This window comes from Acomys minous (genome assembly GCF_964271855.1).
Source record: "Acomys minous genome assembly, chromosome: 5".
NCBI classification, from domain to species: Eukaryota; Metazoa; Chordata; class Mammalia; order Rodentia; family Muridae; genus Acomys; species Acomys minous.
The window spans coordinates 113273801-113345712 of record NC_140494.1 but is presented as its reverse complement, the minus strand read 5'-3'; the positions used below and the strand labels follow the sequence as shown (position 1 = coordinate 113345712).

Here is a 71912-nt window from a genome sequence, read left to right as displayed (position 1 = left end):
CCCCGCCCACAGAGTGCCCGCACCACGGGAAGCCCTGAGTCTTGCCGACCTTCTGCGGAGCAGGAATCCGCAAAGGGCAGGAATCAGGCCCGAGTGTGCGAGTGGAGAGGCCATCAAAAATGTCGTCAGCCCACCATCTCTGTGTCTTCTGTCAGCCAGTATCAGGGAAAAAGGAAGAGGTAGCAAGCAGCTTCTTTCTCCCCAAAGAGCAGCAATTTCCAACCGTGGAAACAAACGTGAATCCGATCTTAACAAATCTTTCTGTCTTGGGAGAGAGTGATAGGGACCAATTTGGGGGACTCTGGCGCCGCTTAGGAAATCCAGCCCTAATGGCACACATGTTCTTTCATCGCTTATCATTTATCAGGACGGTAATGGCACGTTTCTGCTGAACAACGTCCTGGGAGGCTTTCGGTTGTTTTCCAAAAAAAAAATTTTTATCTCAACGCTGCCACCAAGTGTTCAGTGTCCTCACTTCTCAGACCTCTTCTTAATTGTTCAAAGTATAACTGTGTAACCCTTGGAGAGAAAAGAGCAAACTTCTCTACCTTGGGGAAATGACTAAAATGTTGTTTTTTGGGTTTTGTTTTTAAGTTGAGGCGGTGGAGAGATAAGTTACAAAGCAGTTTGTACTTTTGGATCCATACACATGGACTGAGGATTGAGTTTACGTGTGTATGCCAATTTTTTCATATGTGTGCATGCATTAAAAAAAAAAAACAAAAAACAAAAAACAAACTTGACACCAGGCTTGGAATATGGTTCCGAAGTACAGCACTTGAGATGATTTATAGATAGATAGATAGATAGATAGATAGATATTGAGAAACATTCTCCAAATAATTGGTGATCAATATCTCTGGCTGATGGGATTTGGCCATATTTCATTACTTCCTTGTTTTATGTACCAGCTTGCAAGAGTGTATTGGCCACAGATGGTTAGTTTATTCATTCTCTAAGGGAAAACACTACCCTAAACCCTAAACCCTTCTAACAGCCTAACCTCATTAACCACAGTTTGGGCAGTCACCAGTTGGAAACCATTCTCATTGGACTAATATGGCCTCTTCCGGTTCAAAACCAGCAAGAACCAGCTGAGCCTTCTCCACCGGGGTCTCACCTATTTGAGGTGATGGTCTTATAGAATCACACACCGTGACATTAGGTTGTTTCCATACATCAACAGGAAGTGTTTAGAAGGGAAGTTGCTGTCCGGAGTACCCAGCTCCCCTCCCGCATGGAAAAAGATTCAGATTCCCTCATCTGCTTGGCGGTGGGCTCCGAGCCCTGTGGGGGGAAGATCAGATCCCGTATAGCGCTACGCTGCACGCTGGTCACCATCAGGCCAGGTCCACATGCAGCTGACCACATGGCCCATTGTGGTCAGCTTCTCTTACACAGGACACAACGGCTTCCCGTTGCCGGAAGTTTCCGAGTAAGCAATAGTGGGAAGGACAAGATAGATGCTGAAGGGCTGAGTGGGACAAGGAAGATGAGGAGAACACAGGTTCAAATAGGCGACGACAGCATTAGGGGAAATCCCAGAGGCTTGGGGTACAGCCCAGGGAAAGAGCACTGATCCAATATGGGTATGCCCCTCAGAACAAAGGGGGGAAAAGCCACTGGGCAAGCATGTAGTCAATACCTCAGGCAACATACAGTCGGCTTCCACATCCAGGAAAGAGTCCCCTGTCCCTTCCCAAGAACAATTCCAACCCTGACTCTGATTTCTATTCCCATGGAACTCCGTGTAACTGGACTAGGGACTCTTTCACACAGCGTTGCTCTTGAGATTTATTTATAATCTATGTGAATCAGTAATGCATTTCATTTTATTATTGAGTAACAGTCCATGTACAAATTTGTCTTCATGTATTTATCCATTTTCTTGTTGATGGACACCAGAGTTGCTTCTAGCGTGCTGCTGTTACTGTTCAACAATTCTTGCTAACCAAAGGCCACTGTACCAACAACCACCATCACCTGCCCAGGCCAAGGAGATGGTGTCCTGCCGTTAGCTCAGTATTACGTATTGGCTGTCTGAAGTCTGATTCTTACAAGGAAAAACTGGCTTGGTTTGGTTTAGTTTTGTAGCGATAGAAACAAGGAACACTTGTGTGCTAAGCAAGTGTTCTAGCATGCTAAGCAAGTGTTCTACCATTGAGCTGTGTCCTCAGCTCCAGGAATAAAATATTAGAACGAAAGTTTGGCCTATGAGAATGTAGTGAGATAGAGGAATACAGTAAGGATGGAGGGAAGTAGTTGTGTGTCATATGTCCTACCTTTCGTGCCTTCAGTAAACGTTGTGCGTGTGACAGGGAGTCACTTCCCTGTTTGGAGGATGTGGTGACATAGGAAGGGAGGGAGAAAGGAGAGTAGGAGTCCAGGTGTGCTTGGTTTTAGGATGTGAATTGTAATCAAAACAAAGATAGTAAGTAACCACGGGTCCTTCAGGTACATAGACTCTCTTTCTCTGTCTCTCTGTCTCTGTCTCTGTCTCTGTCTCTGTCTCTGTCTCTGTCTCTGTCTCTGTCTCTCTCTCTCTCTCTCTCTCTCTCTCTCTCTCTCTCTGTGTGTGTGTGTGTGTGTGTGTGTGTGTGTGTGTGTGTGTGTGTATGTCTGCATTGTTCTGGGAACCAAGCCCAGGGCTTTGTGTATGATAGTTGAGTGTTCTACCCCTAGGCTTCATCCCCAATAGATTCTTCAGGCAATGGAAAGAATCGGCTGGGGAATCTTTCTGTCAGTGTCAAAGCCCTTACTACTGGCCGGACCATGGCTTGGAGGAAGAAATTGGTCATGCTGAGACAGGACACATAAAAGAAGAAGACAATAAAACAGAGCATCATGGGTGTTGGAAATAAATATACATATACATATATATTGCAAAAAAGACTAATATTTCCACTGAGCCAAAAATTGAAATTACACTCTTGGCAGGAAATGTTATTGCTATGGCAATAAAGAATAAATAATTATTAATTTTCACCAAAGAAGAGATTCCTGGCATCATGCTTTTAAAGAGAAAGTATTATATTTTTCAAATTTGATAGTTGGTTCTTGAGTGTGAGTCCGATAATATAATAAAATGACCTTATAGGTAATAAACTTGTAGAGTTGTCTTTTCTTTCTCCTTTTCAGTATGCAAGGCACCAGACAGCTGCCCTAAATAAACTGAAAACATATCCCCTTTGGATTATGTTCACTTAAAGATATTAAAAACTATCTCACACCAGATCTTGATGTGGTCACACTTAAGCCCCTTGGGAATATCTCTTCTGAAAATGTGAGTTATCTTTATAACACTCAAAATATAAGACTGAAATCCTACAGCAGACTAGAGAGCTTAGCATGGAGGGGAGTGAGGGTTGTTCTCCGTTTGAGAATTGAATATTTTATAATTGCTTGACTGTGCTGCAAAAATCAGGACCCCTGGGCAGCAGATGACATTAGCAAGTCTGGGCAGTGGACCCTCAAATTGTTCCTTGCTGTCAGAGGCTAGCTGACACCTTAAGAGATAAAGTCTAAAACATGGACAAATTAAAAGGTTAAACTGGGAATGGTGGTGCACGACTATAATCCTAGAATTCCAGAGGATGAAATAGGAACATCTCAAGATCAAGGCCAGCCTAGGCTACATAACAAGACCCTATCTGGGGTGGGGTTGGGGGTTGTGCACTAAATATCAGGGTCTACAGAACCCAGGCAGGCTTCATTGGGTTTAAATCATTCACTCTCTAGCAAGGGACTAGAGAAATCTGAGCAGGCATTTAGTTGCTCAGGTCTCAGCCCAGAAAGTAACAGTGTCCTCTGTGAGATGCTGAAAGGCTTTGAGGCAGAGGTTGGACAAAAGCCCTCTTGAGTTTGTAGAGGGTTCAGAGGGAAATGAGTCTCTCATGGAGACCTCTTTACTCACAAAGCCCATGAGTACTAATTTGTTAGTAAAATAAACACAATAGAAACATGCCCCAGCTTTACAGAGTAGTTTATATTTAACACTCTGGGCTCCTTTTATTTTTGGATCAGTCTCCTTTGCTGTTGATACCAAAACAACTGGTTATCTCAAGATGACAAAGGAAGTGGCAAGATTGTGAGACTTGAAATAACGGAGGTGTGACAAATAACAGAATGTTATTTGTCTGGAAGCTGAGCTGCCACACACAGAGCACAGTGGCCCCACATAGTCCCAGAGGAGCAGTGCCTGAAGCCCTGCAGGGCACTTACTTGCCCCTCAATTTCTCAGGCCAGGAAATTGACTGTGACAAATTGTCTCTAACCCCAGACTCACCAGGAGGGGCCAGAGTCAGGATGGATACAAGGCGTATTTTTCAGACCATAAGACGCACTTTCCCCCTCTAAAAGTAGGGGAGAAATTAGGGTACGCCTTATGGTCCGATTGTTGTTTTTACTGTTTTGTTTTACTGCTCTAAAAACTGGGTGTGTCTTATGGTAAGGTGCATCTTATGATCCAAAAAATATGGTAGTCTCTAGACTGAGCTTTGCCCTCCCAGGGCCAGAGAACCAGAAAAGGTCTCTAGTCAAGCCCTGAAATCAGTCTGTGAACTCCAGCTCGCTCCTTTATTTTAAACCTTCCCATGAAGAACTCACAGAATTTAATACAGTAGCACGTAAGTGATTATGTCTGCCTAGCATTTTCAATAGCTGCCAAGGTTTGTGAGAAGCAGCCCAAATCCAAAGCTTAGAGCTCTGTGTGCATAAGTGTGCTCGTGTGGGTCGAATGCACAGGCACGTGTGTGCATAAACCAGAGATTGGTGCCCAGTGTCTTCCTTCACTGCTGTCTACTTTCTTTACTGAAGCAGAGTCTCTCACTGAGCCTGGAGCTCACACACTGGCTAGCTAGTCAGCTGTTCTTGGGGATCCCCCATCTCCACTGCTCTGGGTCCCTGAGTTACAAGTGGACCATCTTTCTCACACAGCTTTTGCATGTGTGCCAGGGGTCCAAACTCACACTTCCCAGCAAGCGCTTTACCCAGGCCCCCAACTCAGAGTTTGTTTTTCAGGTTCCTGAGGATGAAGATAGCACTTTAGCAGGTTCAGGGACTACCAAGCCCAGCACTCTCACACAGTTGTATGTGGACAGTACTTAACTAAGATTCAGCAAGCATAGTGCTCGAGTCTAAATTCCCTACTTTCTAATAAGACTTCTGTGTATCAGGATAAGGACTTTTTTTTCTGGTGGCACTGAGACTCAAAGCCAGGGCCTTCCACACGCTAGGCAAGTGTTCTACCACTGAGCTGAGCCTCATATTATTTGTTTGTTTGTTTGGTTGATTGGTTGGCTGGCTGGTTGGCTGGTTGGTTGGTTGACTGATTGGCTGGTTGGTTGGTTGGCTGGCTGGTTGGTTAGTTGGTTAGCTGGCTAGTTGGTTGGCTGGTTGGTTGACTGGTTGACTAGCTAGTTGGCTAGTTGGTTGGTTGATTGGTTAGCTGGCTGGTTGTTGGTTGACTGGTTGGCTGGCTGGTTGGTTGATTGGTTGGCTGGTTGGTTGGTCAGCTGGTTGCTTGGCTGATTGGTTGGTTAGTCGGCTGATTGGTTGGTTGGCTGGTTGATTGGTTGGTTGGTTGGTTGGTTGGTTGGTGTTTTTTGTTTGTTTGATTGATGCTTTGTTTTGTTGAGACAGGGTTTTTCTGTGTAGCCCTGACTGTCCTGGAACTCACTCTGAAGATCAGGCTGGCCTGAACTCAGAGATCCACCCACTCCTGCCTCCTTAGTGTTAGGATTAAAGGCATGTGCCACCACCCCTGAACAATGATTTTTTTTTTTTTTATGTTACAAAACAAAACCAATCAGTCACAATCTGGTCATTCTTTTGCTGTCTGGCCACATTGCTGGTTTTACTATTTGAACAATGATAGACAATGCAAGAGTTATAATTTTGCTGCATCAGTACATCACAGTGGATAACAAAAGAGGCCCAGGACTAAGGAGAGGAAGGTCTAGACTTGATAGGATTGTTTGACTTCTTTAAGCCTTATGGCAAAAGGATACCTAGAAATGCCTCTTACTGCTCCCCATCCAAGTGCATAGTAGGGCTTACATTCTATATGTCCTATAAAATTTGGACTGCACGGTGCCTGGAGAGATGGCTCAGAGGTTAAGAGCACTGACTGCTCTTCCAGAGGTCCTGAGTTCAATTCCCAGCAACCATATGGTGGCTCACAATCATCTGTAATGAGATCTGGTGCCCTTTTCTGGCCTGCAGGTATACATGCAGGCAGAACACTGTATACATAATAATAAATAAATCCTAAAAAAATATATTGGACTGCACATTTGATTTCCTTTGGCTAGTGAAAAGTAAAATAAAGTAAGACTTGTCAGTTTTGGGTAGTATTTCAGAACCAGGATGGAGTTGTTGTGGTTCCTTCTTCCCACGGCAACCGCTTTGGCCTGTGTTCCAGAGAGAGGATAACTTAAAGCAGGCTCACAATGGGAAGACAGCATGGCCAACATGGCAGCACAGTCTGTAACATTTTAAAGATTTTTGGTATTGTTTGCTAGGGTAGTGGAACCCAATCCAGATGACTGAGACAGCCCCAACTTCCTCAGTTGGCAATGCAGATGTAATTTAATATGCTTAAGATATTGTAAAACTGCCCAGGCAGTGTTGGCGCAAGCTTTTAATCCCAGCACTTGGGAGGCAGAGACAGGCGGATCTCTGTGAGTTCGAGGCCAGCCTGGTCTACAGAGGGAGTTCCAGGAGAGGCCATCCTGGTCTACAGAGCGAGTTTCAGGACAGCTAGAGCTGTTACACAGAGAAACCCTGTCTCGAAAAACAAAAAAACAAAAAAAAAAAAAAAAGGTAAAACTTAAATTATATACATTTATAAAGACTTAGTACACTGCCAGACACATGTGACTTCTGCAACAATAAAAGCCACTAGAGGGCTGGGCTGTGACTCAGTAGACTGCATGCCTTGTATTTATGAAACCCAGACCTAAATTTCCAGCACTTTATAAAACCAGGTATGGCGGCCCCCAGTGGCTCATGGTAATAATCCCAGCACTTGGGAAGTAGAGACAGGATCAAGGTAATTCTCAGGAGCACAGCAAGTTCAAGGTCAACCAAGATGCATGAGACCTCATATTTCTAAAAATTGCAAAAAAAAAAAAAAAAAAAAAAAACCAAAAACAAAAAAAAACCATCTCAGCCCATTCAACTTTTTTTTTTTTTTTTTAAGACAAGATCTGCGTTGTCAACTTGACAGAGTCTAGAATTGTCTGGGAGCCGCTGGGTTGAGATGGGGAAAAAATCTACCAGCTGTGGTGGCACCACCTTTTGGCTGGGACCTTGGTCTATAGAAATGCAGAACAGGAGCTGGGGACCAGCATCCACCCCCACCCCACCCCCCACCCCGGACTCCTCACCTGCCCCACCCCCATCTGCTTTCTGACAGGATGTGATGTGACAGCTGCTTCATGCTCCTGCCACAGTGACGTCGCTGCCATGGTCATGAGCCAGGTGTGACAATGAATTCTTTTCCCTCATAAATTGCTTTTATCGTGGTATTGTATCCAGCAACATGAAGAGAAACCAAGACAAAGTCTTACTATTCATCCACCCCAGGCTGGTGTCCGTCACACTCCCATCGCTTGTGCCTCCGCCTCCCTAGCGCTGGGCTTACGTGTGTTCACCACCACACTCAGATTTCACTGGATTTTAATGAAAGAATAAATCTCCTCCCGTTTCATCTGTAAAAATGTTTTCTTCTACTTAGGTTCATGGGTTCTCACGGTCATTTTCACCAGCATATATCAACACCGGTGGTCATAGTTTCCTCTCTATTTGATTGAGCATTTCTCAAAAGCATGTATTCACTCTAATAATGCGAAATAGAACTTACTAATCTAGGCTTTGTTTTTTTTCCCCCAAACTAAAATAACAAGTGTTCCCTCACTGAATAGCTTCTAAAGATCTTTCTTCTGCCCTATCTTAGCTGACGTAGAGACTGAGCCTTCTTGGGAGAGATGAATGTGAGCGTACTGGATGCCATCGTCAGGCAATGTTCTGAATACTGAATTGCCCTTTGCTTTCCTAAGTCATAGAATTATTACTATGTAGCCGGATGAAACCCGGTCTCTCACAAGTCGAGGGCCCGACAGAACAGAGGAAAACCATGTGAGCCCACAAATACAGTGCTTATGTCGAGTCTGTTTTCTTGAAGCTTTAATCTGTTGCTGGTACATACTAAAAGAGCTTGCTCCAAGTTTCCTCACAACTTTTGGTATAGCCCAAGGCATGCCTCAGTCCATCCCTGCTGCCATACCAAAAAATATCCAGGGCTGCGTGGTTTCAAACAACAGAAGTTGATTTCTCACAGTTGCAGGAACTGAGCATCTGTAGATTGGGTGTCTGATGACAGCCTGTTTTCCTGCTGTTTAAATGGCCAGTTCCTCACTATTTCTCACCAGGCATAAGGAGGAAGGCAACTCTCTGAAGCCTCTTTTTTAATGGCACCAGTCCCTCTGCCCTCAAGACCTAAAGGCCTCCCAAGAGCCTCGCTTCAAACACCACCACATCACAGATTGGGTTTCAAACATTCCAGCTGCCATAGACACCCTCTCCGCCCACAATCCTTTTAGAATTATAATTGGGAGGATAATGAATTGCTAATTAGGTGAATTAACAATGCAAGGCAGAAGGTAGACCTCCAGGTGAGCGTTTTCACAGAATGCCCATTTTCCTGAACTATAATCAAATGCATCAAACTTTTGAAAGCCCTGTAGAGCCACAGCCTAGAATAATGCCCCATCTTAATCGCTCCGGATACAAGCCTCAGTGCTGAAAATAGTTGAAGTGTGTGTATTATAATATATACATATATATTTGTATACGTGCATACCTGCGTGCACATGTGCACGCATGCACACACACACACATACCTTGAAGGTATATGAAGTAGGCATGGAAAAGCACAGTCACCCAGCAAGCAAAATTAATACCCAAGGTCAGAAAAGGTGAGATTTCACTAAGAAACTCTCCACCCTAGCTCTGCACATCTGTAAGTCACATCTTGTATGAACTCTGGCCTCTTCACCAGGCAGAGAGCAGTGGCAGGTGACTGGGCAAAAAACATTTGGAAACATCCAAACGTGTGTGGGTGGCCAGTTAGAGGCAATAAATGTTCAAACGGCCTTTTACCTGTCTCCATTCCCACCACCCTTTTAATCTATATTTCCATCTCCATAATTACCTGTGCTTTGAATTAAGATTCTTAGGAGAGAGCGTTGTTCAAGCCAAGGAATAAATTACATGGTAAAGATCTTCCCAATGGGGGCCAAAGCTGTACGGTGTTAAACCATACAGGTCAAGACAGAGAAGGATGGATAATATTTTGCTGTTTGGACAAGGCTTTCCCCTCTGGTGTACCATTTAAATACATGCTCAAGCTTCTGAAAACACCCTCTGTGTGACTTCCGGTGAGCTGTGTGCTCAGCATTACCTAAGCTCCTCATAAACCTCTTGCTTTTTTAATCAGCTAAGTGGCTCTCTGCTGAATTTCTCCCATTTATTGATTTATTGTGAGGGCTGAGGCTATGCCCAGAAACTAAGTAATTCAGTGTGGAGGAGACGGAACATCACCATAATTATGATAGAGAACAGAATCGTGCCTGGGCATACAGAAGACCTTAACGAGACAGATGTTTACATTGTAGCTTCCTTAAATGGCAGACTCTGGTACTGCAAAGGAAATGACACTCTCACAGCAGGCTTTTCCCCAGAAACCTTCCTGCAGCTCTCATGAGGTGGCTGGCTCAGCATCTCCCCTTATGGCTTACTGACTGGGGCCTTGAGGCTACAGCCAGCTACAGGTTTAAAAACCTGGATTCCATTTGCACCGTAGCCTTCAATCTCCCTGAGTGAAATGTGTCTCAGCTCTTCCAGGAGCCCAACTCTACAACTGTTAACTGTGGACAATCCTTGCTGAGTGCAGTCCTGATAATATGTTCTTTAAAACAATCACCATCAGGTTAAGGTAGTGTGCGTCCTTAATCCCAGCATTTGAGGATGCAAAAGCTGGTGTCTTGAGAGAATGTCGTGTATTGTATGAATGTAGCACATGTCAGTAATAAATCTGATGGCTTATAGCTTAGGCAGGAAACGAGAGGTGGAACATCTCGGAGGGAGAGAGGATTCTGGGAAAGAGCCAGGCAACCAGCCACATGGCAGGATGTAAACTGGGTTATTTAAATTATAAGCTAGTTAGAGAAGAGCCTAGCTATATGGCCTAGGTATTTGTAAATAAGTATCTTTAGTCTCATGAGTCATTATTCCAGGAGCTTAGGGACTGGAGGAAAAAAAAAAAAACCCACCCACAACACAAGTGGAGCTCTGTGAGTTAATAGGCAGCCCTGTCTAAAACAAAACCAAAACCCATCAGGCTAGTGAGATGGCTCAGCGGGTAAAGTGTAAGCATTGGGGACCTGTGTTCGGATTTGAAGCTCCCACATAAAAGTTGGGGGGATCACAATCATCTGTAACCTCAGGTCTGGGAGGCAGGAACAGGCACATCCATCCTGGGGCTGACTGGCCAGCAAATCTATCTGAAACGGTGTTAAGAGAGAGAGCCTGCTTCAAAAAATAACGTAGAGAGCGATACAGTTAGACACCTGATGTCAACCTCTGGCCTCTGTTCACAAGAAGGTATACACAGGCCAACAGGTTTGCACATAAATACACACTCACATTCATACATATCTCTCTCTCTACCCCCCCCTCTCTACACCCCCTCTCTCTCCCCCCTCCCTCCCTCTCTTTCCATCCCTCTCACTGTCCCACAAAGAAATCATTTATTTTAAAATACCCTTTAACAAACAATACTGAAGCAATTGCTTGCTATCACAGGTAGTCCTGGAGCCAAAACAGTTGGCAAAGTGACACCTTCTGGAAACCCCACTGATTAAAGATATATCAAATGGATGTCTGACACCCTGATATTGGGGAGGGGGGGGGGAGTGGTGGCGGGGGAGGGGAGAAATGTTACCTGCCATCCAAATAACAATGGCATCAGCAAAGTTGCTTCTCTAAGTGTTGCCACAATCTAGTTGCATAGTTTGTCCACACGTGGGAGCCAACGAGCATCTCCTTCATATTGTTCACTAGGTGTTGGGGTCTGGATGGGTCTGCAGTTGGTGGTAGAGTTTTGGGAGGTTCTAGAACCTTTGAGATTGTGGTCTGCCTAGCATTGATGGGAGGTAAAAAGCAAAAAGCCGTTGAAACGTTATTTTAAATAGTTTGTGGAGAATAAGAGACTATTTTATTCAGATATGTTTACCACTCACTGTGGTCATTCAACAGCATAAACAGTTGGCTGCTACAAAGGACTTGTGTGCCACTCAGTCCCAGTGCAGCTCCCAAGCAGGTATGTTTTGCCTTGCCTCAAGGGACACCTGCTTCGGAAAAGCTGCCTGTGAAGAAAGCTGTGAAAGTACCAAGCTACTTAATATCTACAAGGGACAGCCAGCATCATGCTGCACAGCTGTAGTCTCAGGAGGCTGAGACAGGAGGATCAGAAGTTCAAAACCAGCCTGGACCACACAGTAAGACAGTCTCACGAAAACAGGAGCTGAGGAGATGGCTCAATGGGTAAGGCGCTTGGTGCACAAGTGTGAGGAGTTGAGTTTAAATCCCCGGGGACCTGCTTAGAGCCAGGCAGTGCAATGGGATACTGTGGTCCCAGTGTTAACGGAGAGGAGACGGAAGGCCTTTCCAGAAGCCTGGTGTGTGCTTCAGGGGACAGCAAAGAGACTCTGCCTCAAACAAGGCAGAATCTAAGAACTGACACCTGAGGCTGTCCCTCTGACCACCATCTGAGAGCTATGGCACATGCATGCCCACATCCACACACATGTGAATGCATACATACATACATACATACATACATACATACATAATATATATGTGTGCACTTGTACACAAAGATTAAAACAAGAGATACACATACAGATAGAGCTCGGCAAGAGAAAAGGGCTATTCTCAAACAAATACACACAGTGTGATTCTATTTCCATGAGTTTAAATTTTTTTTTCTGTTTTTTTGGTTTAAAGCTTTTAATAATATGAACACTTACCCCAAATTTCTTTATTATGCAAAATATTTTACATAGAGTTTTCTGAAGGTGGCAGACATTATGATGAGGCAACATGTTGACACTGTACTGAGGAATTGTCAGAAGCCTTGGAGCATCGTAAACCAGCGGGAAAAAGGAAGACCCCGTCCTCTTACAGTCAGGACTCCAGGACTCCAGGACTCTGGGAAATTATTAGCACTGTGTATACATTTTAATGATAATACATTTTTCCAACCAGGGATAGGAACCAAGCTCTCCAGTTATGATCTTACTGTGAGAACTGGCAGCAGGTTCACTTTCTAAACTGTGGCTTAGTGAGATGAGGACAACGGGGAACGAATATTGCTGGGCAACATGAGCGGATTTACCTGGAGCGCTCTCAGAGTGTGCTGTGGGGCTGACCGTGAGGGATGCCCACCTGCTGCAACAGCCTTTGAGAGCAGTTTGCTCTGGCACTCAGAACTCAGGAGCAGGAGGGCAGAGAGACCAAAGAACACAGCTGGGTGAGGAGTCCTGGATCTCTGCACTCATTCACTGCTCTCGAGGAAGTCACTTTTTTTTTTTAACTTAAGAGTTCTCAACTGCTGCCCCACCCATTTGCCATCACATGTCATCAGGGACCATGTGTCCTGGGTGTCTAAATTCCATAAGGCCCGTGGATGGTGACTGCCCCAGCAGTACAAAACCCTGAAGCTTCCAAAAGAGGAATCTTATTGCACAACCATCCCAGATTGTCCCGACTCCTAACTACCTAAACAGCCCTAAGGCCAGGCCCTTCCCTTCCTACCTGTGTGGCTGAAACCCCAGCAAGGGGCCTTGCACATGTCTCTCTGACACTGACAGGGACTGGCACTAAACTGACAGAAACACTACCTTTGGGCTCTGCTCTATTTTAGTATTTCTAGTTTGGAACCATTGGCCAGTGTTCCCTTCTAAAATCTAAGCACGGATGTAATCCAGTGCCGTGGGTGTTCACTGTGAGGCTGATGCCTCTCCCAATACGCCCTTGGCAGTGGCAGGCTCTGCTCTCTCCTGGTGACACCCCGGAGTCTGTGGCTTGGCCAGCTACAAGCCTGCAGAGTGGGTCTCTGAGACACCGCTCTCCTCCAGCTTCAGTGCCAGGTTGTCTATCCCGATGCTGGTGACAGAGGGCACACTGCTTTCTGCTGGCTCTGCCGTGCGTGTCGGCGTGGAGCAGTACAAGATGAAGCCGACCATGATGACGGTGAAGGACAGGATGTAAAGCCCTGAAAACTGGGAGGAGAAAGCCGGCAGTTAGTTCCACTCCCGCACGCAAGCAAGGCGCGGTGGCCTGTCGCCAACTGTTCTTTGAGATCCCCCTTCACGGTCTCTTACCGAAGGTTGTCAAAGGAGATGGCAGCAGCCCATCCCTCCCCCTGTACACTGGTAAATGCTGGGCTCAGACAATAGTACCTGTCTTGACAAGTTAACTGGACCCTTGGGTTTGTTTGTTTGGGACAAGGTCTCATGTAACTAACCCAGGCAGATCTCAAACTCACTGAGTGGTCAAGGCTGACTTTGAATGTCTGACCCTCTTATTTCTGCCTCCCCAGTGCTGTGATTACAGATGTGGGCCGCCACAGCTGGTTCATACACGCTAGGCCAATATACCACCAGCTGAGCTACATCCTGGGGTCTTTGGGAGGAATCACTTTGCCTTTCCCCATGGTGACCCACTTGCTGGATTTCATCCAAAATGCAGTCTCAGGAAATAGAGTAATGAACTGACCAATATGCATAGCAGGAGAGAGCCGGGCTTGTGGTAGTTATCCAACACAAGACCATGTGTTTAGGGTCTTCTCAGCTTACTGTTCCACTGAATTTCATCTTGCTAAATTTAATCAACTGAGGCATCTCTGTGGGTAAGTCTTCCATTAAAAGTAATAATAATAATAATAATAATAATAATAATAATAACAACAACAACAACAACAATAATAATAATACCTCTCAATAGCTTAGCAAATTCAGATTTCCAGAGCTAAAGAGAGTCAGGACATTATTTCTTAGGAGTCTGAAGTGGGGTGACCAGAGCAAGGACAGTATGGGGAACAGTTCCTGTAGGAGGCATCTGCTGTCCCTCTGCAGAAGGACCCATATGGAGGGACCCCACGCCGACGGAAGCACCTCAGGGACGGAGGGAGTGTCTGCTCCCTAATCTGCTCGCTCTTTCTTTCTCCCTCATGTTTATTTTATGTGTATGTGTGTTTTTGCCTGCATGTATTCAGGGTCTGCATAGGCCAGAAAAAGGCTTTGAATCCCCTGGAAATGGAGGTACAGACAGTTGGGGGCCACCATGGGTGCTGGGAATTGAATCTGGGGCCTTTGTGCAAGCGTCAATGCTCTTAACCGCAGAATAATCTCTCCAACCCTGTTAATTCTTTTTAAGGCTGAAAATGACCACCCAGAGCAGAACGGCCAAGACGAGAACACGAGTCCATTGGGCAGCGTGGACTCCACAAACGGCATCTTGCCATACCCCAAAAGTCAAAGTCGACCACACTGAGTCATTTCAATCTTTGCTCTTTTTCAAATTAAGGATCCTTCAAGAGTTCAAGTTTAAACCAGTGCAATCGCCCCCATTTATTTGTGGTTTGTTTGTTTGTTTGTTTGTTTGTTTGTTTGCTCAGTTTCAGTTATCTACAATCTATAAGGATAGGCCCAGAAGAGTAAGATACCATTTGGTTTGGTTTGGTTTGGTTTGGTTTGGAGTATTGTTGTTGTTTTGAGACATGTTTTCATGTACTTTAAGGCTGTTCCTAAACTCACTAAGTGCCTAGGCTATAGGCATCAAACATCGCATCCAGCCGTTCCTAAGGACAGGAACAGCCTACCCCAGGCAGGGCAGCCTTCCCTGGATTAGGTGATGACATAACCCCAGTGACAGCCTGGCCTGGGAGCACACGCCTGCAATCCCGGCAGTGGACATAAGAGCTCAAGACCATCCTGGACTCCATAGAAAGACCCTGTATCAAGATTAAATAAATACAACCTGGCATGGTGGCGTACTCCTTTAATCCCAGCAATTGGGAGGCAGAGGCAGGTGGATCACTGTGAGTTCGAGGCCAGCCTGGTCTACAAAGCAAGTTCAGGATAGCCAAGGCTACACAGAGAAACCCTTTCTCAAAAAACCAGAAAAAAAAAGATTAAATAAATACATTAAACATGAACTAGGGAGCCGGCTTGGTGACCAAAACACTTGTTGATCTTTCAGAAGGCAGAATTTGGCTCCCAGCACTGTGTCAGACATCTTACAATCACCTGTAACTCCAGCTCCAGGGAATACATCTCTTTTTCTGACCTCCTCAGGAACCCACACATCTGGTGGGTGCACAAATGAATGAGGACACATACACACACAAAAAAACCCCATATACATACGCATAAGAGTAGTTTACAATGAAATAAAATAACAAACCAATGGTAACGCCAAGCTAGAAGGCTGGCTAACATTTTTAGTGAGCTTTTAAATCCTATTTCTAGCATTTAGCATGGTGTCCATCACATCACTGGTGTCTAATATTGGTGATGGAACAACTGCCTCAGGCACCGTTAGGGGGAGTTAAAGCTATTTATTTAATGTGTCCCCCACTTTCTTCCCCTTTGAGACTGTACCTCATTATGCTACTCAAGTTATTCTGGGCCTCCTGGATTCGGGGGAATCCTCCTGCCTCAGTTCTTCCAGGTAGCTGAACCCATAGCTTAGGCCAGTGCTGTTGCACCCAGCTTAGTAAACTTTAAAAACCAGAGTTATGAAAGTTATTCCTGCTTTCTAGAAAGTGTTCATGTGATCAGTGGGAAAACCTGTATAGTTTGTTCAAAATAGGTCCTGTTTGCTTTAGTCGTTTCCCAGTGTTGTGAGAGCCTAACTTCTAACTCTTATGTCATCTCTCTCTCTCTCTCTCTCTCTCTCTCTCTCTCTCTCTCTCTCTCTCTCCTTCTCTCTCTCTCTCTCTCTCTCTCTCTCTCTCTCTCTCTCTCTCTCTCTCTCTTTTTTTTTGGTTTTTTGAGACAAGCTTGCTCTGTGTAGCCTTGTCTGTCCTGGACTCGCTTTGTAGACCAGGCTGGCCTCAAACTCACATCGATACATCTGCCTCTGCCTCCCAAGTGCTGGGGTTAAAGGCGTGAGCCACCACCAACTGGCTTGTGTCACTTCTTTGAAGTAGAGAGACTGAGTGAAGATGGCAGGTCTCCCAAACAGGGCTCTTAGCCTTTCCCCATTTTCAATCCTATCCTTTGTGTCTAGACCTGCATGAGAAGCCTCTATAGACCCCTTTATCCAGCCTATATTAGGTCAGGATCAATACAAGAGATGCTAAGTATTTAAGAGCGGAAACAGAGAAACTTTAAAAGGGGACTTTAAGCCTCTTTTACAAGTGTTTGCTTGGAAAAAAAAAATCTGAGGCAAAGTTATTTTAGGGACTACAGTTTTTAAAACTAGTTGGTGGCTTATAAGAGCCTACCTTCAGAAACCACACCTAGGAAACCGGAGAGATGGCTTGCAGGGTAAGAAGGCTTGCTGTGCAGACACAGGGGTTTAAGTTCGAATACCCGGTACCCACATAAAACACATAAAACCTAGGTGTGACTAATAAGTCTGTAGTTCCAGCATTGTGGAGCCAGTGAAGATCCCAGGGGCCCCATGTTCTATGAGAGACTCTGTCTGAAGGAAATGAGGCACACAGCATATGTCCTCTTCTGGCTGCTGTGCACGCACACCTGCACAAACTACATCTAAAACTCTGAAGACCGTGGTAGAGCTGTCCTTTGCTCTCTGAGTCTTCAAATGACCTTCGGCCAAAACAATAAAATATGATAGGAAAAGAACTGGAAGGGTAGTCACGCGATAGCTTTCTCTCATTCTGGGAATAGCAGCGTGCTGTCACATGCCCAACAGCAGGACCCATTAAAAACCCTTCTTCGTGTTCATGATAGGAGCAGTTGATGAGAAAGCATTTAAGATCTTAGGCTGAAATACTCAGGGTTTATCAAATAAAGTATTTGTTATGATTCAAAATATAATAGGTACTGACAAGTGTACCTCAAACTGGAAGATTTTATTCCTTTACTTTTATCTTAGTGTAGAAAAGAAGAAGGAAAAAAAAAAAAAAGGAAAAGTGGGGCCAGGGAGAAAGCTCAGCAGGTAAAGGCACTGCAAGGTCAGATCCTAACAACTGAGCCCCACGTGAGGGCAGGAGAGAATTGACCCTTGAAAGTTATTTCCTGACATCTTCAGATATGCCAAGTTACATGTGTGCACACACACAATAAATAAATGAAAGGTAATGATAGTCTTTAAATATAGAGGGGGGACAACAGCTGAGGGAGGTCACAGATGGCCCTCCTGTAGGTTGGACTCCCAGTACAGAGCACTCCAGACCCCTAGAAGGCCAGGTGCTGCCTCAGGACCAGAATGATGCTATGATGCAGGACCAGAATGATGCTATGATGCTATGTATTCTAACGCTAATTACTGGCTCCCAAGATCTGGTTGCTTGCCCTGATGTACATTTCCTCACCAGTATTTACACCAGTCTTTGTCGTGTAAACCTTGCTCCGCCTAATTTACAGTTGATTGGGTTAATAAAGTTGCTGAAGCCTGTGATTGGGCAGAAGAGAGGTAGGCGGAACTCAGGTTCCCAGGTTTGGGGGGGGGGGGGTCTGAGGGGGAGCAAGAGGCCAGGAGGAGAAGAAAGAGGAAGCAAAGGATGTAGCAGGAGGAGAGGAAGGCAGAGAGAAGGAAGTCACCGCGGGGCAGTGTGGACCATGAGCACGTGGCCACGGGGGCTGGCCTGATAGAAGAAAAGCAGCCCAGGCAGGCAAGTAACATGGGATGTGTAGCTGGGAAATTAAAATAGCTTAGAGGGTTGGTACCTGCCCAAGTACTGTGCTTTAAAGCTTTTATAACTCCAAGAGGTCTCTGTCTTAATTATCTGGGAACTAGCTGGGGTAGAGAAGCCCACCAGTGTCTGATATCCATTCACAACCCCAGACAGCAGCTCCCTCCCTTAGAAGAAATGTGGCTGCCCTTAGCAATTCTCACGGGAATATACACATAGACATATGTGCACACAATAACAACTGATGAAAGAGGAGGCCATAGATTTGAAGGAGAAGAGGGCTATGGGAGAGTTTGAAGAGAGGAAAGGGGGAAGAGAGATTATATTATAATCTCAAAAAGCAAAAGCAAAATAAAACAAAACTGGGCATTTCATAAAAGCAACTTCTCTGATTCGCTTTAATATTTCGGAGACACCATCAATAACCTGCAAATACTTCACCAGTATTAACTGAGAAATTCCTTCACCAGCAAGTATTCATCGGCTGGCTCCTGCCCCACATCACTGTGGGTCCATGGGATAATTGCTATGCCCCTCATACTGCCCATCTGATCAAGCAGGGACCAAGAGTACTCAAAGTATAGCAAATCCAAAATCACACATACACAATAGCACAGCCGTTTCTCCTCCTCCCACCTGCTACTTCAGGCCTTTTGTGTGAAAAGAGTAAACAGACTCTGAGCGCCCAGCCTGAGCTGGATTGCTTCCCAAGGTCCACAGCAGCCCCTGGGACATGTGTTAGCATCTCTTACAGCCAGTGCTCTCAGCTGTACTTCAAAGAGGAAACTTGCTGTATTTTATCACTTTGAAAAGACTTAGAAGGAACCGGGTGGCGGTGGCACACGCCTTCAATCCCAGCACTAGGGAGGCAGAGACAAGCGGATCGCTGTGAGTTCGAGGCCAGCCTGGTTTACAAAATGAGTCCAGGACAGCCAAGGCTACACAGAGAAACCCTGTCTCGAAAAACAAAAAAATAAAAATAAAAATAAATTTAAAAAAAGAAAAGGCTTAGAAAGAGAATTCTTCTTCAGACCAGTTTCTAAGCTGTTAGCAGCAACAAAATGAATGAAGCCTGCCCAGTGAGATTATTGTTAAGAAAACAAGAACATTTTAGTTTTAGATCCAGGGTCTTAAAGAAACTCATTTTGGATAGACATGATGATGCACACCTTTAATACCAGTACTCAGAAAGCAAAGACAGGCCAATCTCTGTGAGCTATAGGCCAGCCTGGTCTATATAGCTAATTACAGGACAGCTAGTGCTACACAGAGAAACCGTGTCTCAAAAAGCAAAAAAAGAAAGAGAAAAAGAAAGAATGAACAAACCTTATTTTCGAGTTGGGGGTATATCTCAATTGGGGAGTGCTTGCCCATGGCCCACCTCTCCAACAATGCAGAAGCCAAGCATGAGAAAACGGAAGTTGAAGGTTATCCTCAGCTGCACAGCGAGTCTCAGGCTAGCCTGAGATACCTAAGACTCTATCTCAAATAAATAAGTAAATTTGTTTTAATCCTTAAAATGTTTTCTTATTTGAACATCATCTATTTTCTTACCTTATACTCGAATAGGAAAAGTCCAAAGAAAAGGCTGTAGAGGTCAGCTGTCAGGATGCCCAGGTTGACTGAGGTGGCACTGGTGACTTTAATCACCAATGGCATGAAGCTGTACAGGCAAAACATACAGAGGGCAAATGCCACAAACAGCAGGGCTGTGGAGAAACGGAATAGCTCAAGTGACGAAGAGAAATCAGGAGACAAGGTGCTTAGAGTTTGAGTCCCACCGGAAGCTCCCTGACCCTCTGACAAACTCCCTGCAAAGCTTCTCTTTAACACACAGGCACGCAAAGCTTTCTAGAAAATAGTAATCATAAAATAACACATTGTGAAGATCCAGCAGGGAGCTGGATGATCAACAGGGCTGTGACCAGGGCAACAGCTGTGTCATCCTGCATTACCCACCCTCCTGGGACAAAAGGATGGCCAGGTCAGTATCACAGGTCAAAAAAATAAAGTTCTTCATTGGCCCTTGGCTGCTTTTATTTGATTTGTTGGTTGGATGTCGTATATATGCCTAGATTCACAAAAAAGTATTTTTAGGACATCAAAGATGGGCATTAGATCCACTATATTTAATTCAGCCCATTGCCGGGCATGGTGGCACACGCCTTTAATCCCAGCACTTGGGAGGCAGAGGCAGGTGGATTGCTGTGAGTTCGAGGCCAGCCTGGTCTACAAAGTGAGTCCAGGACAGCCAAGGCTACACAGAGAGACCCTGTCTCAAAAAACCAAACAAAACAAAAACAAAAACAAAACAAAACAAATAATTCAGCCCATTGCATTATGTGTTCCAAGATAGAACAATAGCATTCTCCACTTTAGGTCAGTGCTGACCATGTGACTGCAGTAGCAATATGTCTGTCTTTTTGTAAGCACTTTTTAAACCACATCCTATGCTCAGTACACACACACACATACACACACACACACACTTTTGGGACATCTAAGATATTTCATTTCCCTGCATTATGTAATCATGGCATCCCATCTTCAGCAACATTTATGTATTATTTAGCTACTTCCTGACCATGATCAAGGTTCAAATCTTCCCCAACTATCCTAACGCCTTCTGTTTTATTCCCAGAAATGTCCAAGGACATCATAGGAATGGAGCAACAGTGGGCAGCAGTTGATTACACAACCATCCTTTGCTTGAGATGAATGCTTCACAAATTACATGAAGCCCGTGATAACCTTTAAAAGGTGAAGGAACTAAGATGTCAACATGTTTACTTGACAGCTACGGTGACAAAGGTCAGTCTTGGTTTTATTCAGAATTCCTAGGAAAGAAAAGCTAATCTTTCAGACAGAGATTAAGAATTAATCCTAACAGAGGCTAACCCACCAATTCTCAGAGCAAATCATCATCACTGGTATGGATTCCTAAAGATATGAAAATATGATTAAAATGAGGTATTAATTTCTTGGTGTGTATTTTTGTCAGTTTAAGGACAGACTGTTGACTTAAAAAGTCATCATTTAAGGTACATACCGATTTTCCAGTCCCACTGGATCCTGGCAATGTCCTTATACTCCACAATCAATCTAAGACCAAAACAAGAAGCTGTGTAAAGGTCCACACCTTACTTTATAGAAAGCGTAGAAGCTGTAATTTGGCTAAGGGAAAGAGTTATGTTGAGTTTTAAATTGTTTTCCTTAGAATATGAAATGTCTGCTGGATGGTGGCACATGCCTTTAATCCCAGCACTCCGGAGGCAGAGGCAGGTAGATCCGAGTTCGAGACCAACCTGGTCTACGGAGTGAGTTCCAGGACAGTGGAGGGTACACAGTGAGACTCTGTCTCAGAAAAGAAAAAAAGAATATAAAAATATCTAGACAGGCATGTGGCTCACACTTGTAATCCCAGCACTCAGGAGGCTGAGGTAGGAGGATTGCCATGAACCTGGGCAGTATAGTGACTGCTTAAATTACAGTGTAAGACTTTGTCTCAAAAACCAAACAAGTTAAGAAAAAAGAATCTTTTATTAGATTTTTATCAAGTTATTGATTTCAAATGTGATTTGGTGTTAAACAAACATTAGTGTTAGAGAAAGTAATCATCTATCTAATGTTTCCTTATTGTTTTTATTATATGTGTATGAGTGTTTAGCCTGCATGTATGTCTCTATACCATGTGTGCGCCGGTGCCCTTGGTTGGGTCCCCTGGAAATGAAATTACAGTGGCTGTGAGCCTTTATGTTGGTGCTGAGAACCAGTCCCCTTGGGTCCTCTGGCAAAGCAACATGATATCTTAACTGCTGAGCCATTTCTCTAGCCCCTACTTACTGATTTAAATAAATAAATAAATAAATAAAGCCGGGCATGGTGGCGCACACCTTTAATCTCAGCACTCGGGAGGCAGAAGCAGGCAGATCGCAGTGAGTTCAAGACCAGCCAAGGCCACACAGAGAAACCTTGTCTCAAAAAACCAAAATATGAAAAAATAAAAATAAAATAAAAAATAAGTTTGCATTTTAAGTAATGGGTTTCATTTTGCCATTTATTTTGTGTGTGTGTGTGTGTGTGTGTGTGTTTGGAGGGGAGAGGAAAACTTGCAGGAGTTTCTTCTCTCTACCATGTGGGTCCCAGGGATAGACCTCAAGCCATCAAGCTTGGCAGCAGGCGCCCTCACCTACTGAGGCATTTTGCTGGCTATTTATTTTGACATATTCACATATATGTCATTATACTTTCCTATAAGTCACTCCCCCTCCCTGACTGTCCAGCCCTCTGCCCCCTACTCCCATATTTGTTCGTTTTTTGTCTTTATGAAAAATTTTAGATTCTTACAGCTGTATGCCACTGATAATTGTTCCAAATAGGCCCACCATTCCTAAAAATTCCCGTCTGCTCAGCTTCTTCACGATGTATTCTTCACATACATTGGACACAGCATACAGGGAAGCCCCAAGAAGGACCAAGATGTCACCAATCAGAACATCACTCCCTGTGGGGCAGTAAGACACAAAAAGAAATGTGTTGTCAGCAGGCAAACCAGGAGTTACCAAACTCTGTTCATTTGAATCAAACTTTATTTAATCCTAGTTTCTATAAGTTTAAAAGCTCTTGTCCTTACTGTCTGGCACAACAACAGCTGTGATTTTCACATTTTTACCCCCTGGGAGTCCAACAGACTGAAAGACGGTACTGGACCCCATTGTGAAAGAAAGCCATTTACAGAGATGACAAGCCCATGAAATGTAGGAAAGGAAAACACTAAAGAAACAAAGATGGTACTGGACGCCATTGTGAAAGAAAGCCATTTACAGAGATGACAAGCCCATGGAATGTGGAAAGGAAAACACTAAAGAAACAGTGTATTCGCCGGGCGTGGTGGCGCACGCCTTTAATCCCAGCACTCGGGAGGCAGAGGCAGGCGGATCGCTGTGAGTTCGAGGCCAGCCTGGACTACAAAGTGAGTCCAGGACAGTCAAGGCTACACAGAGAAACCCTGTCTGGAAAAAAAAAAACAACAACAACAAAAAAAAAGAAACAGTGTATTGTTTAGAACTATAGGAAAGAATGCTTGGCAAAAGAAGTGAGTTTATCTTGATCCAAGGAGATCCTGAAGTCACCTTGGAGATTCAGACCTGGTTTAGCATCAATATTGTCAATTGAAATATTCCAGCGAGGCGGGAGTGGTGTATTTCAACCCCGGTACTTGGGAAGCAGAGTTAAGCAAATCTCTGAGTTTGAGGTCAGCCAGTCTACAGAATGAGTTTCAGGACAGCCAGGGATATACAAAAAAAGGCCTGTCCTAAAAAACAAAAACAAAAACAAACAGAAAAAGAAAAAAAGAAACACATCAAAGCACTCAAATCAACAGACTCATTAAAAAGAGGTTTTTGATATAAATGAAGGAAGCAGTGCTGAGTGTGGGAGCACAGGGTGCTGTCCCCCAGCAGTCAAGGTGGGGCAGGGCTGAGGAGGGAGGATTTTGAGTTTTTTCATTCAAGGAAAGGAGGAAGGGAAAGATGGAGCGGGGAGGGAAGAAGGAGAGGGGTTAGAATGAAAGGAAGGAAGGAAGGAAGGAAGGAAGGAAGGAAGGAAGGGAGGAAGGAAGGGGACAGAGAGAAGAAATGAAGAAAAATGGAGGGAGAAAAAGAAAGAGCGAAGGAATTGACATAAAGGGGGAGAAAAAGGAGAGCTAGCTCAAAAATACAAGGTTTTGGAGTAACTAATCCAAAAACGTTTTAAGGAAAAGATTATTTCTACAAATATATTTAAAATAAAATTTTAAACATGCTTAAATGGGAAAATGCAGTTAAACAGAAAAAAAAAAAACCATCACCAAACCAAATGTTTAGAAGCAAAGTGCTAGAGGAAGTGCAGAGCGCTGAGAAAGCACACCAACACACCTCACTGGGGAGGGCACCCCAGCAAGTGAGCGCACACTTGCTCACAGCACAGCCTCTGGCTCACCTTTGGCGGAGTCCCTCCATCGCCCACTCTCTGCCAGTGTGCCCTTGGCAAACTCCCCTGAAAACGTGAGCAAATGCACTTCCATGGCCGAACAAGTGACACGGTCTCACCTGAACTGTCTTTTCTCCCCGCTAATATGTCTGCACCAACCATGGTCCCCACACCCAGCAGACAGACAAACACGGCGATGAAGTGGATCACTTTGTATCTTGCCCGGAGGATGAACCAGGAGAGAGCCATCAACACAGGAATCCCAAAGCAGTCCAACAGCTGCATGGGAAGAAAAACCAAGCAGAGCCAAACATCTCAGCAGCTTGAAACATAAAAAAGCATGATTGAGCTGTGACAGGAGGAAGCACTTATGGAGCATTTATTATCTCTGGCCCTGCACACAAGCGATGTACCTGGGCTAACCCATTTAATCCTCATGGGAACCGTGTGACATTGGGACTGCAAGCCCCTTTTAGATGTGCACAGAAAACCCCAAAGTCTAAAGAGAGATTAGTTGCCCCAAATCATATGGTTAAAAGTCAGACTGGGTTGTAGCTCCGTTGGCAGAGTGCTTGCCTAGCAGGCACAATGCCCTGAGTTTGATCTCTAATACCGTATAAAAGGAGTTCAAGGAGTTCAAAGCCACCTTTGACTTTTTTTTTCCACCTTTTTTTTTTCACGTTTGACTTTTATAGCAAATTCTAGACCAGCCTGGGGTACTTGATATCTGCCTCAAAACAAACAAAGAGCCTCGAGGGCTGAATTTATTCATCCTACCCAGGAGCCTCTGCATTACCCTCTGTGTTTATCTTCAACTTCAGGAAGCCGAGTGTCCTTCCAGGACACCCATTTACACTGTCAACAGATATTTATTAAGCGTGTCCAATGTCCAGGACTCTGTAAGAGGGTTTGGCTATTCAACTCAGTGACAAAGCACTTGCCTGGCAAGCACAGAGCTATGGCGGGGTACATCATAAGAGGAACTGGGAATATAAATTTGAACAAGATAGGAGCCCTATCCTGGGAAGCACGCATTAGATTAGACAGACATGAAATTATAAATCACAAAGCCCAACATTTAATTGTCACTGAGCACAGTACTACCAAGTGCAGGTTACCATAAAGGAACAGACATCATCTCCCAGATACAGAGTTCCTTCTGTTCTACCACGTGAGGCAGATGCTTGCTCCCTCCTCATCATTAGCGTATGTTCCTCCATCATTGTGGGTCCATGGGATAATTGCTATGCCCCTCATACTGCCCATCTGATCAAGCAGGGACCAAGAGTACTCAAAGTATAGCAAACCCAAAATCCCTGGCAGTATAAGAAAGGATAGAGAATTCACTCAGTTCTTAATTTGACTTTTTGTGTGTGTGTGCGTGAATTCGAGGATAAAATACATTGGAAAAAAATTAATTTGGAGGTGGGCACGGGTGGATGCGTAGGCCAGAAGATGGTCTTGGCTCTCCTGGGGCTGGAGCTGCAGGCAACTGTGAGCCACCTGACATGAATGCTGGAAACAACTCCAATTAGTCGCAAGGACAGCAAGCATTCTTAACCACCAAGCTGTCTCTGCAAGCCCTGAGGGATAATTCTTGACGCATGAAATAAATGCTTCAGGAATAAAAATGTGAATGTGTAGCATACACTAATTCTACTTCTGAAACTTCTGCTTCACTGCTCACTCCATGGTGTTTTAAGTTTGTTATTGTTTTTCTCCGTGCCTGTTAAGTCACGGACAAGTCAGAGCCTTAAGCCTCCAGCAGTCTGTAGGATCCCAGCTACTGAAGTTTATTGCTTGTTTCCATGGCAATGCCATCACTGGATGTCAGCATACTACATGTACCCACAGGCTGTGCCATACTGTTTACTCTTTAGTCTCCTGGGTGCTTTCTTGAGCCTTCCTGAACCAACCAACCACTAAGCAGTATCCAGGAAGACACCAGTGGAATTTACCCATGATGGCTTAGCAGGGTCTAAGCTGTGTCTCTTACATAATAAAAATAAGGTAGGAAAAGCCCACTCTAAACACTATTGCAGACGACATCTTATCCAAAAAGTATGTCTTCATATCTAATGTAAATTTAATCTACACTGGATTAACACTGGATGGGGCATGACAAGGACGGGGTGCTTATGCTGGGGGAAGAACTAGAGAGGCTTCAGCCCCAACTCTGTTACTGAGTAATCTCCAGCCAGCCAGGCTCTGAGCCAAAAGGCAAAATGCTGGGCCCAGATCCAGTGATCTCGGGTCCCACCCACTCTCTGAAATGCCGCTGCTTTTTGTTTTCTTGGAGGTGGTGGTCCTTTTCTTTTTTGATAAGTTCGGTTCACACACACACACACACACACACACACACACACACACACACACACACACACATTAAAACATTGGAAAAGGAGGATTAGGGTGAGTGCAGCTCAGAGAGGAGAGTGTTTGCCAAGCAAGCATAAAGCCTTGGCTTCAATCCACAGCTAGTGCTGCAGAAAACAAATGTGGCGGCAGATTACCTATAACCACGGCACTTGGGAGGTGGAGGCAGGAAGGCAGAAGTTCAGGGTCATCCTCAACTACAATGGAGACCAGCCTGGAATACATAAGACACTGTCTTTTTTTTTTTTTTTTTTTTTTTTTTTTTAAAGCTATAGGCCGGGCCTGGTGTAGTGGCACACGCCTTTAATCCCATCACTTGGGAGGCAGAGGCAGGTGGATCACTGTGAGTTCTAGGCCAGCCTGGTCTACAAAAAACTATAGAAACCAGGCACAGTGGGTCACTTGGGGTGGGGGTTGGGTATGGTTGTGAATTCAGGACATAGTGAGGACAGAGCTATTCAGGGATACACAGCAAGACCTTTTCTTGAGAAACAAAAGAGTTACAGAATCGTCAAACTCCGAAGTCTAAACCTGACAGGGGTGCATCTTCCCACTCTCACCTCCACTTACGGAACAGCTGGTTGTTAAGTCAAGGCAAGTCAGACACGTGACAAGTCCCATCGTCTGCTAACACTCAGTCTTTCTCAACACAGGACAAAGTTGAGAAGTACTGCTATGAAGGAATATTTTTCTTTTAGTCCGGCAAGAATAAACCCAACAGTTGACTGGAGAGATGGCTCAGTGTGTGAAGGTGCTTGCTGGGCAAGCGTGGAGGCCCAAGTTCAATCCCCGGAACTCATGGAAAGACGAGTGGAAAGGACTGACTCCACAGAGTTGTCACCTGACCACCACATAAGTGCCATGGCATGCTCATACACATCATCATCATCATCATCATCATCATCATCATCATCATCATCATCTTTTAAAGTAAATTCACAAAGAAATAGGAGCAAGAGTTTCACCATTGTTGCCACCTCCCCTGGTGCATCCAGCAGGCTCCATCAGTGCAGTCCTATGTCCCGCACGGCTTACAACCCTCCACCTTTGCAGTACAGAGCCACACTCACTTCTGTGTTTAAGTCAAAACCACATCAGATCTTCCGTCAGCATCATGACAGCAAGTGCAAGCTAAATATTTACGCTTGTTTTGCTCTGAACTGTTTAAATCTGCTATAGTGTGAGAAGCCTCGAAAGTGATTAATGTGTGTACGTTGTCAGTAACTTCAGAAAATGTGACTCAGCAGAGCATATGCCGTACCGGAAAACACCTATCATCCACCTGTGTGTAGGGCTTCTTCAAATGCACAGCTGTCCCATAAAAACAGATGAACATATATGGGTACATGGTCTCCTCTAGGAAGCATAAAACCCCCAATATCCAGACTCTCTCTTACCTGGACACTGGTCAGAGTCGTGTACTGGTACGCTCTGACAATCAGATAATTGGCTTCCACATCAGCAAGCCCCAAGAGAGTGTACTTCCACCACTTTCTTCTTAAGATCTCTAGAAGGTTATTGCTGCCTGATTGAAAGAAACCTGGGTGAGTACCCATTACTCATGACATGACCACACATCAGTCTGTAGACCAGGAAGTCAAAACAGGGGTCTGTTGTATATTTCAAACGTGGCCTGTCCTAACTTCAGTGACCCAGAGGCCAGACCTCTGTGCCATCACCACCAGGTTTGTCTGGTATGAAAATGAAGACTTTGCAAGGAGAACACCAGGAAGAGAGCTGGACGGAAGCCGCGGAACATAAATACAGTAGTCAGGACTCGGGGTGTGGCTCAGGTGGTAGAGCGACACCTTGCATGCAGGGTCCTGGGTTCCATCCCCAGCACCACATGAAACCAGCGCAGTGGTACACAGCTGTAATCGGGAGGTGGGGATGGGAGGGCCAGCAGTTCAAGGTCATCCTTGGCTACCTAGGGAATTTAAGGCCACCCTGGGAATCATAAGACCCTGCCTCAAGCAATAATAATAAACAATGTGTCCATCTGTGAACATGACTAAAGCCATTTCTGGCAAGCCACAGACTGGAAAAGAAACTGTTTTGACAAACTAATTGGTTATTGAGCCCCCTAGCATAAGTCTCTTTGAAGGAAACCCAGCAAGGTCCTTGTTTAGAATATGATGGACGTCCAAGTGAAATTCAAGCCAGTGATAAGCTTAAGAAAAGCCTTAGTGGCACCATTAACAAATGCTCTGCATGCACCACACTCACCACAGTTCTGTTGATTTAAATTAAAGAGGATTTACTCATCTCTGGATTCACAAGAGATGGCACATATGTTGGGGAGGCTTTGTGCTAATCTATAAAGACATAGCGGGGTGTGTGGTACAAGCCTTTAATCCTAGCACTCCAGTAGGTAGAAGAGGGCGGGTCTCTATGAGTTCAAAGCCAGCTTGGTCTACACAAAGGAGCTCCAAACCAGCCAAGGTGCATAGTTAAGACCCTGTCTCAGAAAACAGAAATGAAAGAGAAGGAAGGAAGGGAAGGAGGAAGGGAGGGAGGGAGGGAGAAACTGACTTCCTGAAGGCAAGGACATTCCAAGGAAAGCAGAGTCCAGAGCTATCACGAGTATGCTAGTTCTGCCCACCCCCGAAGTCTTGCCCTAGAGTTCTTGCCAACTACGGTACCCTGATGCATTTCTCCATTCTCACAAAAGCTTCTATTTTCCTACAGTGATAATAGTGGTAATAGGCAGCTCTGGTGGCTATAATCCCACCTACACAGGAAGCTGAGGCAAGAAGGTTAAAAGTTCAAGAACAACTTGCTAAGTTGTTTACAACAACTCTGTGAAGTTTTACACAGGGCTAGAGAGATGGCTCAGTGTTTAGCACTTGCTGTACAATCACGGGGATAAGAGGACGAGAAACGAGGGAGGGGTGTGAGGGTTGGAGCGGGAGGAGAGGAGGGAGGGGGCTGCCATCAGGCTGCAAAGGGAATTAAAAAAAGAAAAAGAGACCTCACAACCTATGGAAGAAGAAGCCAGCATTCTGCACATGTGCCTGTAACCCCAACTCCAAGGAAGGTGAAGTCAAGGGCATCTCTGGGGCTTGAAAATATAGTTCAGGGAGAGCTCCTGACTCAAAACAGGAGAGTATTGGAAGAAAACACCCAATGCTTTTTTCTAGCCTCTATGCATACCCCAGCACACATGCATATGTGGGCTCACATGAACATATACATACATGTAATAAATAAATAAATCTTAAAAGATAAAAAGAGAGGTTTGGGAACAACACTAAATGCAATCCCTAGTACCACACAAAAGAAAAAAAGAAGGAAGGAAGTTATTTATTAATCTTGCCACATGGGAACAACACTGATTCCCTTAAGGGGTAACAAGCATAGTAATGATTTTAAATGATAGAAATGAAGGTATTGAACCTTCTTAGTCAGTTTAGGTTGCATGTGCATGCACACACACACACACACACACACACACACACATACACACACACACACACCACATACACATGCAAAAAAGGTTTAGAAAGAAAGACAGACAGAATGAATGAATGAGTGCCACGGAAATGTATAGGCCGGATGACCTCACACTTGACATACCAGACTGAAATGCCAGCATCACTGTGTAGACCAGGAAGAGCAAGCAGTAGTTAATGAAACTCTGGAGCATGGGCGTGTTCACTTGGTGCTTTTCTGCCAAGTACTGGCTGGTGATGGCTGTACCACATATACACAAGGACAGCATCTGGCCCAGAGCGATGGTCTTCAAAATAGCCCTAGAAAATAAAGAAAGAACTCAGATTCACGTGGAAGAACCTGTAACTCTCGCGCGCGCGCGCGCACACATTTTTTGCTGTAAGCACAATATGAGTTATTGTAGAAATATGAATTATCCCATTTTATTCTGATAACTATTTTAAATAATTATTCCCTATTTCTTCATGCACGTGTGTAGGATGTGCATGTGTGATGTGTCTGTACGTATATGTGTGTTTGTACATTCCTCTGTGGAGGTCCGAGGACAACCTCTGAGTTCATCTTCCTGTTTCAGCTCTGTGAGAAACGGTTTGTCTGATTGGTTCACCGCTGTGCACTCTTCCAGCCTGCAAGCATCAGAGATTCCCCTGTCTCCAGCCCCCATCTCACTTCAGGGTCTGGGATTACAGATGTCCACGACCAGCTTTACATCGGTTCTGGAAATCTGAACTCACATGTTTACACTTGCATTAACAAGGACTTTCCCCGCTGAGTTTATTCATTTAATTTAGAGGCACAGTCGTGTGGCCCAGGCTGGGTTTGTACTTGTCATTCAGTGGATAATGACTTTGAACTCATGATCTTCCTGCCTCCACTCTCCTAGGGCCACGGTCATGTACTACCATACCCAGTTTATGACATGCTAGAGACTGAACCCAGAGCTGCATCCACCCTAGGCAAGCATGCTACCTACTAAAACATATCTCAACCCTCTTGATCTCATCTTATTGCTTATTTCATAAACAGAAAAGTTGAGTCAATATAGTTTGAAAGATTATATTTTTATTTTATTGTCTCATACCCCCATTTCCAAGAAGACTTACTCTTCCATTCACTGGTCATGCAGTAAAAGACTATTTTGTGCTGGGCATGGTGGCGCATGTCTTTAATCCCAGCACTCGGGAGGCAAAGACAGGTGGATCGCTGTGAGTTTGAGGCCAGCCTGGTCTACAAAGCGAGTCCCAGACAGCCAAGGCTACACAGAGAAACCCTGTCTTGGGAAAAAAAAAGGGGGGGGGGGCTGGAGAGATGGCTCAGTGGTTAAGGGCAGTTCAATTCCCAGCAACCACATGGCGGCTCACAACCATCTATAGTAAGATCTGGTGCCCTCTTCTGGCATGCAGGCAGAACATTGGTATACTTAATAAATAAATCTTAAAAAAGAAAAACAAAACAAACAAACAAACAAAGAAGATTATTTTATTTACTTTATTCTCCGTGTACTCCTGGTATGGGGTGGGAGTGTATCACACATGTGCTCCTTCACATACACCCAGAGAAGGCGGTTGGAGGAGGAAGGAAAAGAGAGTCTAAATAAATGTAAAAAAAAAAAAAATTTTTTTAAGTAGTTAAAAAAAAAAGGCAATGCTAGCAAAATGGCTCATCGTGTTAAAGGTGCTTGCTACCAAGCCTGCTGACTTGAGTGCAATTCTCAGGCCCCATGTGGTGGAAGGAGAAAACAGAGCCCTGAAAGTTGTCCTCTGATCTGCACATACATATCAGGACCATCATGCCCCTCCCCCCTACACACACACAATAAAGAAATAAATATTTTAAACAGAAGGATGCTGAGGCAGGAGGATCACAAGTTCAAAGACAGTTTAAGCTACAAGCTGAGTTCCAAGGTCAGCCTTGCTACATAGTGAGACCCTGTCTAAATAAATAAATAAATAAATAAATAAATAAAAAGGGAGGGAAAGTGGGGAAAGAGTTTGGGAAGCAAGCACCAGTTGAGGACACGGTGTGTGTTTTTTAAAGAGTCAAGAAAACTTAAACTTGTTTGGAAGGCAAGTAAAAGAGAGCAAGAATAAAACTTAAGATTGACAAGGAAGTCGGGAGGCAGAGGCAGCAGATTGCTGTGAGTTCGAGGCCAGCCTAGTCTACAAAGTGAGTCCAGGGCAGCCAAGGCTACACAGAGAAACCCTGTCTCAAAAAAAAAAAAAAAAAAAAAAAAAAAGATTGACAAGGAAGAAATTTAAGAGACACAGAAGGTAGTTCTTAAACTGTTTACTTGAAATGCCCTCTAAATCAATATTTTTCTGGGGGGGCAAGGGAGCAGAATTTGATAAAGGGTTTCACTCTGTAGCCCTAGCTGTTACTCTGTAGACCATGCTAGCCTGGCACCCAGAGATCTGCTTGCCTCTGCCTCCCGAGTGCTGAGATAAAGGCACATGCCAGCACACATGGCTTAAACCAATACTTCTTTTTTTTGAAATTTTTTATTAATTTATTCATATTACATCTCAATGGTTATCCCATCCCTTGTATCCTCCCATTCCTCCCTCCCTCCCATTTTCCCCTTATTCCCCTCCCCTATGACTGTGACTGAGGGGGATTTCCTCCCCCTGTATATGCTCATAGGGTACCAAGTTTCTTCTTGGTAACCTGCTATCCTTCCTCTGAGTGCCACCAGGTCTCCTCATCCAGGAGTCATGGGCAAATATGAGGCATCAGAGTACGTGTGAAAGTCAGATCCCACTCTCCACTCAAGTGTGGAGACTGTCCTGCCAATTGGCTAGATCTGGGTAGGGGTTTGAAGTTTACCACCTGTATTGTCCTTGGCTGATGCCATAGTTTGAGTGGGACCCCTGGGCCCAAATCTGCCTATCATAATGTTCTTCTTGTAGGTTTCTAGGACCCTCTGGATCCTTCTACTTTGCCATTCTCCCATGATTCTCCCGTCTAGAGTCCCAATAGGATGTTCTCCCCTCTGTCCTAGTTTTCTGGTAAGTGAAGACTTTCATGGGACAAACCAATACTTCTTAAATTTAGAAGAAATCATTGACATAAAATTTGAATTCACTATTAAATGAAGCTGAGCGTCAACCTAACATGCAGTCTTCCACCCTGGCTGCACACTAAGATTAACAGGAGAGCAGCTCAAGGAGCAAATCCCAGGTGTACTCCATAGCAGTCAAAACAATCAAACAGCACACTAATACCAAAGGCTTACATGCTTTTAAAAACTGCAACCATAGACATACTGTAAAACTATGGAAGGATTTTTAAATATTTTATTACATTTAGTGTGTGTGTGTGTATGTGTGTGGGTGGGTGTTGCACACGCTCACTTTAACTCCTGTCGGGGGCTCAGAGAGTAATTTGCAGGAATCAAGTCTTTTCTACCACATGGGTCTTGGAGACTGAACTCAAGTCACTCAGTTTGGCAGCTCCAAATGAGCCCTCTCACCAGCCCTTAAGATTTTTGGGTTTTTGTTTGTTTGTTTGTTTTGTTTTGTTTTAAATATTGACTGTTGGGTTCTGTGGGTGTGGCCCAGTAGTGCAGTGTTCAGGAGGTTCTGGTTTGGGAGGCAGTAACCCTTTCCTAACTGATCTCCTGAGGCACCTCTTCTCTCCCCGCCAACCAAACCCAGGCTCCACACTGCAGTCAGTCCCTTCCTAAATCCTGATCTAATGGAACCAGCTCCTGTCTAAAGCCTGAAGTGGCTTCCCCTCTGCCCTTACATGAGAGCCCAACTTAAAACAACTGTCTGATAAGGCCAGCACTGTCTGACCTGGCTCTGCGCCTGGCTCCAGTTAAATCTGGAAGTGTTCTTCTCCATAGCTTAGTTAATTGTCAGTTTGCCGTTTTTGTTTTTTCTCATCCTCGCCCCGCCCCCCTCCTACCCTCGCCATGCCTATGAGAAAGGGCTCGTGTACCCCAGGCAGGCCTCACACGCACAACAGCACAGGTTGCCCAGGAGTTTCTGATCCTCTCGCCTCTGTTCTCCAGCACCAGCAAAGCTGCATTCTATGCGGATCTGGGGATAGAACTCATGGATTCGGCAATGTTAAGCAAGCATTCTAGCAACTGAGCCACATCCCCAGCTTCAACTGCTGAAGTGTCCTACAGGACATTTGGCCTACTGTGTGTCTGCAGGGCATCGGTACTCAGCCTCTGGTGAGCCTGACATCTGCAGCAGGTCCTCAGTTGTGGGGAGATCTCTAAATGTACTAACCTTGCCTTCCAGCTTCTGCGGTTCTGCTTCTGGCTAACTGCTCTTGTTCACTGAAGTATGTCAAGCCAGGCCGTGGTTTTGTGCTCAAAAGCTCACCCAGGGAGAGGCTCGGGTGCTATGCTGCAATCCTGAACACCCAGTGTAGTTGCTGGCAGGCTTTCTATTGGCTTAAAGCCATGTCTGAGCAGTCTTCTCTGATGAATACCCCCACAAGATATGACTGTTTTCCAGGCATTTTTACCTCCACAGGCCAAGGCCTGAGCAAGACCCAAGGAACCCCGCCTCTCTCCTCTCTCCCTTTCCCCCTCTTCCTCCCCCCCTTCCCTACCCTGTCTCCCTTCCCCATCCCCCTCAGGAGCTTGGCTCAGAGAGGGACCATGGCTTGCACTGGCTGGGGCTGAGTAGACCCTCCCCAGATAAAAGCAACTGTGGTAGCATCAGGTGAAACTCAAATCCCCTTAGGTCTTACTGTCCCTTCTAGAGTACCACCACCAAGCGAGGTCATCCCATCAGCTAATGTCTTCTCAAATCTGCATCTTCTCTTCGCTCTTTCTGGCCTTCCTCCACCACCAGGGTTCTATAGCACAGCTTATAGTAGAAGAACTCTCCTTCGAAGTCCTACGCAAGTCTGGCCTCTCTCCACCCATTACGCCCCTTCCTTGAGCAAAACCAGCAAGTTGGTATTCACAGTAGAAAGCACAGAAAAGCCAACCAAGCCCTGAGAAGCTAACCAAACCCGGACTGTGGTCCACATCCCATAACGAACTTGAAAGCAATGACAAATGTAAACTAAGTGGGACTAAGGAATGTGGAGAAATTGAGCCCTGTTCACAAATTAGCAGAATCCCTCCAGTTAACTCATTTTTGTAGTCTACAACAGCACAATTAAGCAAATTATCCTCCGAACCATGAAATATACCTGAGAGAGAGAGAGAGAGAAGAGAGATCCAGACTGAATGTGGAGACTTAAAGTTATAGCAATGCACTTTTCCTGGCTCCAAACCCTAATGATCTCATCTCTAATGGAAGTTGGGGGAGGCAGGCTGGAAGGAGGTGGTGGTTTAAGAAAGGGAAATCCACACTGAAGGCTCAGAGCAGTCTCAGGCCCTGCATGCGTATCTGCCTTATACCAAAGGGGCTGCAGATAAATTCTGAGTAGACCAACTCCACACTATACAAAACACTCCCCTGCTAAGGGAGGTTTCTGGAAACAATACGCATCCTACTGTGAACTATATCCTGTCAGTCTTTTCGAACAGAACCTCCACTGAAGTGAACTTCAAAGAGCCGGATGTCCCTAGGCTGCAAGGCGGACTCCCCAGGTTCTCGCTGTGGGAGCAGGGACAGGAGCTCCTGTGGGCAGTGGGCAGGATGTGAAGGCAGGAAGTAGGCTGGCTATATTACGCCCCACCACAATACTGCTTGCATAGTTCTATAAATTTCAGGACTTAGAAGATGAAAGAAGGAAGGGCACTTTCTTTCCCCATCTTCTTTCTTCCAGAACAATGTAAAGCACCTAGCTCTGTAGCTCTTCTACTCCAAAACACTAAAATGTAGTTGTGCATTGCTTACAAATAAAATATTGTCTCTCATTCACTCAGTAAGAATTTTAAAGTTTTTTAACATATATTAACCGCACATAACACTGGGTTTCATAATATATTTCTATAGTTATCCCCGTTACCCTCTTAACCTCTTCCTCCTCCTAATTAGTCACCTCTTTCATGCTCGCGCGCGCGTGTGTGTGTGTGTGTGTGTGTGTGTGTGTGTGCGCGCGCACACGGGATGAAACATTTCTCCCTTCCCTATCTACAGTTCCCTAAGGAAGGGCAGGCTTCAGAGTGCCTTCCCACTTCCGCGCTATCCTGTTGAGAGGCCCAGTCATGTTCAGGCCTTGTGCAGTTAACCATGGCTGCAGGGAGTTCAAGTGTGTAAGAGGCACGTTATGCCTGGACCACAACATCCCCCAGCACTTTGCCCCGTCCTCCAGCTATTAACATCCCCTCTGCCTCACTCAGGACATTTGTCAATCAACTCTGGATGTTATTATGTACCAAGCCCAAGGATTATAGATTTTTTTTTTTTGCATTATACATATTTTCTGGTCGAGACTTTTGGCTGAAGCCCCTCAGCTGTAGTCTCCAAGAGCAGGACGCTGTAGCCTTTGTGGTCAGCACAATGTCCGCTCCATGGAAGGGGCCGAAGGACTGCTCGCCAATGTTGAGTATCCCTAAGCGTATGTCTCTGTAAAAGTCTAGACCAATCACCAAGGGCCAGGAGTTCCCAAAGGAAGAGAAGACGGGCTACTTCCTGAGAAACCTCAAGGGAAACTCAGGAAAGGCCACCACTTAGCTTTGTGCCTAATTCAAACACAAATTTCACACAGTATACTAGGAGACAGCTACGCTGACCACCACCATTGTCTCTAGCTCTTCCTTAGTGGAGCTTCAAGTTAGGTCAGATGTCCTTTACTTAGATGTACATTTCAAAATCATCAGGGACGAAAAAAAATAAGTGAGAATATAGCCAAACACTCAGCTTATGCCAACTTAATCAGATCCTAGGGAGGTAGAATCTAAACATCTGTGGGTTTTATTTAAGCATCTCCTAGTATCAGATGCAATGAGAAAGGCAACTGCTCAGTTATTCTCTCCTTTCTGTTTGATTTTTTTTTTTAAAGAGATCCAAATGAATAATAAAACGCATCACTTGACTGTGATCCAGGCTGCCCTCTTCTTGATGTCGCCATAAATATGTGGTGCTGGGTTGCTCCTTGTCAGCTGAAGGCAAAGTTTTAGGATTAAAATCTGAAAGATATCTATGGAGCGTAGTTTCTTTGGGAAGATTCAAAAACCTACCTTTCCTTCCACCTGTAAACACCTCATGGTGAACAATAATTTTCTATATATTTATAGGAACAAGAGCCTGAAGAGAAATATTCATTTAGGCCAAGTCCTCACATTTACACACAGACCCACCCAGTTCTGTTTCTAGAGCATTTTAGTTATATTATAAACAAACTCAATCAATCCACGTAGATTTTCTCTTCACAGCATGATGGTCGGTCTTCATTGCCAATACAAATGAATTTAGGATTATCGTGAAAACACACCTTTGAGTGTGTATCTGAGGGTTTTCCAGAAGGGTTTAGTGGAAGAAGGAAGATCAACTCTGAATGCAGACAGCACCATCTCACAGACTGAATGAAAGGGAGCCGGTGAGCAGAAAGCCAGTGCTCATGGCTCTGCTTCCTAACTCTAGGCACCGTGTGACCAGCGGCCTCCAGCTCTTGCCGCCATGCCTGTCCTGCCCTGACACCCTCAAACTGTGCACCAAGGGAACTTCCTTGGGGGGTTCTTGTCAGGCGTTTCATTACAGTAACAAGAGAAGTAACCAACACAAAACACTGAACAGTAACCCAGGTAGCTGTTTTATTTTCATGAAAGCTCAGCTACGGTGTTGATGAGTGCACCCCTACCTTGGTACTCCTTTATTTTTTTTTAATTTTTTATTAATTTATTCTTGTTACATCTCAATGGTTCTCCCATCCCTTGTAGCCTCCCATTCCTCCCTCCCTCCCATTTTCCCCTTACTCCCCTCCCCTATGACTGTGACTGAGGGGGATTTCCTCCCCCTGTATATGCTCATAGGGTATCAAGTCTCTTCTTGGTAACCTGCTATACTCCTTGATTTTTAATGGGATATAAACCACCTAACACTTTTGAAATTGCCAGAGCCCTGAGAATTCAATATTTCAAAGGAGCTAAATGCTAAGGTCCACTGAAAAGAACAAAGGATGTTGGGAAAATGGCTAATTTCAGAACTTGGGTAGGAAGTTAGCAAAACAAGTCTGGGCCATCTTTCTGGTTTTTATTTTTTAATTATTATTTGAATTTGTAATAAAGGAGGTATTGTGTTGTAGTTAAATTACCAATATTATCTGTATTCTGTATTAGCACTATGCCTGGCTAGCGATTATCTGAGCCAACTCTCCATCCATGCCTGCCATATGTTTCTCTTCCATCTAACCCATGGCAGCCTTCTTCTTTCTCCTTTCTGGACCCTCTCCTCTGGTCGCTTTTCTTCTCCCTCTTCCCAGAATTCCTATATATCTCGCTCTCTCTTTAAGCCTGGGAACCTTAGCCACACCTCTATCTCCTCTGCCCTGCACAGGTGGGATGGCTTTTTATTAATCAAAAGGTTTGTGGGCGGGGGCAGGGGGCACGTCTTTAATCCCAGCACTTGGGAGGCAGAGGCAGGTGGATCTCCGTGAGTTCGAGGCCAGCCTGGACTACAGAGCTAGTTCCAGGACAGCCAGAGCTGTTATACAGAGAAACCCTGTCTCGAAAAAACAAAACAAAACAAACAAACAAACAAACAAAAACAAAAGGTGGGTCACAGAGACAGCAAGCAGTAATTAGCATCAAAATACATTAGACCATCCCCCAACAGTATTCAGGGATGGAGAGGAGACACTTGAGTCAGAACTCAAGACAGAGAAGAGAAACATTAAATTAAATCAACAAGTGGAGGAGTTAGGGAGAACCCATCTTTAAACATCAAATCAAGAAATCTGGGGGAAAGCAAAGGATTAGAGAGAGAAGAACCGGACACCTGTCTAGTCTGTCCTCCTCAGGGTGGGGAGTGACCCTGCTCCTGGGCCAGTAGGACAGAGCCGCAGGCGCTCCCAAACCCTCCTGAAGGAGGCCTGAGCGAAACAGATAGGTCACAGAAGTGAGGGGGTGGTCCAAAGAAAGGAGGGGCCAGCAGGGACCACTGATACAGATTCTCCACTAGCTAGAGGTGGGCAGGGAGGAGACACAGCTCAAATACTCAGCAGCCCGAAAAAGAATATGTCGAGAAACAGGAAGAGGGAATCTTGCCAGATGGAGACTGGGTGACCTTGTCCCAGATCCGCACCTGCTCCCCTTCGGAAAGGTTCATGGGCACTGAACACGGTGGTGAGAAGGAAAAAAAAAAAAAAAGCCAAAGGGAAAAGCATCAACAACAACCGAGAAGTGAAAGCCCCGCCCCCACAACGGGTACCACCGAATGGCTGGAAACCACCACCCACCCCACCCCCTTGCTCTCTAGAGCTGGTTGTTGGCCCTGATGGCGGGGTGGAGTCTTCTATATGGGATCCTGGGGCTTTTGGCTCCCTTGCGAATAAAGCCAGACAACCTTCTCCCAGCTGATGCCAGCTTCACACACTGGGCACTCTTGCCGGTTTGGCCGTGACTCGAGCCACTCTGAACACTGAACCAACAATGCAGGTGGCCACACCCACTGACCACAACTTTGTGAGTGGTCTCCTGACATATATTATAATCGAAGGTCGCTCCCTCCCCACCCTACTTGCGGTTAGGCTCTTGGGGGTGGGGGGTGGCATGCTCCTTCTCTACTGCTGCCATGGCTGGTTCTGCTTCGCCCCCATGTACTCCTCAGTATCCCCAGACACAGACACACACATATACACTCATGTCTGGGCCATCTTATCAGAGCAAAACACAGGCGATCTGAGAAGCAGCTGACAGAGCAAAAACATCTTGTTATAGTAAGGATGCCACAGTGGGCCAAAACACATATAGGTACAATACAGATGCCTCAGTGGGTCGAGTCTCATATAGGTAAAGGAAGGATGCTCCACTGAGCTGAGACATAAATTCTTGAAGTTGGGGCTTAGCAGCAGCAGCACCTTTTAAAGGGGCACTCCTTGACCCTGGAAAGACTCATTACATAAAAACTAGTAAATGAGGGGAACTGGAGAGATGGCTCAGTGGTTAAGAGCACTGGTTGCTCTTCTAGAAGTCCTGAGTTTAATTCCCAGCAACCACATGGTGGCTCACAACCATCTATAATGTGATCTGATGCCCTCTTCTGGTACAGGTGCACACGCAGGCAGAACGTTGTATACATAATAATGAATAATTTTTTTAAAAGAGTAAACTAGAGAAAGCAAGAAATATCACCCTGCCTTTTCTATCCACCAATCAAAGGATTGGTGAAGAAGAGTTTGTAGAAACTCTGGAAAATTAAGAAAGATGAAATAACATAGACACGATCACTTTGTTGGCGGCCCCTTCGAGGAGCCCCACGCATCTCTCTGCTGTGTCTTACTTTCTTCCCAAACACCTGTCTTTCTCTTTCTTCCTGTGCTTAAAAACGCCTCTTCTTAAACTCCACCTCTGCTTCTCATTGACTCGTCCTAAAACTATTTTCTGCCACAAAGTCAAGAGTCAGGGTTCATAAAAGATAAGAAAATCTCAGCTGCTGCTTCAGCCGAGTGGTGTTTCCACCCCACAGCCCATGACTGCAAGAGTAGAAGAAACGACTCATGAGGTAGAGCTTTATTCTGTGACTCTGGACCTGCCATGTGGGCTGCACATCTTCTCTTTCTTTATAGTGGTTTTACAGGCTAGCTGCTAGGAATCTGAACCCTGGTCTTCCTGCTTGCACAGCAATGATTAAGCTGAGCCACCTCTTTAGTCCTCCACCCCCAACCCCAACCCCAGTGACTTGTGTTACGCTCTCCAATGACCCAGAGGGATCTTAACAATATGTCGCTCTGAAAACAAAGGCAAATGGAGATAGAGCGCCCCCTCCCCCAACTCGTGGTATTGACCACACAGCAGTGGAGGACAGAGATTACAGGAAATGTGGTGAGTGTGCTCAAAGAAGTGGGCAGCTAGGACGGGATTTTATGGAAGACTTTGGGGATGGTATTTCACAGACTCAAAGAATAAAAAGTTATTTAGGCCAAAAGAAGAGCTATGGGGGATGGGGACGTAGGTCAGACGACGTCATGTAGGTCAGGGCATAAGAATCCGGAGCTCAATCCCCAAAAGACATATAAAAAGTTGGGCATGGTGACACACATTTGAAATCCCAACACAAGGAAGGCAAAGGCAAGCCGATCCCTGGGGCTGGCCTCGCCGAATCAGTGAGCCCTAGGTCAAAGTGAGAGACAGTTGTTCAAAGAGATGGATAGGTGCCAGAGATGGCTTAGTGTTTAAGAGTACTTGCTGGGCCGGGTAATGGCGACACAAGCCTTTCTTTAATCCCAGTACTTAGGAGGCAGAGGCAGGTGGATCTCTGTGAGTTTGAGGCCAGCCTGGTCTACAGAGTGAGTTCCAGGACAGCCAGGGCTATGCAGAGAGACTCTGTCTCGAAAAACACAAAACAAAAAAGAACCTTGAACTGGAAGCATTGTCGTGGATTATTATCCGGGAAGGCCCAGCAAGGAAGAACCTTCCTCAACTCTAGTCAGACACTGTAGAGGGATTTTAACTCAGGAATAGGGCTACTCTGGCTGGAACACAGACATACCCTTGGTACACATCTTTAATCCAAAACAATGAAGGTAAAGTTAGTTTCTAGAAGGAAGCAGCCATGTTTGGAAGTGATGTCTCATTGAGGGGCTAACAGAGTGACAAATCAGAGAAAGAGTTGGCACATAGGATATGCCCAACTTTCACAAGGAGAGAGAGAGAGAGGAAAGAGAAGCTACCTGAGAGGACGGCACAGGGAGAGGAAGGAGGCAGTTTTACTTGGAGAGTTTTACAGAGACAGACTGAAGACAGAACAAGCTAGACACAGGTGAAGGCAGAAGGAACAGCCAGAAGATTAGAACAGACTGCTAGATGAGGCCAAGCAGAGCAATTCATTCAGAAGCTGAGAGAAGCCAGTTTGAATCAGTCAGCTTGGAGAGGCGTTTGAGCCAGAACAGCTGAGTTGAATTAGCCAGCCAGGGTTCAGAAAGAGCTAGAAAGGGTGAGCTTACCCAGCAGTAAGTCTCAGAGGCTCAAAATATTCTAGGTAGACTGTATAGAGGCTAGAAATTTCCTAGGCTAGAAGCATTCTAGGCCTAGATCAGCAGACAGAGGGAGTAAGCCTTGGATATGACAACTTTATCAGCCAAATAAAAGATACTTTTATAAGACACACAACTACAGAAGGATCAGAGACTCTGGCTTTGAATATGAGAAGGGTAAGGAGACAAGAAATGCTGATGGCATCTAGAAGCTGGAAACAAAGGACTTGATTCCCAGCTAGAGCTTCCGAAAGGACACAGCTCTACCAATACTAATCTTGGCCCAATAAGACTTCCATCAGTTGGCCTTCTGAGCCACTGAACTGAAAGATAATAAAGTAGTGTTGGTTTGCCCATTAAACTTAGTGAAGATGAAATAACAGAGACATGATGACTTTATAAGCCATAACTTTAAAGCATGGCTATAGGCTAGGCATGATGGCACATGCCTTTAATGCCAGCACTTGAGAGGCAGAGGCAAGTAATTTGTTTGGATAGCAGCAGATTAACTAACAGACAAAACCAGCTATCCATGAGCTACTTGGAAACAGTAGTTCATACTGTTAAGAGTCATACTGTTAGAACTACTTTCATTCCTCTTAGTAAATTTGCTTAGGAGAAAGATAATCAGATCAAATAAAGAGTCTATTAAATAGCTACAGGCAAAGTCAATCAGGAGCCACTTTGGATTAAAACATTCACTGCTTGGGGTGGGGGGAGGGGGGAGGAGTGGAATAAAAGCCAGGCCCTCAAGCTAAAAATAATAAAATAGTTTTACACAAACAAAATTAAACCTGTAACTGTGGTGACTTCTTCTTACACAATAAGTTCTGTGTGTGCCTTAGGTAGCCAAAAATATAGAAGGCAAGTTAGTATTTTCTCTGCCACATGGTGGACACACCAGCCACCATACAGAACTCCCACATATATTAACTTGCTGGATTTTCATATAACAGGAATAATAGATAGTATCTTTGCAAAGCTTATGCCATCTAACCAAGTGCATATGTCAGGTCAAAATAGGAACACTAGACAAGGCCAGTGATGTTGGGGCTGGCTGACTCTTTTCCATTCTGCAGGGCTCAGTCAATGAAATAATGGAGAAGTAAGAAGTAAGAAAAGAGATGGGGGCTGGCAAGATGATTTTTGGGGGTAAAGGCATTTGCTGCTAAGCCCTGAGATCCATCTCCGGGACCTACATGGTTGAAGGAGAAAACTGACTATCTTGGCTTGTCCTCTGGCTTTCACACACGCAGTGTGCCATACACACACACACACACACACACACACACACACACACACACACACACACTTAATTACTAAAAGAGAAAAATAAAAAGGAAAAATGCCCAGTACCAGCAATGTCAACCTACAAATTCCTACTTCATTCTGGCTATAAAACTTGCAATCTTGTTTTCTACATGGTGAGGTCACACATACCGCATTCGTTTTACAGGGTCTAGAAACGCAGACATTGCCGTGGGCATTCTGATCGCGCCCCTCCCCCCATGTCCACAGTCCCATTTAACATCGAGTGACAACAGAATGGTAAGGATTATGACCTCTGCAACTGACTGACCACACAGCACTAGTCTAAGAATTTCCTAGCATCATTTTTGACCCCACAACCTACTGACGAAGGCGCCGTTACTGCTCCTACTTATTGATAAAGATGCAGAGATGTGAAGTGACACTGAAAAAGCACTGGCTCTGTCTCTAAGGACCCAAAAAGGAAAATTAACAATAAGCTTCACACTCTAACCGATGTGAGGTGACGTAATGAAAACACCCATGGGCCAGGTATCACGTTAAGCACCCCCGGGCATCAACAAATGCTACCAAAACTATTGCAAGCTAAAGACTACAGGGCAGTTACACATAGACGAGAGACTGAGTTTCAGCCATTCTGAGAAACAATGTGCCTAAGCCGGAATTAAGTCTGTTTTCCGATCCCTTGATAATTATAATAAAAGGTGATATTGAGGATTATGGTGCCTCACAAAGGCCAGCTGTGATGGATTGCCTCACACCTCTAACAACAGGCTTTGATGGATAACCACTGAGGACATGTTTGACAGGCATGCTTTGGTAGAAAATAAGGGAGAAGATATTTTTTTTAAAAAAATCGATCCTGAAAAGAGCTGCGCAGGATTAACCTGGGGTGACATCTACAGTGCTGTTTCAATCCTGACCTGCAAGAGTTTCCAGCTCAGAGACAATCCTCAAGGCTGCCTCTGCCCACCACCTGGCAGAACTGAAGGCAGAAAAACCCTGTTCTTTTTTTTTTTTTTTTTTTTTTTGGTTTTTTTTTTGGTTTTTTCGAGACAGGGTTTCTCTGTGTAGCCTTAGCTGTCCTGGACTCACTTTGTAGACCAGGCTGGCCTCGAACTCACAGCGATCCGCCTGCCTCTGCCTCCCGAGTGCTGGGATTAAAGGCGTGCGCCACCACCACCCGGCTCCCTGTTCTTAATAGGCAGCCAGGAGGCCACCTCCCATAAAAGTGTAGTTCTTAATGCTGCCTGCAAGGCAAGGCTTAATAAAAAATTTTGAAAGGTTACTTTTTTTTCTTTATTGCTTTCCTCTCTCTCTCTCTCTCTCTCTCTCTCTCTCTCTCTCTCTCTCTCTCTCTTTGTTTTTCCTTTTCTTTTTAAGACAAGGATTCTCTGTGTAGCCTCGGCTGTTCTGGACTCACTTTGTAGACCAGGCTGTCCTCAAACTCACAGAGATCTATCTGCCTGCCTGCTTCTGCCTCTGGAGTGCTGGGGTTGCAGGCATATGCCACCTCTCCCGGAGAAAGATTCTTTTTTTTTTTTTTTTTTTTTTTTTAACATCTAATTTGACCTGCTTGTAGATTAGCAAAACAAAAGTCATTTTTTTTCCTCCAATTGTGTGGTGTGGTTTACACTGTAGAATGCAGTCTTCAAATGAAGACAATCATCTGGCCTGAAGTTAGAAGCAAGACGCCCACAGCGAAGGTGGGGCAGCCAGCAGGAGCCCTAGTGTGGTTTGGCTCCCATCACCTCTACGGCCTCACTGTGGTTTGGCAACAGGGTCCTCCTTGACTCTGCAAAGCAGTCCATCCTTTCTCCCATGCCAGGGAGAGTGGATTTCCCTACGAGCCCTCCTGCCACACTCATCAAATGCCAGCCGGGCGTCTGAGGACAGCAAAAGTAAGAACCAAACCCCAGAGCTCCCGGGGACATGGTCCAGTGAGGGAACTGGGAAGTGCTGGGGAGAGTTCCTGTGAGTCACTGGGTCCTTTCCAGCCTTTCAACACCCACCAGCTTCAAACTGGCCGAACTCAGCTCACATTCCTCCCTTCAGTCAGGGTTAGCCGGCACTGGTTGCAGCCAGCCCACTCCCCCTCAGTGCTCTCAAACTTTTTAAGCGACCTATTACCAGACAGGAAGGAAAAGAGCATCAATGGAAAGCTGATGCATGAGCGTGTACACACACACACACACACACACACACACACACACACACACACAAGCTTTCCAGTCAGGAAAGCTCAACAACACACAGAATGCATTATGTCAGGGCTAAAAAACACAGCACACCCGTGATGACCGGACTTGGGACTCCATTACACACAATATAGCAAGCCAGGCATCCTGCAAGTGCCTGTAACTCCAGCTCCAAGGCTTCTTTGGTCCTCTGCATGTGCACACGCGCGCGCGCACACACACACACACACCCCACATGCATGTGCATATATGTTCACAGACAACATGCATTAATAAAATAAAGATGTAAGTGCATATGCTATAGCACCCAGCTTAGTATAAGAATGGGATTAGAAGCTAAATAAGAATACTGTCCAAAAAATAAGAAAAGCACCACACTCTACAGATGTAGAGATCCAGACAGAAACTAAACACATCCAGAGTCCACCTCATAAGCCAGGCAGAGTCTCACTCTTGTAATCCCAGTCTTTGGCAGGAGAATTGCTGTGATCTTGTAGCTAGCCTGGCCTACATATCAAATTCCAGGATACCCTGGGCTAAAAAGTGAGGCCCTTTTTATTTTACTTTTTTAATGATTTATTTATTTTTATTTTATGTGCATTGGTGTTTTGCCTGCATGTATGCATGTCTGTGTGAGGGTGACATATCTTGGAGTTAGACAATTGTGAGCTGCATGTGGATCCTCTGGAAGAGCTCCCAACCGCTGAGCCACCTCTCCAGCCAGAGACCCTTTTTCTTTTATTCTCAAATAAAAAGACTCAGTCTGAGGAAATGGTTCAGGCAGCTTGATAAAGTGTTTTACCTTGTAAACGTGAGTTCAAGCCTCAAAAACCATATTAAAACAAAACAAAGCAAAAAAATAACCTAAGGCCAGATACAGTGGCTCATGCTGGTGCTGGGGAGGTGGAAAACAGGGCAGATCCCAGGGCTCCGTGCCCACTAGTCTAGCCTACTTACTGGATTCCAAGCCTCCAAATGCACAGCAGACAGACAGACAGACAGACAGACAGACAGACACACACACACACACACACACACACACACACACACACACACACTCGAATCTCATTAGTAATCAAATCCATGTGAATTAAGAGACTTATATTTCTTGGCTGCTGAAAATGCCAAGTTTGCCAACGTCAAGTGTTAGAAAGACTTCATCCCACAAGCTGTCTCACCTGTGGCTGGTGGCATGGAACTCAGACAAGTTTGGAAAGCAGTTTGATACTGTTTCATAAAGTTCAAGTCACACAGCCTGCAAACCAGCAACTTCTTTCCTAGATGAGTGTATGCAAAGCTATGGAGCTTTTACCATGTGATCAGCAGGAAAGACTTGGTTTGTTCCATAGCTCTGGAGATCAAACTCAGGACCTGGTGCATACTAGGCTGGGATCTGCCACTGAGCTATACCTTTCTATAGGGACATGCAGAAGAGTATTCCTAGAAGCCCTACCCACAAGAACAAAAACCTCAGAAAATACCCCCCCCCAAAAAAAAACTACTGATAGAGTGAATGCAAGAATGAGCTAATGAAGCCGGGCATGGTGGCGCACGCCTTTAATCCCAACACTCAGGAAGCAGAGGCATGTGGATCACTGTGAGTTCGAGGCCAGCCTGGTCTACAAAGCAAGTCTAGGACAGCCAAGGCTACACAGAGAAACCCTGTCTTGAAAAAACAAAAACAAAAAACCAAAAAGCAAACAAACCGAGAATGAGCCAATTAATGAATAAAGTGTGGCATATTCAAAGGAAAGAGTATTGTTTGGGGTAATTGTGAATATTATATGGTATCATAGAACAACATGCGTTCAGTTTAACAATGTGACACCGCAGATCTCAACTTATTGCACACAGCACAATATGCTTTTTATGAGGTAAAATGGTTTAGTAAGGGCTGCAGAGATTGCTCAGCAGTTAAAAGTGCAGAGACTCCAGCTCCAGGGAATCTGACCTGCCTTTCTGACCTCTGAGAGGGCACTCCAGGGACAGAGGGAAGGTTTTGGTTTTTTGAGACAGGGTTTCTCTGTATAGCCTTGGCCGTCCTAGACTTACTTTGTAGAGCAGGCTGGCCTCGAACTCACAGAGCTCTGCCTGCCTCTGCCTCCCAAGTGCTGGGATTACAGGTGTGGGCCACCACTCCCAGCCACTGGGAGCTGTTTTAGAACGCTCAGGTTTAGTGCCCAGCACCCACTCGGCAACTTAGTTCCAGGGGATCTGATGCCCTCTCCTGGCCTCCGTGGTGTGCAGATTAGTCATGCAGGCAAAATACTCATACACATAAGATAAAATAATCTTTTAAGACTATCTCTCAGATGTATAGACAGATATTTCCCATTTTGGTATACACTTGTCAATCCACAACACTGAGGAAGCACAACAGGAGAACGAGAAAGAAGTTCAAGGTCACATTTGGTCCTACATGGAACACAAGGCCATCCTGAAATAACTGAGACCCAGTCTAAAAGAAAGAAAAGTTGGCCATGGTAGGGCACAACTTTAATCCAAGCACTCAGGAGGCAAAGGCAGGAAGATGTCCATGAATTAGATGCCACCCTAAACTACATCTACAGACCAAGCGAGGTTATACAGGGAGACCCTTCTTGCCAAGAGAGATTGAGGAGAGGGATGGAAGGAAGAGAAAGTCATACAAATACAAAACTATATTTAAAATGCACATGTACGTTATGTATATGAAAGCAAACAATGGTGAAAGGAAGACTCGGTGATGGCATCTGTAGTTAGCTGTAGTCAAGCAGGTAAACAGATGGGGAAGGTGACCACCAGGTGCGTATGAATTCTAGTCCAGGGTTAGTAGAAGATTGATGAAAATGTATTACATTAAAATATTAATAGAGCCATTCGTGCGCCAACACTGAGACTGTATTACAGGCCAGGAATTAAAGTTAATTTGCTTTCAACCCTCAAGCCTGTTGCCATGTGGCCTGGGTGGGCAGAGCAAGCCCATGATGACCCCTAGCCCGGTGCTATACAGGCCCAGGAGGACAGGGCACGCCAGAGATGACCCCTTGCCAGGTACCACACAGCATGGACAGAGCAGGGCACTCCTGAGATGACCCCAGACACCCAGGGGCCCCAGGAGCAAGGAGGTGATGGAGAGATGGAGGAGAAGGAGGAACGGGAGGATGTGGGTGCAATAAAGACGGGCAGAGCTGGAGACTTGAGGGTAGTGAGGAACAGCCTGATGGAGTAGCCGGTGATGCCACCTAAGGCCGTGGGGAGGTCCTGGACCATGCTGCCATGTCAAGGGGCCTTGCAGGAGCTGTTGCCACGAAGTTCAGACGGATGTCCCTGGTCTGGGCTGCCTGGGGCCCTGTAAACATCTGAGGGCTGTGCAAAGCTGGCCCCACCCCTTGCCTGGACATCTTGGGAGAGCTGGTCCTGTCCCCTTACCAGCTGCACTGCTGCGGCCACCACCACCACCGCCACCAGCACCACCACCACCACCACCACCACTGCCACAGCCACAGCCACAGCCACTGCCACCACTGCCACCGCCACCACTACCAAGCCACCACTGCTGCTACTGCTGCTGTTGCTGCCACCCCACCACACACACACACACACACACACACACATACACACACACACACACACACACACATACACACACACACACACACACACACACACACACACACACACACACACACCCCACTGTGGGGCTGGCCCTGGTTGCTGGAGTTGTAACTGAGGAGGCCTGAAGATGTGAGCATGGGAGAACTGGCCTCTCCACTCGTCCGCCATGCTCTGGCAGGCAGGAGAGCTGGCGCTGAGGCCATGAGAGTGGGAGAGTTATCCCAACCCCTCTACTGCTACAGCACTCAGGAGAGCAGGCCCTAGGCACATCCTGGACAGCACAATGGAGCTGCTGCTGCTGGCATGAGCTCCGGTGAGCAGGAGAGCAGGAGAGCTGGCCCTAAGGCATTGGGTGAGCTAGCTGGGGCAGTGCTGGAAAGCTCATCCAGGCGGCCTGATGACGGAAGAGCTGCCGGGCTGACCAGCTCAGCTTCCACCCAGGCCCAGATCCAGGGCTTGGAGTTGGCCCACGCCAGCAACTACCCCATCTGTGAATGGCTGGAGCGTGTGAAGGGGCCAGTCCTGCAGATCCAAAGCTGCAGGGTCTCCATGACACAGGGCAACAGCAAGAAATCAGAGGAGTCCAGGTGAGATCCAGTATCGATGATGTAGCAGAAGCCAGAGGCCTAAAACATTTCCAAGTAAAGAAGTGTGGATCAAAGGGTACACTGTGGGACACACTGACACACTGCAGCTTCCACACTGAGATTTTTTTTTTTCTTTTGTAGGGGAGAAGTTGCTGAGCTTTCTTAAATATTCTGGTTTTAGACCTGGGCGGTGATGGTACACACCTTTGATTCCAGTATCCAGAAGGCAGAAACAGGTGGATCTCTGAGTTCAAGGCCAGCCTGGTCTACAGAGTGAGTTCCAGACTACCGAAGGCTACACAGAGAAATCCTGTCTCAGAAAATAATAATAATAATTTTGGTTTTTAAGGAAACAAGTAAAAAGGACTTTTAGACTTCCCTGTAGTCTTTTGTGGAAGCTGGCTTAAATTATTAGCATAATATCCAATTTGTCCAATTGTTTTCTTTGCCAAACAGATTCCTATAACCATTAAAATTAAACATCCCCAAATCTAAGCATCAAGAGCTTCCATACACAAGGAATGGTGGTGCTTTCCCGCAATCCCAGCACTCAGAAAGTGGGAGCAGGAGGATCACCATCTTTGTCTACATAGTGAGTTCAAGGCCAGCCCAGTCTACAAGATATAACTTGTTATAATTTATTAAGAATCAAAACCATCTGAGTAGTGGTGGTGCACACCTTTAATCCCAGCACTCAGGAAGCAGAGGCAAGTGGATCTCTGTGAGTTCAAGGCCAACCTGGTCTACAGAGCAAGTTTCAATATAGCTAAGACTATACAGAAGAAACTTTGTGTCAAAAAACAAACAAACAAACAAAATCAAAACTATTGAAGTATTAGCATATGGCCTATTCCTACTTCACCTTTGAGTAGGTCTAAGGTACAAAGTTGTTTGGTTCCTGGAGGGTTTAATAGTTAGAAACTATAATTTTAAAAGAACACAAGTTTCCAGATATGCTTGGTAAGACAGAAGAAGAAGAAAAAAAAAGTCACATGTGACAACGTGGGAGTAAAAGTTAGAAGAACTAAGACAAATAATTCACTTAGATGGCCTGGAGTTTATTCCTGGTACTCGGCAGAACAGGTACAGTTCCCAGGGGTGGAAGTGGCACCAGGCTGAATGCGTGGAAGTGAGCTCGTTCCTGGGTCTTAAATGCAGTGGAGAATTTAAGTGCGTCTCCTGGGGCTAGGAGGATGGCTCAGCGGGTCAGAGAACTTGCTGCCCAACCCTAAGGGCCAGAGTTCAGACCCTAGCACCCATGGAACAAGCGTTCCTGAAACCCCAGCGCCAAAGGGCATGGAGGCAGGGGGATTATTAGGGTTTGCAGGGTTCCAACCTAGCCAAGAAAACTTGAGCCCTGGGCTGAGGGAGAGACTCTTCCTCAAAGGAGGGGGTAGAGAGTAATCGCAGAGGACACCCAACACTCTCCTCTGACCTCTTCATGCACAAAGCACATACATCCTTACACACACGTGCACAGATACACATATACACACTAAATAGATAAATGAACTTTTTTGAAAAAAAATTTTTTTTCTTTTCTCTTCTTTTCTTTTGTATGAGACAGGGTCTTACTATGTATCCCTGGCTGTCCTGAAACTTACTATGTAGCCCAAGCTGACCTTGGGCTCACAGCAATCCTTCTGCCTCAGTCTGTGAGTGGTGGAACTACACTACAAAAGTGTACCAATGGTGCCCAGCTAAGAATTTTAAATAAAGTTTTTTTTTGCCTTGCCAAAATCTCTAAGATTAACAACAAATGGTCCTGCTAAGTAATTAGATGGAGTGGGTTACTGTTGCTGTTAATTTAAAAGGTGTGGCCTAATAAATGTTTATTATTAGGCTTATAATTATTATGGTGGTATTATTTAACCCACTTTCATAATCAATAAAGACAGAGGCGCCTGCTACATTTTAGACTAGCCTTATCCCCTGGGGCACGACAGCTATTCACTCCTAAACTACCTTCCATTATCTCCCAGCCTTCATCCCATGCCATCTGCTTCTAATAATTTCTATCTGGGCTATCTCCCATCCATAATCCAAAAACACCTGCTAAGGTTGTCCCTCTGGGCCGTTTCTTTCCAAGGGGAGCTTCAGAGTGATTCTCCTCCTCCTTCCTCCTCCGGTCCCATCTGCTTCTCCTTCCCAAGATCCTTCTCTCCCAAAGCCCTCCAATTTTGGCCACACCTACCTCATTCTGCCCAGCCCAGGTTTAGGCCTTTTAATCAGCCAATCAAGAATAATTTCTTGGGCTGGAGAGATGGCTCAGTGGTTAAGAGCACTGTCTGCTCTTCCAGAGATTCTGAGTTCAGTTCCCAGCAACCACATGGTGGCTCACAGCCATCTATAATGTGATCTGGTGCCCTCTTCTGGACTGCAGGCCTAATGCAGGCAAAGCACTATATATATACACAATAAATAAATAAATCTTTATTTTAAAAAAATAATCATTTAAAAAAAAAGAATAATTTCTTAGGCATGGTTAAACAGCAATATTGGGGTACATGACAGTCTGTAGGGGCAAAGAATCTCTAGGGGCAAGCAATTAACAAATACAAAGCACCAGACCATACTCCAACAATTTACCCTGGAGAGTTGTCCAGTACCAGCCAATTCAATGTTGGAGAATAGCTGTCAAAAGTTATTGGCATGGGCTAACAGAATGGAGAGACCTGTTACACAAGAAGTGCCACTCACTTTGATTTTTTTTTTTTAAGTAAAGTTCATGTTTAGAAGAAGGAGCTCGAAGCTTTCTGGAAAATCAGCCTGTTTAAAATAAGTTCTCTAATGATCCTCAGTAAGTAGCAGGAGGGAAATGGTGGAGCTTTTGTTTCGAGGGGCGGGGACAAAGGGTGTGTGTGTGTGTGTGTGTGTGTGTGTGTGTGTGTTGAAAAAGCCTAACTGTTCAGTTGTGGTCTCATGAAGCCCTGGTGAGCCAGGATCTGGCAGGTGCTGGGTGACTTGAAACTCCTGATCTTCCTCTCCAAACGAAAGAGCTGTGTGCCACCACCCCAGTTTAGGAAGAGCTGAGGAATTGAACCCAGGTCCTTCGGTGTGTTAGGCCCCGTGTGTGGCTTTCTCATGAGTTTACTAAAACATTTATGGAAGTGTTTCCAGAGACCGCAACCCATACCATGCGCCCCTGCAGCCGCCTTCCAAACACCTCTGAAAGCTGCCCTGCAGAAAAAGCCTGCTTTTCCTTCAGTCCTGGCCATCACATCTTATTTACCACATCTAACGCAGGGGGGAGAGCCACACGTGGGTAAACAGTGGTTCCCCAGGAGATGGGTTAGTACGTGGGTATGCGGTACCTCCCTGCACGTTACTCCTAAGGGAAACCCCACAGGCCCCTCTCCCACCACCACACCAGATAACACAGGCAACTGCTTTTGCTCTTGGTTACCCACTAGAACTAAATGGTAAGACCTCATCACAAAACACTCTGGTTGCAAGACACAGAGAAATCAAGCTGGAACTGACCTGAGATTATTCTTTGATGACCAGCTCTCATGGTGCCAGGGGATGGATGTTATGTAGACCATAGAGGTGCAGGGGAAGGGGGCAGGGAGAAAAGGCAGCAATGGTACCCATTCAGTCAACCCTCTATGATACAATACCTACCTGCAAGGCAAGAAGTGTTCAGTGATGTAACAGTGGCATGAATGGTAAAGGGGCAAACAACTGCTTTTAGATTGAATTTGAGGTCAGCTCCATGGGAAAGAATTTATGTCTAGTACTATAAGCCTAGTCAAACCCATAGCTCAGGGGTAGGGGCCCCAGGAGGAACTTACTTCTGTCATTTTGCTAAACAATGCAGTTGTCAAGCTGCCTTCTAAATATTTATTTTTATGCCGATTGATTAGTGATGCCCTCAACCTTGACCAGAGAAGCTTCTCTCTGCAGTGGTCAGCAGTTAATTCAGAGGCTCATAACTAGTCAAAGTGCTGAGAATACATGTCTATTGAGTAGTTAGCCCCCAAATGGGATGTCTATATCGATCCCACCCCATCCTTCAGGCTCAGGGAGCATCTTGGGAAAGGGATGGGAAACTGTAGGGACTGGAGGATGGGGAAGTGTGTGTGAAATGCTGCCTTTGGGACATGTCTATGACCACTGCGCCCTTGAACTCGACACACCTACAGTTACCTGCATGAGATCAAGTCAACACGGTTCGTCAGCATTCAAACAGGCAGACTACCTGGACTCAGACAGTCATTAATAACAAAAGCAGAGAGGACACAAGGGAGGAAGAGAGGAAGGGAGGAGCAAGGAGTTTCTGGAGGGGAGTTGGTGGTGCATATAATTAAGATGCATTATTTACACATATGCAACTGCCAAAGATAACAAGTAAAGATATTCTATTTTTTTTAAAAATAGGTTTTTACTGTTCCCATGGATCTGTCCTATTTCCAAAATGAGAAGAACTGCTACCATTTTGGATTTATGCCAAGGGCAAAGTACTACAGGGGCTTCCAAAAAGAACTACAGCTTCTACCCTAAGGCACTCTCCGGGGCTAGTGGTAATTACCATCAAGCTCAGGTGGAGAAGAGGAGCATCCAACCAAGATGTGCATGAGGACAAGCCGAGAAGAGGCACGATTCCCACCTTAGTACTGTCCACAAAACCCTAAGCCTCTTCCACAAGAAGAGGGTAGATAGCGAAAGCATTGAGGAGAGACCCAAAGGGCACAGGATGGCATCCACAGGGAAGCACAGGCGTGTCTCTGTCTCTAAACTGATCATCATTCTGGTTGACGATCCAGGAGTGGGAAATGGGCAGGTGACATCGGCCCTTGTACTTCATGTGGAGACACGTAGGTGCTCACAAAGAGACAAATGCCACGTGAGCTTAGTCCATCACCATGAGGCATCTAGAGAAGTCAGATTCGTAGACAAAATAGACTGGGGTTGACGACATGGCTCAGCAGGTAAAGGCACTTACTGCCAAGCCTTATGGCCTGAGCTTAATACTCAGAATCCACACAGTAGAAGAAGAGAATGATTCCTAGACGTTGTCCTCTGACTTCTATACACCTTCAGCATAGATAGATAGATACATATATACATACATACATACATACATACATACATACGTAGATACATAGATAGATACATAGATTATAGATAGATGATAGATACATACATACATACATACATACATACATACGTAGATACATAGATAGATACATAGATTATAGATAGATGATAGATAGATACATACATACATACATATGTAGATACATAGATAGGTACATAGATTATAGATAGATGATAGATACATACATACATACATACGTAGATACATAGATACATAGATAGATACATAGATTATAGATAGATGATAGATAGATAGATAGATAGATAGATAGATAGATAGATAGATATTTTTAGAAGAAAGAAGAAAGAGAAGGAAGGAAAAAGAAAGGAAGTAATAATGACTAGGGGCTGCCAGGGCCAGGCAGGCAGGGGCTAGATTGTGTTTGGAATTCTGCAAGTGGACAGTGGTGAAGGCTGCACTGTGTAATAAGGCCTGCCCTTAGTGTCTGTGAACAGCACACATAGAAGTGGCTATAAAGGGAAGTTTCAGACTATGTATGTTTTTTAGCATAATTTTTTAAACACTGAAATTAACCATTACGTACAGGTAAAGAAAAGGAAGAGAGAGAAGGAGGAGGGAGGCCGGGGGGGGGGGGGGCGGGGAGCTGGCCCCGCAGTTTGTGAGATCTGTCAGGCGGCTATCCAGCAGCTCTCACTCAGCCTTGTGTTAGCTGCAGGTTTCTTCAAACACAGCTGCAGACTAGATGCTGCTACCCTCCCCAGATTCCTGTGCTAGGATCTCATCCTCAAGATGGCACTATTGGAGGCTTAGCTTTGGGGGTGCTTAGGTCATGAGTGTGTGTGCCAGCTAGTTTTTGTCAACTTGGCATAAACCTGAGTCACCAGACAAGATGAAATATGGGACCTCAGCTGAGGGTCTGCCTCCATCAGACGGACCTACAGGAAAGTGGATGGGGCGTTTTCTTGATTAACGATTGATACGAGAAGGCCAAATCCCTGGGCACCGTGCCACCTCTGGGCAGGTGGTCCTGAGTTGTCCAAGAAAGCCGGCTGACTGAGCCATGGGAAGCAAAGCAGTAAACAGTGTTCGTCTGTGGCCTCGCCTTCGGCTCCTACCTTAGGTCCTTTCCCTGGCTCCCCTCTATAACAGCCTGTGGCTTATGAGATGAAATAAACCCTTTCCTCCCCAAGTTGCTTTTGGTCACAGTGTTTATTACAACAAGTAAAGTAACTAGGACAGAGTTCATCTTTACGACTGGGATTGATGCACAAAAGAGAGGCCTCAGATTGCTCTCTCACCCCTCCTGCTATGTACAAGCACCATGAGAAGATGACTTATTCATAAGGCAGTAAATATGCCTACACCATACACCAAATCTGCAAGAGCCTCAATCTCAGACATCCCACTTTTCAGAGCTACAAGGAACGAACTCCTATGTGCTTCCAAGCCACCTATCCTGGAGGACTGCTGTTAATAATTTGAGCATCCTGCATAAAATTCCAAGCATACAAATGGCAACAGCAGCGTTATCTGTGCATGCCAGAGACCAGTTAAGAAATTCACCGGGTCCCATTCTTCACTTGCTCCCCAGGGCAACCTGTGAGGGACCTCCAGGGACTCCTAAGAGACCTCTTAGTTTGCACATCAGCGGTGCAGATGAAGGGCAGAATCCTAAAGCCTCAGCTACTCAGAACTAGTAAAGCAGGTTTCGCTTTAGAATCAGTCATGACTCTCTGCCCACTCGCCAGCTATGGGAACCAGCCAAGTTACTCGTCTGAGCTGTCAAATGAGAAAGCAAACTGTGTAGGCATGTCTGTCATAGGGACAATGGAATATAAACAGGGAGTTCTCGTTTGACGATGCTACCCTTTCGTTTTATTTGACATCTCTCTGATTCCTGTGTAGTGAGGTGACTGGCTGAGAGAGTGAATGAGACCATGGATGGAAGCCACAAGAGTCCGGATGAGAGAAAGATAAAGGCTTCAACTGAAGCAGTGGCTGTAAGGAACTGGAGAGAAGAGGGGCTTGTAGGAATATTCTAGAAGTGTTGTCAAGATGAGAAATAGGCTGGCAGCCATCTTCTCTGCTTTCAAATTAGCCTGGAAAAGGGAGCAAAGAGAAGCAGGACGAACCCAAAGGTTGTCTACAAACTATTCTGGGGAGAGATCCTGGGTAGTGTGGCCAGAGGCCAGTGGAAGGCCTGTTGGAAGAGAGCTTTTAAATTCTACTCTCTCCGCAACCCCTTTACCATACAGAGACAATCACTGCATGTGCTTAGAAAGTGATGAAACCGGTCAAAAAGGAGCAAAGCGCTCAACTGTGCACTATAACCCAGGGCCCTAGGGTTCTCCACATCCCCTGTCAAGTCCTCTCTGTCTAATGTCACCGGGCCATTGGTTCTCCTTCAGCACTCAAGATGAAAACAAGAGGCTGCTCAGCACAGAGCTATGATCTGAGGGTGGTCATGGGAAGTTACTGGGCGCCATGGAGCCCAAACATCTGAGGAGTTAAAAAACAAACATCTGACGACGTCTGGAGACACTTTTGATTGCCATACTGGGTGTGAGTTGAGGGGTGAGGGTCCTGTGCTGGCATCTATTGGGCAGAGGCCAGGGGGCACAGCTGCCCCCAATGAGGAGTTATTCAAAGTGCTTATAATAAACTATACAACAGTCGACAAAACTTGACACTGCTTCTGACTCCTACGTCTCGTAGAAGCAGATAGTAATTAATTGCACAATAGAAATGGTATTAGGAGAGTATACAGAAACAGGTAGGATAAAGGGTTGCCCAGGTCCCCATAACACAAAGTCTATTAATGTTCTCATTTCAAATAATTTCCTTAAATAATGCCATATAACAACAACCCTTCATGGTGCTAGGAAGGTGGATTAGCAACTTAAAGTGCTGGCTGCTCTTCCAGAAGACATGGGTTCAGTCCTTAGGACCCACACAGCGGCTCACAGCTGTCTGTAACTCCAGCCCTAGCGGGGGAGCCAATGCCCTCATCTGACCTCCTCGGGTGCCAAGCAGGCCTGTGCTACACAGACATACATCTAGACAAAACATCCACCACAAACCGACACTCCTATAGACTGTACACTGATACTAACAAGGAGTGCACTTGTAGACTGACGGACTGCTGCTGGTCACCCTTCCTCCAGCCCGTGCCCTCCTCACACCAACTGCCTTGCCGTCCTTTAAGCAGAGCACTCTCTTACTGCTTCCAAACCTCGCTACCTCTTTCTCACCTGTGGGAATAAAACTTCAAGTTTCTCAGCTGTCCCTCACCCTGGCAGGCCTGACCTCTGTTCCTCCTCTGTACCAACCGTGAACTTTGGAAGGCAGCTCTGTTCGCTTTAGCCCAACGGCATCGTGGAACTTTGTACTTATCATAACTGGCACTTATCATAATTTCTTACTATAAATTGATTATGAGCCCTCTTGAAAGCAGGAAGTAAGTTATACCTACTGCCCCACTCAGAAAGACTAGTTTAGGGCCACCGCAGATATTTAAGGTACATTGAGTGAAAAACAAAACAAAAGAAAACTTGACTAGCATCGTGTTACCAAAAATAATATAATAAAAAGCTATGCCCTCAACAGCTTGTCATCTGTTTGTTAAAAGAAAAGATAAACTCATGAGAGAATAAAGTTTTCTGCTAGAGATAGAAAGTTAACAATCATAAGGAATATTCATTTTGAAACGTATGTATAAATTAAGATCTCTATGGCAGAATGTAAACAATCCGATGGTATATGAATAACAAGCATGTGTCCTCTGGCCCTTCTAGAAATCCATGACTTTTGTTACAGTATATCACTTGACTTGAGAGCAACAGAGGTGCACGGTAAGTGGCCCGGAGTGCTTCAGACAGTAAGTGCTCACTGAACGTGTGGAATAACCTGAGACTTTCCCCCACCCTCGTCTGTTCTTGGATGTGGTATCACTGCAGCTGGCCTTGAATGCTCAGCATGCCTCTGAAGTTTCCATCCCACCTCTTGAGTGCTGGGGTTACCGTCATGCTCCTCCACAATCAACCTAGTAACCTAGTACTCACAACCTCAAAGAAAAAATGTCTGTACCCTAAGGGAGGCAGCTATGTAAAGAGTTGGGGTCACCTAGAATATACACTTCACATAGGGAAAACAATCTGCCGCAGGCCCCTAACTTTTCCCCCGTATTTGGAATCCATTTATCAAAAGAGGTTTTCTTGTTTCTTTTGGTGAATGGAGCAAGGGGGAAAAAACGGTGGGAGACTCTATGAAGCTACCACCTATTTCTCTGTATCCTACAAAGGCCCTGAGTTCAATTCCCAGAAACCACATGGTGGCTCACAACTGTCTATAATGAGATCTGGGTGCCCTTTTGTGGCGTGCAGGCATACATGCAGGCAAGAACACTGGATGCATAATAAATAAAACTTCTTTTTTTTTTTTTAAAAAGTAGGCCAAAAAAAAAAGTAGGCATTGCCATTGCCTAAATATTAACATCATTTATTGTTAACACAACAATGAAGATACATAAGCATTGTGTGAGAATGGGGCTGAAAATTATCCAAGAGGCCAGTTATACATAAAGTCATTGTGTAGGCATGGAATAATTATCGGCAATAATAAACAATACTATCAGACTTTTTTTTTAAGTTAGAAAAGAACTTTATCATCTCTCAACTCCTCATTCATTCCTTCCTGTACTGAGGCTTATGCAGAATGCACAGGTAATGTTAAGCAGGTCCCTCCGTGGGTACGTAAGCTGCCCACAAACCGTCATCACTCGAAGAAGAAAGGCAAAGTCCCTCAGGGAGGAGCGAGCTAAACCTCACCAAGAGACAGAGCGAATCTGATTATAAGACGCAATCAGAAAACACCATGAAGAGAAAGACGATGTTATCTCTCGGTACTTCTTGCTGAGTTGTCTGCTATGTTATCTACTCCAGCCTTAGGGTCACTGGCATCTCCCCAATTACCACACGTTCCCATTATCAAGGAATGAGGAGAGCTGAAGGTGGCAACTAACCTGTGCAGGACCCTGAAATGGGCCATGCTGTGCAGCCAACCAATGGTTCCTCTCAGAGCCCTGCAGGGTAATCGGGTTGAGGTGTAGAACACTATTGATTTTTCTTTTTTTTTGCAGCTATGTATTTATTTGTGTGTCCCTATATGTGTGTTCTGTGTGGGCATGCATGCCACAGTACATGCATAAAGATCAAGGGACAATTTGGGGGAATTGGTTCTCCTTTCATCATGTAGAGGTTATGGGTAATGAACTCAGGTAATCAGCCTTGGTGGCTGGGGCTTTTAACCACTGAGCCATCTTACCTTCCCACTTACCAAATTTTTTTTTTCCCACTGTTGGGAATTGAACCCATGGTCTGACTCATTCGGAGCATGAACTTGTGCGCTAGGCTGTAATACTGCAACAATCCTCACAGTACAAATAGCATATACTTGTCCACTAAGATCTGAATTCACACTCTGTGCCCTTGATAATGCCACTGTAATGTCTCCCTCCTAATCAATTACTGCCAGATTATTGGGACATTACGCAGCTGGCGGACAGTGGGCAATTTGGGGCCAACTTGCCCCCCCTTTGAACACGCGCATCTATTTAAAACTATGCTTATTTATGACAAAAAATGCATGTATACACATTTATTGATCAGCTCTGAAGGTGGGATGACTTTTCAAGGGCATAGCTTTCAAAATCTTTCAACTGAAATGGATGGTGGCACATGCCTGTAATCCTGGCACTCTCATAACCCCCAGGTGAATCGCTTAGCCCTGTGTTTCCCTACCTGGAAAGTGGGTCTAACAATAGCCCCATATCCTAAAGCGAGGGAGATGCGGTGCTACTGTCCACATAAGTGGCTAAGCACAGTGCCTGGCACAGAGTGAATGCTCGGCAAATGGATTTCATTATTAGGATGTTAGCATCTATGTGTGTCCAGCACGCAAATCATTCAGTGACCACAGAAAGCTTTCCCCAGAGTCTCTGCCAACTCTTTGAGAACATCTATCTCTACCTACAGCTCAACACAGCACAGTGACATCAGCCACCTGCTTCCCTTGGAACATAGCTCCGGAGGTGGCCATGTCGCCTCATTCAGGCGCCAAAACTGGGCAGACGCAGTCTCTGGTTCGCAGCAGCACAAAACTTAACCCAGCGTTCTCACTTGAGTGAACTCCAGTTGGAGACGATCACCATGCCGGGTGAGCACGGATCCCGATCTGAAGGAATGCCGGCACCGAGCCAGGAAGGGCAGCACTTCCACCTGCCAAGAGCCAGGCTGGGCAGCCCTCCTCCACTGCGTCCATGGTGACTCCCACCCTGTCCACAAGCGGGAGTGGGGGGCTGGAGGACCCATCTCACAATGCCAATCGAATGAATTCCCCGGCGTAACCTCTGAAAAGCATCACCACGGTTTCTAAGGGTGAACAGGGAAGGTGGGGGAGCACGCGACCTCCTGGGTGCCTAGGCTCCCCGCTCCGCACACACGTGCGCGCAGGTCGCCCGCGGGTCCTACCTTGGTCCCGCCACCCAGGCCTTCCCCGCGCTCTGGACTCACCAGGTGAAGAGTTTGCCTCGGATCCTGTTCAGTAGGCTGCCGATAGTGCCCACTGCGCCCTGCGCTTGGGGCTCGGTGACCCCCGCTCTCGCCGGCGATTCGGTCTCCATGGGGTCCCTCCAAGCTTTGCTTGCCCGGAACCCCGAGAAGTGCCCGGGCCCGGAAGACAGGAGGCGGCGCTCGCTAGCGTCCTGGTGCTCCTCCGCCTGGCTTGTGCGACAAATCATTAACTGTCAAGCCCTTATAAGCCAGACAATGCTTTTGCAGATCACCACCTGGCACCTCCGGGAAGCTGGAGGAGAAACGGGCAGGTTTTTTTTTTTTTCTCAGCTAGAGTCAGTGCTGGGTAGGACACAATGTAAATTTAAGAGATTAAGGGGTTGGGCTTCTCCGCCCCCGCCCCCACCCCCACCCCGGTGTGGGTGGAGTTGATTTGGTTAGTTTGTTTGACCTAAAGTCTTACGCTGTAGCCTGGACTATCCTGGAATTCGCTGTGTAGCTGAAGCTAACCTCGAACTCCAGCAGTCTTCCTGCCTCAGCTTCCAGAGGGCCGGCGCTACCACGCCCAGCGCATTTCAGGATTTTATGGTCCCTTGTTTGAAAGCAGCAAACTGGGTAATCCGATAAGAGATTATCTTGGCTAGTTCCCAGGATGTCTTTCAGGCAGCGAGATGGTGCGGACCTGAACTTTGCTAACTGAAAGGACCACTGACCCCGCCCCTGTGTTCGGGTCCCCCTCCCTCTCCCTGAAAGAACTGAAGAAAAATTACATTTTCTTTCTTTCTTTTTCTTTTCTCTCTCGAGACAGGGTTTCTCTGTGTGGCCTTGGCTGTCCCTGGACTTGCTTTTGTAGATCAGGCTGGCCTCGAATTCACAGTGATCCTCCTGCCTCTGCCTCCTGAGTGCTGGGATTAAAGGCATGCACCACCATGCCCAGCTGAAAAGCTACAACAAAGATCTGGGAAAGGTGCCTTTGTGGCCCCCCTGGTGTGTTGCATTGCCTTGTCATCCTCAGCACTGTCCTGGCCTTCTGAAGCTTGGATGGACCCAGAAGGACAAGAGGGAATAAAAAAGTGGGGTGGGAAAGTTCCTGGCTCTTACTGACAGAGTAAGTCTGTGGCGCTGATTAAACACGGTTTCCCCCTGAAAGAGACCAAAAATTTAAAAAAAAAAAAATTAAATTGGAAACTATCTCCTTCTCCTCAACCCTATCCCCAACCCCCTTACTTAGTGGATCAGTGGTTCTTTAGGAGACACTAAGAAAAACCTGGTTTTAAACCAGCTGGTGTCTCATGCCTTTAGACACAACTCCTAGGAAGCAGAATAGGAGTGAAGGCTTCAGTTTGAGGCTAGCCTAGAACAGTGTTAGGAGTAGGTCACTGAGATTCGGCTTCGAAAAAACAAAGTGGGGATAGGGGTGTGTGGCTCAGTCCACAGAGGTGCCCTACGCCAAGCCTGGGTTCAGTTCCTGGAATCCACAGGGTAAGATGAGAGAGCCGATCCCTGCCAAATTGAACTCCACGTTCAGGCAATGGCACGCGATCAATCAGGTCAATGTAAAAAAAATAAATAAAAATAAAAATTATATTTAAAAAAGGGAATAGGTTTTGACAAATGTAGCTAAGCAAGCCCTTAGCTTTACCAACTACAAGCAGTGTGACGTTTAAATGTAATTATTTTCTGTTTGTTTTTACCTTTTTGAGACAAAAATCTCACTCCATAGGCCAAGATGGCCCGAAACTCAACTATGTAGCCCGGGCTGGCCTCCCGTTTAGGGTAGTTCCCCTGACTCAGCCTCCCAACCATCTCAGCATGCACCATCACGCACAACTGAAATGGTTGTTGGGACTTTTTCCAGTTCTATTTATTTATTTTAAGAGTTGTTTCTTGTTTGTTTGTTTGTTTTGAGATGGAGTCTCTCTAAATAGCCTTGGCTGTCCTAGAACTCACTCTGTAGACCAGGCTGGCCTCAAACTCAGAGATCTGACTGCCTCTGCCTCTCAAGTACTGGGATAAGAGGCATATGCCACCACTGTCCAGCTGTTGTTTTTAATTTATTTAGAAATAGAGTGTCCCTTTGTCACCCAGGCTGGCCTAGGAATCATGATCCTCCTGCCTCATCCTCCCAAGTGCTTTAATTATACAATTATCACCACACCTAGCTTTAACCCGAGTTGAATTTTTTCTTCTAGCCTCGGGCCTCTGAACTTTCACCATCCCTGAGTCGTCCTTCCAGAAGAGCCTCTCTTAAAAACAGGCCACTTTAGGCTAACACCTTCTCTGACTAAGGTCAATCAAGCTGCCTTTAGCCAGCTCCCTGGAGTCTCAGGATTGACCCTCCCTCCCACCTCCCTGTTGAAGTAGCTTTTATAATGATGCACCCTAAAATGCCTCCCAGTTATTAGACTTGTTTGTTTTATGTGTTATTATCAAGAAAGGTATGGGCTATCTCAGTACACACTCCCTTAAAATAAGGTCAGGCAGGTTTCTCTTGATAGCAAAGCAGGCACTTAGAATTAACCAACCTTGCCTGGGGCTTCCAGATTCAATCTGCTGGACCACAATCTGCTCCCTCCCCAAAAAGGTGAGGGGGTGGTAAGCAGAGGAGAAATTTTTTAAATTTATAGAAAAGAAAAAATTACCAAAAAACCAAAAAACAAACAATACGAGAGAGGGAGGGAGAGAGAGAGAGAGAGAGAGAGAGAGAGGGAGAAAGAGGGAGAGAGGAAAGAACAAGGCAGAAAGTTTGCCTAAATTTAAGGACAGTCTGTGTTACGTGTTGAGTTCCAAGCCACTGTGGCCTACAGAGAGACTCTGTCCTTAAAACGTGAAACAAGCAATAGCCAGCACTATATCATACAGTCCCTTAGTGGGCACTCAGATTAAAAGTTCAGATGCAGCTGGTCATGGTGGCACATGCCTTTTATCCCAGTGCTCAGGAGGCAGAGACAGGCAGAGCTTGTGAGTTGTAGTCTATCCTACAGTCTTAGAAGAAATTCAACTGTGGTAAGTTCCAGGACAGCCAGAGCTACATAGTGAGGACCCTGCAGCAAAACAAAAACAGAGGACCTGAGTTCAATTTCCAGCACCTGCAAGTCAATTCACAACCACCAGTCACTCACATAGTGCGCACAGACACACATGCAGACAAAACACCTACACACATAAAAATAAAATAGGTCTTTAAAAAAAAAAAAAGCAGATGTCGACTGGATGATGTCCCCAGCCCCTAAATATGAGCTGAAACTGCAGGACGATGGTGGTCGTCTTACATAGCAAAGGGGACTTTGTAGCTGGGATGAAGAGGACCTGCATCCTGGGATGGGGAAACAGTCCTAGATTGTCCAGTGGCCCATAAAGGAAGTGTCCTCACAGAGGGCAGCAGGGGGAGAGGAAAGCGTATATGCAAGCCTTCCATAGAGATCGCTGCTACAGGCTCAGAGCCTCCAGGAGAGACAGCCTTGACAACTTCAGGCTGGGTTGTACCAAGGTAACACTGATCTTGAACCTCTGGCCTCCAGAACTTTGAAGGAATAAACTTACCCTCCTTCAAGCCACAAATTGGTGACAACTTGTGACCACAGCCAAGGAGAGACATAGGCTACTTTGTAAAGACCAGCAAGTGCTGTCAGGTGAAACAAGCAGCCCCCAACAGTGATTCCATTAATGAAAGCCACCAACACGATAACTAAGTATCTTTGTATCTGCATATGCACTGTACACATACAGTTACACTTGCTTCTGTTTGTATGAACCAGAAGAGTGAGGCAACTCTTATCATTACAGCACTTGGAAGACTGAGTTGCCTTCCACCTGCCAGTCTGGGTCCAGCCTGTCCATCATAGGGAGCTTCCAGCCGAAAAGGAAAACAGAAAAAAAAAAAAAAAAAAACTGAAGCCACCAGAGTACAGCAAGCCTTTAATCCCTGCACTTGTATAGCCTGGCCTTCTAGTGAATTCCAGGTCAACCAAAGCTACTCAGTGAGAAGGAGGGGGCTAAATTGTTGAAGAGCAAATGCCAGACAATGGAAATTGGTTAAATTATGGGTGTAATCAAGAATGGGGTTAGGAGAATAAGTGAAGAGAGATTGCCCTTACCTGTCCTCATCTTGTGGGCATATTACTAATTTTGAAATTTGAAAACATTCAGGTAGGGCTGGAGAGATGGCTCAGCGGTTAAGGGCTGTTGTTCTTCCAGAGGTCCTGAATTCAATTCCCAGCAACCACATGGTGGCTCACAACCATCTATAATGAGATCTGGTGCCCTCTTCTGGCACACAGATGTACATGCAGATAGAACACTCATATACATAAAATAAAATCTTAAAAAAAAAAAAGAGGAAACGAAAAGAAAAAGAAAACATTCAACTAAAGATTTTTGGGGGAGGCGCAGTAGTTCGAGACAGGTTTTCTCTGTGTAGCCTTTGCTGTCCTAGATTCACTTTGTAGACCTGGCTGGCCTTGAACTCACAGAGATTCACCTGCCTCTGCATCCTGAGTACTGGGACTAAAGGCCCACCACAGCCAGCTTTAAAGCATTTTCTACTTGGTCATATGTTAGGTTCAACATAACACTCCACAGGGAAAATGAGGCCAGGAAATACAGCCAGTACACCTATACTGCATGCCTTCTCTGCACACAGGGTCTCCCCACCTCCCCCAGAAAGTAGCACTCCCTAGCTTTGTCCCACAATGACCTCATCCCTGCCTGAGGAGTATTGATCAGCCTGCATTATTTTGGTATCAGGATTAAAATACATTGAGTTGATCTATGGGCACAAATCCACAAGGTTTTTTGTTTGTTTGTTTGTCCAAGGAAATTTACTGGGTCAGGGGAATAGGTGTTAAAGATTTTTTTTTCATATAATAAACTCGCTTATTAGATTTAAAAAAAAAAACCTACCACTTACTAAACACCTTCCGTGTACCTAGTATTGTCTATTATGCATATCAAATCAACCCAAATCCCTGTGGTTTCAAACAATCATTTTATTATGTCTTGTGGTTTCTGTGGGTCAGGCATTTGGAACTGTCCCTTACTTTCTCAGCTAGAAGGTAGCTGGAGGCAGAAGTGGAAGGCTAGGAAAGAACATCTGGTGCCTAAGCAGCAGCCCTCTCCATCTGTTTAGTTTAGGGGCTCTCTGGGTGACCTCTCTTTGTAGATTAATTTGGACTTCCTCACAGCCTGGTGACTTCAAAGCATTTTGTGCTTGGCAGCGGTCCTCTCAGCCCTGGCACGTGCCAGTGAAATGAAAGCATGTGACCAATGCCTTCTAACAAAAGACCGCCAGATGTTCTCTCTAAATCAGATTTTTGTTGTTGTTTGTTTGCTTGTCTTGTCTTGTTTTGTTTTTTTCAAGACAGGGTTTCTCTGTATAGTCCTAGATGTCCTGGACTCACTTTGTAGATCAGGCTGGCCTCAAACTCACAGAGATCCTCCTGCCTCTGCCTCCCAGAATGTATGTTGTTGTTGCAACGCTGGGAATTGAGCCCAAGACCTTGAGCCAGCACTCTTCAACTAAGCTGCATGCCCACCACCCTCTTTATTTTTTCTTTTGAGTCCGGGTCTCACTAAGTATCCGAGGCTGGCCTTCTTTTCTATAGCAGTTTCTGAAAGGAAAAAAGAGGCTACCAGGACCAAGTTCTCAGCACAGAGAAGACTGATTTCCCCCCAGAGGGACAGAGGGCAGGGATAAGGGACAAAGGAGACAGAGGACGAGGGAAAGGAAGAAGGGAACAAGGTAGAGAGGAGGTGTATTTGTCCCAAAGGAGGGGGACAGAGGACTGACAGCCTCTGCATAGAGACCAGACAGACATGGCCCATGGGAACTGGCAGTTTATAACGGTATAAGGGAAGACCCTGTCTTAGGATGAGGTGTTTAATTTTAATTGAGCACGTTAATTGGGTGAGCCAAAGGTGGCTTTCGATTGCTGGACTTTATTACTTTGATAGCTGGACCTTGGTAGTCAGCCCTAGGAGGAGGAAGCAGCCAAGTAAGCCAGTAGACCTTGGTGGCTAGCTTTAGGGATGTAATCGTACGGTTTTTTAGCAAGACAGGGGAATGAGAGAGAAGGACAAGGCCTGCTGCAGTTGGGCCTGCCCTGCCTGTCCTGCCCGCGCTGCCTGCCCTACCCACGCTGCCTACTGCGCCCACAGTGCCTGCCTGCCCGCCGTGCCCGCCGTGCCCACCCTGCCCGCCCAGCCTGCAGTGCCCTCCATGCTGGAGCTGGCCAGAGTCCTTCTGTTTCCACCTAATTGAATTCTCTCCAGGAGGGAAAGGGAACTCAGAAGGTAAACAAAATGTCACATGTCTGGGAAAGGGGGACTTTGAAAGATTTTTTTTTTTCCTGAAGGTTCACTCTAGGCTTTGTAAGATGAGTAAACACTGCTGGGGAAGGCAACTCCCTGACAGAGCTAGCCAAGAGGAGATCTCCTGAACCTTTTGAGCTATGGGAGGCCGTGCAGAGAGCTCTGAGGTTGCTGCCTTTCTGTGTCTTCACTTGTGTGGGTTTTTCAGTAGGACAGCTGCTTTTGAGTCACCTCTGTTCCTGTAACTAACCCCTGGGAATGAATGGGCTGTGTCTGCAGAGGTTGATTGACTGCATAATGTGATGTGGAGAGTAATCAGTGAGTCAGTGATGTGGAGAGGTTGGAATGTTGCAGATCCACAACCTAATTCCGAGTTATCTTGGGCCAGCTCAAGTCCTCCTGGGTAGCCATTTCTTTCCCATCTTGCATCAGACCTAACATCCTGTGATTAAGCCAATGTCCCAAGAACCCTCACACTTCCATAAACACCCAGGATAACCCTGAGAGCCAGCGGGAGATGATGGCCTCTGGGTTAAAGCTGAGAAAGTCCACCCAAAGCTGCATAGAAACCTGTTTCGAAACAGTTCCCTAGAGAGGTGTGCAAGTTTTCAGGAGAAAGAAAAGGGTAAGAAGACTTCCCAAAGGGAGGAACTGTTCAAAGATAAACCACCATCTAATGTATAATAATTTGGTGTATAATAATTATGGACATTCAACTTGCAGGTATTTGGGAAAACAGGGAGATCCAACCACAGATAATTCAGTTTTACAGTCCCTTTATAGAACATTTGCTGTTCCAAAGTTAGTATTTTTGCACACAAAGCTAGAATCTCTTGGCAACTAAAAGAAAAAAGTCATGAATGGGCAGCATACTTTAATTGGAATTTAGAAGCATTTAAGAAGAAATGATAACTGGGTGTTGTGGCGCACGCCTTTAATCCCAGCACTTGGGAAGCAGAGGCAGGCAGATCACTGTGAGTTCGAGGCTAGCCTGGTCTACACAGCGAGTCTAGGACAGCCAAGTCTACACAGAGAAACCCTGTCTTGAAAAACAAAAAAGAAGAAGAAGAAGAAGAAGAAGAAGAAGAAGAAGAAGAAGAAGAAGAAGAAGAAATGATAAAATTGATAGCTTACAGAAAATAAGGGGGCTTTAGAAACTATCGGAATTAAAGACAGACACTGAAGAACAAGAGGTTAATTTTTTTAAAAATGCCATAAATCGTGTTCTCACTAAAGATAACCTAGCTCCTCTCAGGCCCCTTGCCTTGCCTCTTCCATCAGAAAAAAATCCACTCCCTCCATCCCGCTTTGCTACTTTTCCCTTCTGCCTTTTTCCCTATTCCCAAGGGGAGCAAAATTCTATATACTAAAAGAAAAAAAATGTATGACTCCTTTTAAGGTAAAACTCAGCGGGGGTGAGGTGGGGGTGAGAGGGGGGATGGGATACTCCCTGGACTAAACGTGAGATAAAGTCTTTGAGTATGGAGTTCCGTGACCTGTATTAAAGCCCCCTGGATTCTGCTAAAGAATTTCAGATCACCCTACTGACTTTTGCACCTGAGTTTTCTGACCAGTTGATTCCATTATTGGCTTCAGGAAACAAGGTGAGGAACAGTTTCACTTGGCAGAATGGAGATACCACCTTAAGGCCTTTAATAAGATGCTGATGACTAAAATAAATAAATAAATAAATAAAAAACCCTTCCAGGAATTAGGGAGCTGCCTCTGCTGTGGCACCAAAATTATTTCCACAAAGTAATGACTGGTCCAAACTACAGCAATGCAAAGTAAAGCCAGGGAAACCTATGTCTAAGAATTCATCTCAGGTTTCAAAACAAAACAAAACAAAACAAAAACATTTAAACAGCACTGAGGAACTCCCCTGGGAACTTCGAGGTTCACAAGTTAAATTCTGCATCTCTGTAAGGCAAGAAGAAGATATAGTTAGTTTGGTCAATCCAGCATGGGCCTCACTTCCCACAGAGGCCCTTTTTAACTTTAGCAGATCAGCTTTCATATCCACGTGTGTGTGTGTGTGTGTGTGTGTGTGTGTGTGTGTGTGTGTGTATCTGTGTGTATATATATATATATATATTGGAAAAGTCATCCCTAGCCAAGCTATGTACTTAGAGGTAAAACAGTTAAGCTTCCAGGCAGAGAGACACTAAATCCTTCCTTCTTGAAAATAGTTGCAGAGTGCAGAGTCAACCGCAACTTCTGTGGAAAGCTTGGCCATTTCACAAGGGGTTGTATGAAACTGAAGTGGGTGCTCTCCCAAAAAGGGCAGCCTTGAAAGAAAGAACGGAGGCCTTGAAAGAAAAAAACTAGGCTGCAATAGGGCTTCTCTGGGGGAATCCCAGAATGTTTCTTTTTCTCCTTACTAAAACTTTAGAGAAAAAAAAATAGAGATAATTACTAACCAAGAGAAACAAAGGCCCTGGTGGATACTGGGCACTGTGTGTGTGTGTGTTAAATCTTAGGATGCTTAATTACTTCCTCACAGTAAAATAGAATTCAAATAGTGGGCATTTCTAACTACCCATAGCAGCCTTTAAGACAAATTCTATAATATTCTAATTGGGAGAAAGTGTAGGGCACCACATTTTTTTTCTTAATTTTATCTTATTCATGTGGATGTATGTAAGTCGGCCTGCATGTAAGTCTGTGTATGCAGACTGCATGCATGCAATACCAACGGAAGCCAGCAGAGGGTGTCAGGTCCCCTGGAAGAGCTGTACTGAGAATTAATTGAACGTGGGTGCTCTGGAAGAGCAATCGGTGCTCTTAACCTCAAGCCGTCTATCCAGCCTGTTGCATATTTTCCACTGGTGAATTGTGCCGGTGTTCACGCATTATAATGACTTTTTAAAAACACAAAATGCTCCTGTCTTCATCTCCTAGCAGGGAGAGGCGATATTAAACTTAGGTAACACTAAGAACCTCTAGCCTCCACGGCCGTTGTCTCCAGGCCACTTGTGAAGAAGTCAGAAGGCCCCACAAAAGGACACTGACAGCCTCTTTCCGTAAGTGCCAGGGAAATCATGGGCAAAGTCCCCAACAGACAATAGACAATTAAGATCAGCTGCTCTGGGACTGGAGAGATGGCTCAGAGGTTAAGAGCATTGGCTGCTCTTCCAAAGGTCCTGAGTTCAATTCCCAGAAACTACATGGTGGCTCACAACCATCTATAATGTGATCTGATGCCCTCTTCTGGCCTGCAGGTGGACATGCAAGCAGAGCACTGTATACATAATGAAAAAATAAATCTTTTTTTTTTTAAATCGGCTGCTCCGAATGAGATGACCATAGATAAAAGCAGAACGTTACCTAATATAAAAACAATACCCTTTGAGGCAAGAAGCCTTACTGGGAATCAAGCCCATCAATGATTACCCAGAATGGGCCTTATAATCCCCACACCAGTCCTTGCAACATCACCATAAAGAAGTCAAATGGAAAAAGCTGCAGATTTGTGCAGGGTCTCCAGGCCATAAATGAGCTAGTAATCCTCAGCAACCAGCGGCACCTAATTCCCACACTGCTGGGCGGCATTCCTCTATATACAGCCTGTTTTCCAACACTGCAGTGCCCACCGCCATCTTTTAGCATCCCTGGTGCATCAAACAGCCGGTTTTTCTTTCCTTCACTCAAGGGGAATGACAGTATACAGATACACCGGAGGTCCCAGCCATTTTTCTTAAAGTCCTAAATTTGATTTACAAGATGTACAATTCTTTTTATAAGTCTGTTTTAATACAGCAGGTGGGTGACCTAGTGTTGTGTTCTTTCTCCCATGATCTTATTACAGCAACCAGCTAAGAAGAGCCAGAAAGTATCAAGAGACACAAATGCATCTTTGCAAGCAGAAGGTCAGATGTCTTTGCTGTATGGTAATCCACCAAAATTGCTCAAAATTCCTAACCATATTTGTACTCTAAGGAGATTTCCTACCCCTAAAACAAACAAGCAAACAAACAAACAACTAAGAGGAGGTTTAGGATTAACTAGCTATTACTGAAAGTGAATTCTAAACTATTCCTTAATTTGCTGGTCACTATATAAAGAACTTAAACAGGACCAACCAGATACAAAATACCTCGGCCTGGGGGAAGGGGCAGCAATTAAGACCCAAAGACAAGCCAGGCGGTCGTGACACACGCCTTTAATCCCAGCACTGGGGAGGCAGAAGCAGGCGGATCGCTGTGAGTTCAAGGCCAGCCTGGTCTACAAAGTGAGTCCAGGACAGGCAAGGCTATACAAAGAAACCTTGTCTCGAAAAACAAAACAAAACAAACAAACAAACAAAAAAAAGACCCAAAGACAGCTTTAGAGCAGACCCCTGCCCAAGTACAACTAAACTATAATCCTATCTTCTTCCTGCTCTGTTCACTCAAGAAAAGGAAATGCTTTGGGCATGAGAAACAGGGGAAAGACACGACCCAGTCAGCAATTAGATCCAGCAGTCACAGGACCCTGCCCTGTTTGGGTGCCGGCTGCCGCTGCCGTCTGAAAGCCGCAGGC

General features: G+C 45.4%; 1 protein-coding gene across 4 annotated transcripts; it reads right to left on the bottom strand.

Moving 5' to 3' along the window:
• Window positions 1-12056: 12056 nt before the first annotated feature.
• On the bottom strand, window positions 12057-61420 carry SLC35F2 (solute carrier family 35 member F2). 4 transcript variants are annotated; one of them, XM_084784322.1, is made up of 9 exons: window positions 39346-39416; window positions 31240-31341; window positions 29876-30051; window positions 27697-27824; window positions 24043-24202; window positions 22301-22457; window positions 21003-21055; window positions 19508-19662; window positions 12057-13346 (listed from the first exon to the last, which is right to left on the bottom strand). In XM_084784322.1, exons 1-9 carry the CDS (start codon window positions 39399-39401, stop codon window positions 13158-13160), a joined length of 1176 nt encoding a protein of 391 aa, XP_084640448.1. In that variant the 5' UTR covers window positions 39402-39416; the 3' UTR covers window positions 12057-13157. The 4 variants fall into 4 exon arrangements, with proteins under 4 accessions (XP_084640448.1, XP_084640449.1, XP_084640450.1 ...); XM_084784323.1 differs by lacking the exons at window positions 31240-31341; window positions 39346-39416 and adding an exon at window positions 52935-53036 and having other exon boundaries at window positions 12059-13346; XM_084784324.1 differs by lacking the exon at window positions 31240-31341 and having other exon boundaries at window positions 12059-13346; window positions 39346-39461.
• Between the last annotated feature and the right edge of the window lie 10492 nt (window positions 61421-71912).

Bases quoted from the DNA above. Each gene is read 5' to 3' on its own strand.
- SLC35F2 (XM_084784321.1), bottom strand. From the start codon at position 61,309: ATGATTTGTCGCACAAGCCAGGCGGAGGAGCACCAGGACGCTAGCGAG. The intron at 24,203-27,696 runs GTAAGAGAGAGT...CTTCCCATGCAG, and splicing joins CGACTCTGACCAGTGTCCAG to CTGTTGGACTGCTTTGGGAT. The intron at 22,458-24,042 runs GTGAGACCGTGT...ACTGCCCCACAG, and splicing joins GGGGAGAAAAGACAGTTCAG to GGAGTGATGTTCTGATTGGT.